The following is a 72,089-nucleotide window of genomic DNA, read 5'->3' as shown; positions in this document are numbered from 1 at the left end:
TATCACTTAGAGAGAGAGATCACATCAGAGAAGGAGAGAGAGATCCTTCAGGGGGAGAGAGAGATCTCCAGGGGGAGAGAATACTAGTAGAAAGTATTTCTCAAGGATCCCAGATGCTTGGTGTTCAAGAGGAGAGATGCCACATGTCTTCTTAAGGGGAAAGACATGTTCATATGTGCTTATTTGCATTAGCTTGCATTAGCTCTGTTCATTTATATCTTTCAGCTCTGATTTTCTGTTCCCTATCTTCTCCCAGTATCCCATGCTAGATTCAGGGGGAGCAAGACAACTATGGGAAAGAAATCATGTAAATTCATTGCATATCTTTACTCTTGGGGACATGTCTAATCAAATGTGGTACTTAGTACTCACTCTCTACATGTCATCCCAGTCTTGGTATTCTTGTGGTGTCTTTTGTTTGCTTTGGCTAGTAGATGTATCTATGTTATCTAACCTTGTTTACACAGGTTCATTCCATCCTAAGCCAACTCAAGACTACAAGGTAAGTATATGCATCACAATCATGTGTATGAGGAATTCTTGCTGATGTACATACTGTTTGCAAGAAGGACTCATGGGCATGAAGGTATTTCCTTTAATACTTTTTGCTCTGATGCATATGGCCAAGATACATGTAACACATTGCCTGCTCTATCATGGTTATGCTCTCACATGCTTCATATTCACATGATTGCATACATGTAGGGGGGGCCTATGTTTGTTACATGTCTTTCCAAAGCTTTACTTGCTATTCTTCATATCCTTATCTAAAGCTTTGGTGTATGTTGCCATCAATTACCAAAAAGGGGGAGATTGAAAGCACAAGTGCTCCCTAGGTGGTTTTGGTAATTAATGTCAACATATCTCTTGTTGGACTAACACTTTTATCTAGTATTTTTCAGACAAGTTCAACATTGGAGTGGCATGGACTAAAGGATGTGCGAACTCCTTCAAGATGCAAAGGACAAAGGATTGGCTCAAGCTTCAAGCTCAAGACTCTTCATTTTACATTTTAGTGATCCAAGATCACATTGAGTCTATAGGAAAAGCCAATACTATCAAGGAGGGATGAGGTGTTGCTTAATGAGCCTCTTGCTTCAAGTGCTTAGTGATATGCTCCAAAACCCTCAACCACTTTCTCACATCCACATATGTCCTAAACCTAAAGTCAAACTCGGCCCCACTGATTCTTTCTATCTGGCGCCACCGAGTTTTGATGTCTTAGCCACTGCCACAAACCCTAAGCAAATCGGTCTCACCGATAGGGATCTCGGTCTCACCGAGATGGGATTGTAATCTCTCTGTGTATGTCCATTATCAAAATCGGTCTCACCGAGTTTGAGCAATCGGTACTAGCGAGATTACAATGCAAACTTTCTGGTTGACTCATTACCAAAATCGGTCCCACCGAGTTTGATAATCGGTCCAACCGAGTTTGCCTGACCAACTCTATGGTTAGCTTGTTACCAAAATCAGTCTCAGCGAGTTTGTGTAATCGGTCTCACCGAGATTACGTTATGTCCTAACCCTAACCGAATCGGTCCTACCGAGTTGCATTTCGGTCCCACCGAAAATCCTAACGGTCACTAAATTTGCTAAATCGGTCCGACCGAGTCTATTGAATCGGTCCCACCGAGTTTGGTAAATTGTGTGTAACGGTTAGATTTTGTGTGGAGGCTACATATACCCCTCCACCTCCTCTTCATTCGTGGAGAGAGCCATCAGACTGAACCTACACTTCCAGCATCCTATTTCTGAGAGAGAACTACCTACTCATGTGTTGAGGCCAAGATATTCCATTCCTACCATATGAATCTTGATCTCTAGCCTTCCCCAAGTTGCTTTCCACTCAAATCCTCTTTCCACCAGATCCAAATCCTATGAGAGAGAGTTGAGTGTTGGGGAGACTGTCATTTGAAGCACAAGCGCAAGGAGTTCATCATCAACGCACCATTTGTTACTTCTTGGAGAGTGGTGTCTCCTAGATTGGCTAGGTGTCACTTGGGAGCCTCTGACAAGATTGTGGAGTTGAACCAAGGAGTTTGTAAGGGCAAGGAGATCGCCTACTTCGTGAAGATCTACCTCTAGTGAGGCAAGTCATTCGTGGGCGACGGCCATGGTGGGATAGACAAGGTTGCTTCTTCGTGGACCCTTCGTGGGTGGAGCCCTCCGTGGACTCGCGCAACCGTTACCCTTCATGGGTTGAAGTCTCCATCAATGTGGATGTACGATAGCACCACCTATCGGAACCACGCCAAAAACATCCATGTCTCCAATTGTGTTTGAATCCTCCAAACCCTTCCCTTTACATTATTCCAACTTGCATGCTTTACTTTCCGCTGCTCATATACTCTTTGCATGCTTGCTTGCTATGTGTTGTGAATGTTAAACTTGTGCCTAAACTCCACTTAAACTTAAAAGGGCTAAAAACTGCTACTTTGGTACTTAGTGTCTAATCACCCCCCCTCTAGACACCTCTTCTCAAGGTCCTACAAGTGGGCCGGATGACTAAGAGTCGTCGCGGCAAGCTCTACATCGACGACGCAAGTTGGGGCCCCGATGCCGGCTCAATCGAGTACGGGTACCGGGTCCCCTTCGGAGGAATTCATGTCTTCATCGACAAGATCGGCGGACCGGGCCATGAGCCGGACATCTGCACCGACCTGCCCGGATTCAGCCCGCCATGAAGCGTGCGTTTGTAGGATGTATCCATGGGATTGAATCTGAACCGGTGTCCGAGGGTGAGACGGTCGTTTATTCCGATGGCGAGTCATCCACCGGCGAGACCGAGTCTTTGTATCAAGTTCAGGATGGCCTGTTCGAAGGGTATTCCGATGGCAGTAGTATTCCGGACTCTTTTGAACCGCCAAATCGGGTCGCAATCTTCATGGCCGGTACACAGCTAGCATTACAAAATTCCACTACAGCGGCAATGAATTCCGGATCGGCAACCGGGGCAGGAGGCCCCGCGCGCCGGCCGGCTCAAGTTCTTTCCGGTTTGTTGGACGCCTGGACGACGTTGTTGACCACGGTAGTTACCCCAGAGACTCAAGATCGGCTAACGCGGAGGTCACAAAGCTGCGGGATCAGATAACTCAGGCCAAGGAGGACTTGGCGGCTGAGGAAACCAGGATGGCTGAGGAATGGGCCGCTTTAGATGCCCAGTCACAAAGGATTCAGGCTGAAAATTATCGGCTCTTGCTGGATCAGAACGCTTCGAATGACGTATTGAGGAGGAGACATCAGTCTCGCCTGCCGATGGATTACAATGCGATGAATCTTTTCAGTACGCCGGGAGAAGGAACCAGCAACCCGGCAGCGGTAAACCAGGCTGTAGTGCCAAGGACCGGGGCGCCGGATCAACCACAAGTGATGGGCCCACCTCGACAAATAGATAACCCGCCACAGTACACAACACCCCCGCTGGGTCACTTCTCCACCCCTTTGGACAACATGATTGCTGCAGCATCTTGATTAGCAGCTACTCCAATGGAGGGTGAGTCGCCAGCAACGGTGGAGACGCGGCGGGCCAGGGATCTTCTTCAGACTACTATGGTGCAGCAGCAGGCTTATTCATACAGTCGAGACAGGATTCACTCGACCCCTCGCCCAAGCAAGAGCTTCGGCAGGCACATGGATGAGCCAGCTGTGTCAAGCAGTGCGCGGAACCGTGACGCCCCTCGAGGGCCTAATCCGGCGCGTGGTGGTGCACATGCTCAGGACGTGGTGGATAATGGCAGAGCATGAAGGGAGGCCGCATTAGCAGCACAGTACGCGGGTCATCATCAACCCGCCCCGGTTCAGCCAACGACGTCGGTAGAACGAGGTACCGGCTTGCTTTCAACTCCTGGGGAGTGCCATGTCTCACCCGGCTCTGCGCAATGTACGGTTACCCAAGGATTTCAAGGGCCCGCGGAAGGTGCCTAATTACACCGCCGATTTACCCCCTGAGTCATGGGTGGAGAGCTACGAGATGGCCATGGAGATGCTAGAAGTGGATGAAGCGGCATGTCCAAAATACTTCACCATGATGTTGGAAGGAACAGCTCGCACTTGGTTGAAGAGCCTGCCTGCTAACTCCATCTGTTCATGGGACCAATTGAAGGCCCGGTTTATAGCGAACTTCAAGGATATGTTCAAACAACCCATGTCCATTGTGGATCTGGCTGCTTGTGTTCAAGGAGAGAATGAATTAACAACACATTGGGTACGCCGGCTTTCAGAAGTCCTGCATTCTTTGGACCGCATCAATGCTGATACGACAATTGTAACATTGGAGGGGAATTGCCGGTTTAAATCGCTGAAGATGAAATTGGGACGGCTCAAGCGCCACTTCAATGACATGGGAACACTCATGGCAGCTCTGGTTAAATATGCTAATTATGATAATACCAAAGATCCCGATTCTGACGAAGAGAAACCGGAGAAGGGAAAGAAGAATGCCGGTACAAAAGGACAGCATAGCCAGACGAACCACGGGAACAATGGTAAGTGTAAAGCGGATAATTTGGATTTTGTGGCTAACACCAATGTGCAGGGCAATGCGCAGCGCCGTAAGGGTAAACCGCCCCAGCGCGGTGGAGGCATGAATCTGGAGCGCCTGTTAAACCAGCCCTGCCCAAAGCACGGGACGAAGGAGGTTCCAGCAACGCACCTCTGGAAGGATTGCTTCATTATGAAGGAGTTCAAAAATTTTGATCTTTTCCGGTATGATCAGGGTTCGTCTGGCGGTTCTGGTTCGGGATTTCACAGGCCGGGTTACAGCAGCAGCGGATCAAACTCTGGATTTCAGAATAATCAGGGCAACCAGAACAACCAAGGTGGTCACAACCAACAGAACAATCAGGGGAATCAACAGCAATCAGGTTTTCAGAGTCACCCAAAGCAGTTGAATGGCGGACAGTATCATGTTTTCACCACTAGCTTGTGTAAGCATGATTAGAAGCTTCACAAGAGGGCAGTTAATGATGTTGAACCGGCAGTACCTCGTTACTTGCGTTGGTCTGAGTAGCCCATTGTGTGGAGCAGAGAGGATCATCCGCCCCGGGTTGATAATCCGGGTCATCTGGCTTTAGTGGTGGCACCTCAGGTGGGAGGTTATAAATTCACCAAGGTGCTCATGGATGGAGGGAGCAGCATCAACATCTTGTATTATGAAACCTTTCGTCGCATGGGATTGACGGATAAGAATCTTAAACTGTCGAACACTGTTTTTCATGGTGTAGTACCAGGTAAATTGGCATATCCGGTTGGCAAGATAGCTTTGGAGGTTGTGTTTGGTGATGAACATGATTCCAGGTCAGAAACTTTGACCTTTGAAGTGGTGAAAATACAGAGCCCATATCACGCCCTGTTTGGACGGCCGGCTTACGCAAAATTCATGGCAAGGCCCTGTTATATTTATTTACAGCTCAAAATGCCCGGTCATAAGGGGACCATCACGGTACACGGGAGTCGTAAGATCTCTTTGGACTGTGAAGAGGGTGATGCGGCCTATGCTGAGTCGGTTTGTGCAACAGAAGAGTAGAAGTTCTACAAGGACAATGTTGATCCGGTAGATATGACCCCTCTGAAGAAGCCCACCACTGAGCATGACCCGACCCTGAAGTTCAAACCGGCTAATGAGACTAAACTTGTTGATTTTGTTCCTGGCAATTCATCCAAACAGTTTAGTATCAGCACTAATCTGGATCCGAAATAGGAAAGCACGCTCATCGAGTTCATCCGTGAGAACCGGGACATCTTTGCATGGAAGCCTTCTGACATGCCAGGTGTGTCGAGGGAACTCGCTGAGCACACTCTCAATATTGATCCCAAGTTTAAACCGGTCAAGCAATTTCTTCGCCGCTTCAACGAAGAAAGACGCAAGGCCATTGGAGAACAGGTAGCCCGGCTGTTGGCTGCTGGGTTTATCGTCGAAGTTTTTCATCCGGAGTGGTTGGCCAATCCGGTGCTAGTGCTTAAGAAGAATGGCACTTGGCGCATGTGTGTGGATTACACAGACTTGAACAAAGCTTGTCCGGCAGATCCTTTTGCTCCCCCGCGTATTGATCAGATTATTGATGCTACGGCGGGTTGTGAGCGTTTGAGTTTCTTGGATGCTTATTTTGGTTATCATCAGATCAAAATGGCAATTAAGGACCAGGAGAAGACAGCCTTCATCACTCCCTTTGGAGCCTTCTACTATGTGTCTATGCCCTTTGGGATCAAGAGTGCCCGAGCAACTTATCAGCAATGTGTACAGAATTGTCTTCATACTCAAATTGGGCGCAATGTTCATGCTTATGTGGACAACATTGTGGTGAAATCCAGGAAGAAGGAGACACTGATAGATGACCTCAAGGAGACCTTTGACAATCTTCAGGTTTATAAGATGATGCTCAATCCAGACAAGTGTGTCTTTGGTGTTCCGGCAGGCAAGCTTTTAGGTTTCCTGGTGTCTAACAGGGGCATTGAGGCTAATCCAGAAAAGATCAAGGCGATTACATCTCTGGATAAACCGGCGTGTATCAATGATGTTCAGCGTCTGGCGGGTCGAATTGCAGCCCTGAGCCGGTTTATCAGCCGCTTGGGAGAGAAGGCGATCCCTCTATATCAGATGTTGAAGAAAACAAACACTTTTGTCTGGAGTGACGAAGCTGATGCGGCGTTTGAGGACTTGAAGAGGCAGTTGGCTGAACCGCCGGTCCTTGCTGCTCCGGTTGATCATGAGCCGTTGTTATTGTACGTGGCTGCTAATGCCCGGGCTGTCAGCGTGGCTCTTATGGTCGAGCACAAGGAAGCTGGGAAGGAATATTCGGTTCAAAGACCGGTTTACTATATCAGCGAAGTGCTCATCGAGTCAAAGCAAAGATATCCACATTGGCAGAAGTTGGTGTATGGGGTTTTCATGGCGAGTCGGAAGCTTAAGCAATACTTTCAGGGCCATCCCATCACAGTGGTCAGTTCTGCTCCTTTGGGTGATATAATTCAGAACAGGGAGGCAATTGGTCGGGTTGCAAAGTGGGCTATTGAGCTGGGACCGCACGGGTTGAAGTATATGCCTCAGACAGCTATCAAGTCTCAAGAACTTGTTGACTTCATCAATGATTGGACAGAATTGCAGGCACCGGAAGACAAACCGGATAACACATACTGGACTATCCACTTCGACGGGTCCAGGCAATTGGAGGGCTCGGGGGCTAGAGTTGTCCTTACTTCCCCTCGAGGTGATAAAATTTGTTATGTTCTCCGCTTAATGTTTCCTTGTACTAACAATGCAGCTGAGTACGAGGCCTTACTCCATGGTCTCCGTGTGGCTAAAGAAATGAACTTAAGCCGGGTACAATGATTTGGAGACTCTGATCTGGTGGCTCGGCAAGTTTCTGGCACTTGGGATTCTAAGGATCCACTCATGGCGGCTTACCGATGAGAGGTGGATATTGTGGCTGGTCACTTCAAGGGTTATCAGGTTGAGCACATTGACCGACGCAAAAATGAAGTGGCAGATGCTTTAAGCCGGCTGGGGTCTCAACGTAAACCGGTACCACCCAATACCTTTTTGGATATCCTGCATAACCCGTCTGTTAAGTTGCCTACAGAGGAGGATTTAGCCATTCCTGACCCGGAGGCACAGTGGTGGCCGCTTTACATGTAATTCCGGATTGGACGGTTCCATATTTGGCGTATATGAACCGGGGCGAGTTACCAGAAGATGAAGTTCTGGCCAGACAGATAGTCCGGTGATCAAAGTATATGGTTATTCACAATGGCGAGTTACATCACTGCAGTGTCTCAGGCATGTTCCAGTGCTGTGTTTTTCCTGAAGAGGGCCAAGAGATTTTGCGTGAAATCCATGAAGGACATTGCGGTCACCACGCCGGTTCAAAATCCTTGATTGCTAAAGCTTTTCGTCATGGTTTCTACTGGTTGACGGCTCATGCTGATGTTGAGGACCTGGTAAAGTGGTGTGACGCTTGTCAGAAGTTTTCACGCTGAGCTCATGTGCCGGCTCAAGAGCTACGGATGATTCCAATCACTTGGCCATTTGCTACTTGGGGGCTTGATATGGTGGGACCTTTTAAGCGATCCAAAGATAAGAAGACCCACCTGTTGGTGGCGGTTGACAAATTTACTAAATGGGTTGAAGCGGAGCCCGTAAGAAAGTGTGACGCAGCCACGGCGGTTCAATTCATCAAGAAGGTGATCTTCCGCTTCGGCTTTCCACACAGCATCACCACATATAATGGCACGAACCTCTCCAAAGGTGAGATGGAGGATTTCTGTCAAAGAGAGCATATCCGGCTTGATGTGTCATCAGTGGCACACCCCCAATCTAACGAACAAGCTGAGAGAGCAAATCAGGAAATCTTAAAGGGTATCAAGCCCCGGCTAATGGTTCCTTTGAAAAGGACGCCGGGTTGTTGGGTGGAAGAATTACCTTCTGTGTTATGGAGCATAACCACCACCCCCAATCGATCAACGGGTTATACACCTTTCTTCATGGTTTACGGGGCAGAGGCGGTACTCCCAAGTGATATTTGTCATGACTCGCCCCGGGTTGCCAATTATGTTGAAGCGGACAATGAGCAAGCACGTCAGGAAGCACTGGAGCTGTTAGATGAAAAACGGGACATGGCTTTGGCTCGTTCGGCGGTTTATCAGCAAGACCTGTGGCGTAATCACAGCCGTCGGGTCAAGACAAGAACCTTTCAAGAAGGCGACTTGGTGCTTCGGCTCATCCAGGATCAGACCGATATGCACAAGTTATCCCCACCTTGGGAAGGACCCTTTGTGGTCAGCAAGAATCTGCACAACGGATCATACTACCTCATTGATGTTCGAGAGCACGCAGACTCACGCAAATCTGAGGAGGAGACCCGGCGGCCGTGGAATATAGATCTCCTTCGGCCTTACTACACCTGAGCCATAGGCTCCTCTTATGTACATATTTTGACAATGTATATATTATGATCAATATAATAAATCGGCATCCTTGCCATAAGCAGGGCCTCTGCCGTTTTTTCCAATATCTTTTGATTACATGGGGGCTTCAGCTGACAAAGCGGAGTTCTGCCTGTTAAACTGGCTATCACACCACAATACATCTTGGGAGCTTCACACCCAAGGGGCCAAAGAGAGTCTGGTTGCTATGCACCACTCAAACACAGGCACCCATTGAGCACAGCTCACAAAGTTACTTGGGGGATCTTTGTGCAAAGCAACAAAGAGTTTGAAAGGACCCTTGTAATATGCTATCAAGCACGGCTTGGAAGCCTGGTGTATTCACCTAAAACCCCGGGTTAACCTGCCTTTATCAAGTAAGCCACTCCTATCCAGGTAATCCTGGCATGATCCAACGTTTGACAAGTCAATCTTATACAGACCCTAAACTTGTCAAAGTTAAAATGACGATTGGCTAGTTGGAGACCCATATTGAAAGGCTTTGCAAAATGGTTTAACTCAGCGGCCTGGCAGCCCATGAAAAGCCTTAAATTTGGGCCTGGCAGCCCTTGAAAAGCCTCGACTACACGGTTTTTATTTGCCTTTGTCAAAGAGTTTTTCTTTTGATAAAATTTTATGTTGAACCGGCGTCTATTGACCCGGCATGGCTATCATTCATCATAGTAACCCGGTGTTTGTTAAGCCGTCTTGGCTTTCAGCTACAAATTGTTAGACCACACTCATTATTAAACCAGTGTTTCTTAACCCGGTCTGGCTTTGACTACATGTCGCCAGGATGATCATCCGGTGTTCATCACAACCTGGTATGACTTATTATACACCAGCACTGCATGGTGGGAGTTATCAACACTCAAGATTTGGGTTCTTACCCTTACTACAATCAAGTTGGTAAGCCAACAATATGATTTAATGTCACAGGACAACTCTTTTGCAGACACAAGGATTGCATGAAAATGATCAAGGTATATATAAGCAAGCATAGCAATAATCATGGCGGATCAAACAGCGTCATGTACCAGTGCACGATGGCAGTAGATCAAAGTATTTTAACTAGCCTATTACAAGCCCAAAATAATGATTGTTTGTTGCATAGAGCGCAGTCTGTGGAAATCAAACCGGTTGCCGGATTAAGACTCGTCACTAGGTTGACGTGAAGTTGATGGATCCTCTTGCGTCGGTTCAACCTCCTCCTCCCCACCCAGTGGCTGGAAGTCAATGGTGGCCCAATCAATCCAGGTTAAAGCTTGGAAGACAGCTTCTTCACTTATAAGATTGGATGGTTCAACATCAGGGGCATAGGTGTGCTTACGGATTGGCGGGATAAGATTCTACACTTCTTTAACAATGGCATCAACCCGTTTGTTGTCTGCATCATAGCTGGACCGATGAACAGACAAGTCAACCTCTTCAGCCAATTGGCTTGCCAGCGGGTGCATCTTCTTTGTCAGGGCTTTGAGGGCTTCATTATCAAATTCTGACCCATCTTCTTGTTGGCCAGGATAGCCCTTTGCGATATCTACCGGATCAAGATCCGCAATCCAAGCTTTGGCCCGAGTCAGTGTTGTTAAAGCGCCAGCCCTTGCAGCGGATTGCTTTAACTCTTCTATCTGGGCAGGGGTCATAGATAATTTGGCCAATGTATCCTCGATCAAGGTGGGTGCCGGTTTATTGTATGAGGCCGCACATATGACTCGTTGAGCACCGATGTACAGTTGTTCTATCAACATATATGTTGCTTTCAATTTCATCCGCATATCCGAGCCTAGATGAGCAACACGACTACATGCAACGGTTTAAGAATTTACGGTTAAACCGGCAATTTCAAAGATGTTTAAGACAGGTTCTTACAAAGAGTACTTACCAAATATTGCAGAAGTCATAGCATTGACTTGATGTTTTAGCCCAGTTAGCTCTTCCGCCACCGGTTTAAGAGCTACTTTGGCATCTTCAGCCCGCTTCAACAAAGCAGCTTTTTCAGTTTCCTAGTTGGCACGCTCGTTCTTGAAGCCATCTTTTAATTGCTCCATGGCTGTCAAAGCGCCTTTCAGTTCATCCTTGGCCTTGGAGGTTTCTGCTTGCTGGGACTTGATATTTTCTTGAAGATCGGCAATTTGGGAATCCTTATTGTTCAAATCAGCTTGCAACAGACAGATGATAAGTTGTTAACATCTTCTCAAAAGTCCCAAGCACAAAACAAGTTATACACTTGGAACTTGGGGGCTAATGCGGATTGCTTCTTAATTAACATTTACAAGTCCCAAGGCTCAATACAAGTATTAATCTTGGCACTTGGGGCCTAATGCCTAATTGATCAGATCAACTGGATGTGATGGAATTCAACAAGGATAAACTTTTCAACAGAAAGACCCGGTCTATCTTCAAGGGATAAACCGTCCCTTGGGGGCTACACAGTTACAGTTTTTAATTATCAAAGTCCCGGTCCATCTTCAAGAGATAAACCGACCCTTGGGGGCTACAATGGGATTGACATAAAGCACAAAGAAAGATTTATATAAGTTACCTCATAGCGCTCCTTCATCAAATTGACTAAACCGGCCTCATAGTCATGGCTTGTGTACAAGCGGTTCATAAATCCAGAGTGAAGTTCCTGAGCATTGAGATTAACACAGCTGGACAAATCTGTTTTCCACTTGCCTTTGCCCATGGCAGCGAATTCTTCTTTGGTGGTATGTTTTGATAAGCCAACTGGGTTACCGGGAGTAGTATGACCAGTACCAGTAATAACCACATCATCGTCACCACCTTTGGCTGGGCTTGATGGAATATCAGTATCCTTGGCTGGGCTTGGTGGATTGTCTTCATCCTTAGCAGCTGGACTTGGTGGATTGGCAGCCGGGCTTGGCGGATCAACATGAGGACTCGCCGGGTTAACTTCTGGCGGATCAACATAAGTGTCCTGACCTTGTGGTACAGGATCATCCATAGCAATATCAGCATCTCCACCAGCACCTTCTGGGGTCCTCTCCGGTTCAAACTCCTCAGTGGGAGCATTCGTTTTTGCCTTCTTGCTGAGTCGGCTTTGGCACTGCAAAATAGCAAATAGAGGTTAATATGGTACACTGGCGCAAGAAGGCAAAGCTAAAAATATCATACTCACCCAGGGACGGTCTTGAGAGGAGGCATTTGTGTGGTCGATGAGTCGCCAGAAGATGAATTGGAAGTTACCTGATAATTCGAATCAGACGGATTAAGTGGGTATCGGAAGTAAACCACCAAGGGATAAGATTTATTAGAAGAACAAGAGACCTCTGGACGACGCTTACGGATTGGGGTGTCTGGTAAACCGGAGGAAGTGACTTGCTGGCCACTGTGCCGGGTTGTGCGGCGAGATTCATGTTGTTGTGTCTTCAAAGAAAAGTGTGGATCCAAATAAGCAAGAGGATGTGAGTGTTTTACTTTCCGGAATGTGCGGTGAAGTTTTTGTATTGGCACATGATCTGAGTCGGAGGAAAGGGAGATTACCTCTACATGGTCAGCATGGCTGGCTTCCGCATCATCCTGATAATGATCATTGTCAATAAGATGCATGAAAAATGAACCAAGGGAGTCAAGTTCTACCTCTGGTTCTGAGTCATCAACATCTTCGGGCGGATCAGAGGACTCGGCGGTTTTCTTCTTTGCCGGCTTCTTTGTGGCCTTGCTCTTGGCACGAGGAGCTCTCACCGGTTTGTCTTGTGGTTTTGCCGGTTTGTCTTGAGTCTTCCTCTTCCAGAATGGATCTTTGGCCTATAAGAAACGGATTAAAAAGCAGAAAGATAAATTCTTACAGCTAGCGGTTTGTTGGAGGCATAAAAGGGGCGCAACCCAGTCTTGATGCACTCAGTATCGGTTCATCTAGCATCTTTTTGATAGACTCAGTGACCTCCTCGTCAGTCATCGGTATTTCAGTGTGCCGTTGAGGATCTTTGACATCCCTGGTATATTCATGCATTAATCTGGTGCGGCAGCTTAAGGGCAGGATACCCCATGAAACCCAGCAACAGACAAGATCAATACCGGTTAAACCGTTTGCTAGAAGAGCCCGGAGCTTAGCAAGCTGTGGTGCGTATGTTTGTCGTTCTTTGGCAGTAAGCCATTGAGGTAGTGGATGTCCATTGCTGAGTCGGTAAGCACGATAACCCGGCAGAGGATTTTCATCGGTAGGAGCGGTGTTCCGGCAGTAGAACCATGTTTGATTCCAATCTTTGGGGTGGCTGTGATGTTTGGCATGAGGAAAATCTACTTCTTTCTTTTTTTGAATCGACACTCCGGAAAGTTCAGTATTGGGGCCATTAGAAAATTCCGTACGACGGTTCAATTGGAAGAAATCACTGAAAAGTTCAACAGTCAGTTCCTTTTGAAAATAAACTTCATAGAACACTTGGAAGTTGCAAATATTGGACACAAAATTCGGTCCAATATCTTGAGGGTGGAGTTGGAAGCTGGCAAGTACATCCCGGAAAAACTTTGATCCGGGAGGGCTAAATCCTCGGTCCAGATGCTGCATAAACACAACCACTTCTCCATCTTGAGGTTCAGGAGAATTCTCAGTACCAGGGACTCGCCAATGAATGATCTCTTTCTTGGCTAAAGCACTAGTCAGAACATACCCAGTAAGCTGCTCTTCTTTGATCCGGGAGGGAACCCAGTTGCAAGAAGAGAACTTTTTGGCCATTTTTTTGACAAGCTGTAAAGAAAGCTCAAGTACCAGTTCACGTTTCAAGATTGATATGCATAAACCAGTGTCAACCCGGGGGATTCAGTCAAAGCATATGTGCATGTTAAACCGGATACTATGTTTAGGTAAATTTGGCGGTTTAAGTGAGGGCTAATGGTACCTGGCGGATTATCATTTTCTAAAGGTTAAACCTCCTACAGTGGAAGAAGCAGATCCGAAATTTATTAAGTGCTGAAGAAACAGGTTCCACAAGATGGTGTTATAATTCTAGATCTACCGCGGTTCAGTAAAGAAAAAAAAATTGAGCCCTAAAATGGCGACGGCAGAACACCAAAAGTCCAGATGGGATCTATCAAGAAAGGAAGAAATACTATGGCGAGGTAAACTAAAGCTACAAACTTCGGCCGCAAAAGGAAGATGACAAGTTCATCTAGATTCAATAAGACAGTAAGGGAGAAGCAACGAACAAGGATGAACACGGATAAACACTGAAATCCTAAGGCAGATCTAGGGTTGAAGGAAGGAGGCTTACCGGATGCACAGGAATAGCGGAGAAGAGCCGCAGGTCTCTGGTACGTTCAGGTCGATGCAGCGGCCTTGTCAATGCAGTGCTTGAAGATCGAGGGCGGCGGTGGAGCTTCAGAGCTTGAGCGTCGTGAGGAGGAAGAAGAGGCACGGAAGGGGAAGAAAGAAAGGACCCCTGGGCCTATTTATAAGCAAATGGATAAGTAAGGCACGCGCGGGAATTGAGGAGCCCGAAACAGAGAATGGGGCACAGTTGTCGCCTCGATTTTCAGAGATCAGTTAATAAAAAAGAAATCTTTATGAGTTTTTTACGCAGATGACATCATGGCGGTTTAAGGTGATCCTAGAAGATGATGTCACGGCGGTTTACAAGAACAACATGAAGATGTTCAAATCGGAATTTTTCTAAGTTGAAGATTGACATGAACAAGTTCAAATCAACCTGGGGCCTAATGTTGGGGATATGACTACTGAGTTAAACCGCCCAGGAGGGGCCGGATTACACTCACAAGGAGTCATGTACAAGAGCCCATGAAGATGAAGGCTATGGCGTTTTAACTATGAAGACTTAGAGACCCAGAGCCCAATGGCGGATTAGGGCCCATAGTAGTAAACCGCCATAGATCTATAACTTGTATTGTAAGTTAGGAAAAGGATAAACCGAGCCGGACACTTGTATGAGCCGGCCTCGGGATTCTGTAGACCGGCCGGGCGTCAACCTATATATATATAGGGATGACCCGGCGGCGGTTCAGGGACAAGAAACAACAACTCGAGAACTAGGCAAAGCATATTTGCTCCCTGGTAATCGAAACCACATCAAGAACACCACAACTGGATCGTAGGCTTTTACCTTCACCGCAAGGGGCCAAACCAGTATAAACTTCCTGTGTCCTTTGTCCGGTTTAACCCCTCTAAGCTAACCTGATCGCGATGGCTCCATGACTAAGTCCTTTCACTAGGACATCTGACGTGGTAATTCCACGACAACGTCCGTGACAAGTAGACCGACTCCCACCTGCATCTACTACTATTACTCCACACATCGACCGCTATCCAGCATGCATCTAGAGTATTAAGTTCACAAGAACAGAGTACCGCATTAAGAAAGATGACATGATGTAGAGGGATAAACTCAAGCAATATGATATAAACCCCATCTTTTTATCCTCGATGGCAACAATACAATACATGCCTTGCAACCCTTTATGTCACTGGGTAAGGACACCGCAAGATTGAACCCAAAGCTAAGCACTTCTCCCATGGCAAGAAAGATCAATCTAGTAGGCCAAAGAAACTGATAATTCGAAGAGACTTGCAAAGATAACTCAATCATACATAAAAGAATTCAGAGAAGATTCAGATATTTCTCATAGATAAACTTGATCATAAACCCACAATTCATCGGATCTCGACAAACACACCGCAAAAAGAGTTTACATCGAATAGATCTCCACAAGAGAGGGGGAGAACATTGTATTGAGATCCAAAAAGAGAGAAGAAGCCATCTAGCTAATAACTATGGACCCGAAGGTCTGTAGTAAACTACTCACAACTCATCGGAAGGGCTATGGTGTTGATGTAGAAGCCCTCCGTGGTGGATTCCCCCTTCGGCAGAACGTCGGCGACGGCTCCAAGATGGGATCTCGCGGATACAGAAGGTTACGGTGGCGGAAATATTTCTTTGGTAGCTCCCTAGATGTTTTCGGTGTATGTAGGCTTATATAGGAGGAAGAAGTACGCCGGTGGCCGCCCGAGGGGCCCACGAGATAGGGGGCGCACCCTGTAGGGGTGGGCGCGCCCTCCAACCTCGTGGCCGCCTCGGCTGCTTCTTGGCTTGCACTCCAAGTCCTATGGATCACGGTTATTCCAAAAATCACGCTCCCGAAGGTTTCATTCCGTTTGGACTCCGTTTGATATTCCTTTTCTTCGAAATACTGAATTAGGCAAAAAAAATAGCAATACGTGTTGGGCCTCCGGTTAGTAGGTTAGTCTCAAAAATGATATAAATGTGTAAAATAAAGCCCATAAATATCCAAAACAGGTAATATAATAGCATGGAACAATCAAAAATTATAGATACATTGGAGACGTATCAAGCATCCCCAAGCTTAATTCCTGCTCGTCCGCGAGTAGGTAAATGATAAAAACAGAATTTTTGATGTGGAATGCTACCTAGCATAATTCTCAATGTAATTTTTCTTTATTGTGACACGAATGTTCAGATCCAAATGATTCAAGATAAAAGCTTATAAAACATAAAAATAATAATACTTCGAAGCATACTAACAAATAATCATGTCCTATCAAAATAGCATAGCCAAAGAAAGCTTATCCCTACAAAATCATATAGTTCTTTTTTTGAAAGCTTGGGACAGTGGGGGCAGCCCCCCACTGACTTTTGTATTACTATTCAAGACACAAGATTACATGGGGTATAAGTTACATGGGGGCAGAAGGGGTTAAGATATCCCTATACTACAAAGGTACAAGGTTACGCTGCTAGAACAGGTCAACGACCTGATCAACAAAAGGCACCAGGGCCTGTTTGATTCTTTGTCTCATCATACCGAAGTCCATTTTGAATCTCTGGGCCCACCCCTCGACGGTCGGCGCCATGTTCCTGAATAGTTTGTTATTGCGTTCCTTCCAAATGCTCCAAGAGGCTATAATGAATACTTCCATGAACATCAGCCTGCACCACGTGTTTTTAGCTGTATGCAAGAGTTGCACCCGGTTGCCATGCAGAGGCCACGTGATCCCCAGCTTCCCCCAGCATGTGCTACTGAAATCGCAGCGGAAGAATAGGTGCTCAACCGTTTCTTCAGGTGGGCGATCACACAGCAGGCAGGCGTAGTTGTCATCTCTCAACTTCATTTTTTTCCTCTTGAGCAAACCACGGGTGTTCAATCTATCCGCAAGGAGGAGCCACACAAAAACCTTCCATTTGTTGGTGCATTTTGATTTCCAGGTCCATTTGAATGCATCATCCGCTTCCATATCCCGAAAGAAATGAAGATAGAACTTGCTGGTAACGAACTCCTCCGATCCCCAAATCGGGTTCCAGGCATCATGCACCTCCACGAGCTCCATATTGGCCAGGGAAGCTTGAAGATCGCCCAACTCTTCTCTAGCTTGGATCGACAGCGGGAGATGGAAATTTTGGCCGAGCGTAGGCGACGTCAAGAGCAGTTTGACAGATATATCCTCATGTCTGGCGAAGGAGAACAGGCGAGGGTGACTGTCAGCCAGAGTGTCACCGTGCCAGGCATCTTTCCAGAACAAAGTTGAGCTCCCGTCCCCCACCTCAACCGAAGTGATCGCTCTGTAGGTTGGTGCCAAATTCATGATGTTCTTCCACCAGAACGACCCACACGATCCAGAAGCATGCAGGACCATGCCTTCATAGTACGTGTTCCACACAAGATCAACCCATGGAATGTTCGCATGGTTATAGAATTTATGCAACTGTTTAAGCAGGAGACCCTGATTTTGGATTTTCAGGTCGAGCACCCCGAGCCCTCCCTTGTTCTTGGGCCTGCAAACTAACTCCCAGGCTGCCAAAGAGACAGATTTCAGACCATCGTCCGTGTTTTTTGCCCAAAGACAGTAACGCCTCAGTTTATCCAAATGCTCAAGTATTTTCGGGGGAATCCTGATGGAGCACATCGCATAGATTGCCAGGGAGGTCACCACCGAGTTCACTAGCGTGAGCTTCGAGCCAAGGTCAAGCAGAGAGGCTGCCGTGGAGAGTTTGCGCTCAACCAACGACACCAGCGGCATGAGGTCAGCGACAGTCAGCCTGGCCGTTCCCATGGGCAACCCGAGGTATGAAAATGGCATGGAACCAACGGCGCAGCCAAAGACCCGCGCTAAACGCTTGGTGGCATCCGCGAAGGTGTTGACTGTAGTGAGAGTGGACTTCTGAAAGTTGATGTGCAGCCCCACCGAAGACGCATAATCCTGCAAGATGGACTTGATGGTTGTAGCTTGGTTTTCCTCAGCGGGCAACACAAGGATTGTGTCGTCGGCGTACTGAATCACAGGAAAGTTCTCATCCCTAGTTGGGATTGGCAGCTGGAGATTGCCCGCTCTGTAGGAGTCGTTAATGGCAGCTTGCAGCAGGTCCGCAGCAAGCACAAAGATAAGTGGGGACAGCGGGTCTCCTTGGCGTACCCCACGTAAGCAAAAGAACTGTCTGCCCGGTGTACCGTTGAGTAGAACAGAGGACTTTGCCGTCGTGAATAAGCATTTGATCCATCCCAGCCACCGATCGTCAAAACCCATGTGCTTCATAATTTCCATCATCAGAGCATGTTCAATCGTGTCGAACGCTTTAGCGAAGTCCAGTTTTAAGATTGCAATCTCACGCCCAGAGGCTTGACACTGATGAATGAACTCATACGCCCACGCAACGCAATCTTGAATTGAGCGTCCTTTTAGAAATCCATACTGATTTCTATGTATAATTTTGAGGACAACTCGTTGCAGACGGTTAGCAAGGAGCTTGGTCAGGATCTTAAGGCAGCAGTTCAGCAGGGTGATCGGTCGATAGTCGTTAGCAGTTTCTGGCGACTGAATTTTAGGGATGAGAGTTATAAAACCTGTATTCAGGCTCTCAAGGTCTAGAGTACCTGCATGAAATTCCGAGCACAGCCGATAGAAATCTCCTTTGATGATGTGCCAGCACGATTTGATGAAACTACCACTGAAACCGTCCGGGCCTGGAGCACGATCGGCCGGCATCTCTTTGATCACCTCATCAATCTCCTTATGGGTGAAGGGGGCAGATAGAGCATGGAGGCCTTCCACCTTCTTGATGATCCGAGCCAGGTCAAATTTCATGTGGGTCTGGCGGGAGCACCCAAGCCGTTCCTTGAACGCCTGGAAAAGCACAGCCTCTTTGCCAACATGATCGTGTATAACCGAGTCATCCGGCAGCTTGAGAGAGGCAATGCAGTTTCTACGGTACCGCTCAGTGGCCGCCCTGTGAAAGAATTTCGTGTTACCATCTCCAAATTTGAAATTTCTGACTGTGCATCGTTTCATCCAGTACGCTCTCTTACAATCCAATAAGTGGAGAAGATGCTGTCGCAGGATAACTCTGAAGTTGGACTCAGGAGTGGACAGACGCCGTTTCTCCTCTAGGCCATCAATCTCCAGGAGGGCTTTGTTACAATTGTCGATGAGTGTCGAGAGCCTGGAGTTTTGCTTGCTCCACTGCTTGAGGTCGTACCGAAGTGTTTTGAGTTTCTTGCACAGCACAGCGGCTGCATTTGGGGCATAGCAACGTTTGCCCCATGAGAGTTTGACAACATCAAAAAAAAACTGGCAATTTGATCCAAAAGTCTTCAAAGCGAAAGAGTTTGGACTTGGGTATTTTGGATTGTATGCTAACATAGCAGGGCACATGATTGGATGTGGGTTTACCCAAGGGCATAACGACAGTGTTAGGATACTTCGCGGCCCAATTTACAGAAGTAAAATGCCAGTCAAGTTGTTCTAGCAACGGATCCGTTTGCATATTACTCCAGGTGAAGCAGCGCCCCTTGATCGGCAACTCAACTAATGACTGCCTTCTGATAAATTCATTAAAGAGTAGCATATCATTGACGTCTCCCCCTCCCCTGTTTCGGTTGTCTGGCGCATGGATAAAATTAAAGTCGCCTAGGATGAGCCAATCTTCACAATTGGGGATATCAATGTCAAACAACCAAGTGGTGAAGATCGTCCGATTAGGATCTACACACGGACCGTAGATGTTAACTAGCGTCCACGAGTCGCTAGATTGCGTCGAGGTGAGCCTAACGCCTAGCGCAAATGTTTCAGAGAAAATAGGAACACCAGTAAAGACCGAACTCATCCAGATAGTAATAAGGCCACCTGAATTCCCAACAGAGGGCACAAATTCAAACATATCAATTTTTTTCGGACAGAACTTCTTAACAAAAGAAGCATCAAAAGAGTCGCACTTAGTTTCTTGCAAGCAGACAACTGAACACCCACTAATATCTATAGCATTATGGATCACCAACTGCTTCTTTTCAGAGTTGATTCCGCGAACGTTCCAGCAAAGGACGTTCCAATCCTTATTCTGCGACATCCTCCTAGTGCAGAGATAGATCAGCCTCCCCTTGATCTCCCTCAAGGAGTTTCTGAGAACTCAGATCATCAGGTGGGATCCCACAGAGTGTAGTGCCAACAAACTGTAGTTGCGGGATAGGAATCGGGGGGGGGGGTACCTGATCACCTGTCGCAGGAGTGGCACTGGTCAGCAGTTTGTCGCAAGGATCCGTTGCCGTGGAAGAACAGGTAACAGAGGGCGCGCCCCGCTGCTTGACCCTGGATTGCCCCTTCTTCATGTCAGTGTGCTGTGGAATTCTGAAGCCGTCATATTTTGTGGAGCGAGAGCTGCGGCGCAGCGTAGTAGTATCAATAGGGGCCTTTTCCGCCGCGATCATCCTCTGAAGATACTGATTAGTCTCAGCAGCACGGACGACAGGCTCTGAAACTGCAGGCGCTTCCACAGAGTTTTCAGACACCACATCCCCCCCAGTAGATGCGAGCTGTGGGGCATATATATCCCAGATCTTCAGCGGGATGCAGACAGGCAGGTCAAAGCTAGCCCCCAGTGGACTGCCAATGCTCACAGCATATCCGCCTCTGGTGATTGCCTGAGCAACAGCCATATAGAAGGTAAGAGGGTTTATAGGCAGGCACCCATGGTTTAGAGAAAAAGCAGAGGAGTCGGGTCCCTCAATGCAGCGAGTGAACCGGCCCAGAGAGATCATCCAGAGGAATTGGAGGAAAGAGAGATCTTCCTCAACTCCCACCCTCATCATGTGAGATGAGCCCACAGCTCGAACAACATGCGCACCAGGTACTTCCCTACCATGGATCAGAGCATCTGCAGCTTCCTCAACTTCATAATAAACAGACCATTCACTTTGCGGATCATCAGATATGTTACTTTCCTGTTCCACTCCATCCATGAGCGAGGGTCCAGTATATTGGAACAAAGTGCGAAAGCTGAATCCTCTATATGGCGGGGGTGCAACCGGCCAAACACCCCACCCGTCATTCTGCTGCTGTTGGAGAGGAGCTTGCTGTTCCCAGGCCGCATCTATTTGCTGTTGCATCAACTGTTGATGATCGAGCAGCCACTGTTGTGCTGCTGTCAGATAGGGCAGCTCATAAGGATGTGGAGAAGCATTCATGGGAGGAGCCTCGTCCTCATTGCCAACCAGTTCAGGGAGAACATTCCTTCCATTGAGAACATACACCGGAATGGACCAAGACCTGCCCATGCCCGGCAAGGAGCCAATGCGTTTGATTACCAGACTGTGCGGAACTTGTGCAATGTTGCTGATAATGACTCTGACAAGGACCCTCTTCTTATTCTGACCCGGCCTATGCCAAAGATCTAACTTGCCAAAACAAGAAACAGCCTTGTTGATATAATGATCCGTCTGATAGTCCATGGAAAAAGCTAGAAACAGAACCCAAGCAACATACTGAAAAGGGCACTAACGCATATTTTCCCCTTCGTCATGGGGCAGAAAGGAGAAGGTCATGTCATCATCGAGAGGATCTAATTGATGCGGGCTTTCCTGAATGAACTGATCCCTGAGCGCTACATCAGCAAAAGCTACCATGCCAACTCCAATGGGATACACAAAAGCATCTGGCACCTCTAGGTGAAAATCCTCGATCATGATGTGCACTACCTCATCCAGAACCAGTTGCTTCCTATGATCAGCGACCGGCGGGGTGGCAGTGACCAGGGCGTACCTTTCATGGCTGAGCGGCGGGTCATCCACCATGATCATATTGTGCGCAAGACGATGGTCCGGCCCCCGCTCGATCTGGGCTCCCATCGGCACGAACTGGAAAGGGCGGGCCGGGAAGTTGGCCATGGCGGTGGAAGGCGCTGCAGTAGTCGCCGGAGAAGATGAGCAGGGAAAAGAGTTTCCTTGCTTCTCGTTGGTCGGCTGGGGTGGCAGAATAGGGAAGTGGCGAGGGGCCGGAAGCGGAGACGTCAAGCCAATAGCGATTTGGGGAAGGGCCCCATTTCCTGGTATCTTTTTTGGACGCCAAATCTGTTTGATTTTTGGGAGGGGTGGATTCCGCTTACGTGTCCTGCGCCGTGGATTCGTGGTGGGGATACGCTGCCTCTCCAGCTTCTTCTTGCGCCAAAATAAATGGTGACACATATGATCCGCGCAGTCAGCTGGGCCATGGCCCAGGAACGAGCAACGTGTATAGTATAGAAGTCCAGGACAAGATTCCCAACGGTGGGCCAGATTATTACATATGGTGCAAGACATCACGGGCTGAGCAAGAGGTGATTTCACGCAAAAGTAGGCCCTCTCAAAATTACGACAAGATTCACATAATTTGGCATTACAATTAGTCACCCGATGATCCTGTGCCCAGCACCGAGAACAGCGCCCCAAGATATTATGGATGACTTCCGAAGATGGCAAGTCAATCAAATCCAAGATTTGTTGGATGATTGCATCCTCATAATGAGCCTGCCGCAAATCCAAGATACGCTCCAAAACAACAAAAGGAATGTTCCTCCATTTACTCTCTATACGATCCTTGCCAACAAAGGTTTTGGAAAGGGAATTATTATCCACCGCAGAAAGAGGAATTTCCAAACTACCAAACTTCACCGTTGCATGAATCGGAAGTTCGTCGGAGCAAGGAGAGTTGCAATCATCCACGGTTTGTCCGACGGCATCCTCAAAGGAACTCAACAAGTTCGAAGGAACGTGTTTAGAGAGACCAAATTTCGCCAATTCTGTGGAAGAAGAAAAATCCTTTGCAGCACTTTTCTCAAGAAAACCAAGATTGGACCGAATGGCTTTAGGAGCCCGAGACCATAACTCATTAATTTCCTGGGACAAACTCCAACGATCAGACCCATCATATGGGGCACTCCAAGGCTGTTTAAACAACCCAAAATGGCAAACAAAGTCTGGCCAAATCCTGTCCCTTAGGGCATAGATAAAATGTCCCACTTTGTTGGAGGCCACCGAGAAGCGAAATTTTTTTGCACCAATGTGAGTAACATTAAAACCAGAAGCAAGGCCACCAATACAACATTGCAACGCCAACCCAACCGAAGCACAAGAGAGGGGGAAAGAGGCTGAGGAAAAGGTGACCACCAAGAAGAATTCCTTGGAGGTAGGGGTGGGGGAGAAGTGCACTGTGGATCTGAAGCGCCTACGAACCTGGTCCTCGACCTTGAGGCCGGGGTTAAAGTCCCAATGTAGAAGACCATCCATGGTTCAATCACAGAGATCATGATCGCCGTAGGAGAGGTAGGACGCTGGCGGTGGTGGAGATGGTGGTGGGAGGGGTGGGGTGGGAGAGAGCCATGGCGAAATCATATAGTTAGGCCATGCTTCATTTTCATTACACAAAATACTCCCATCATGTACAACCCTGATGACGAGTCGAGCAATTGGTTCATACTTTTTAACGTGCTTCAGCTTTTTTCAACTCTTACGCAATACATGAGCGCAAGCCATGGACATGGCACTATGGTGGTATATGGTGGTGGTTATAAGGACAAAAAGGGAGAAGATAGTCTCACATCAACTAGGTGTATCAACGGGCTATGGAGATGCCCATTAATAGATATCAATGTGAGTGAGTAGGGATTGCCATGCAACGGATGCACTAGAGCTATAAATGTATGAAAGCTCAACAAAAGAAACTAAGTGGGTGTGCATCCAACTTGCTTGCTCACGAAGACCTAGGGCATTTTGAGGAAGCCCATCATTGGAATATACAAGCCAAGTTCTATAATGAAAAATTCCCACTAGTATATGAAAGTGACAACATAGGAGACTCTCTATCATGAAGATCATGGTGCTATTTTGAAGCACAAGTGTGGAAAAGAGATAGTAGCAATTGTCCCTTCTCTCTTTTTCTCTCATTTTATTTTTTTTATTTTTCTTCTTTTTTTTCTTTCTTTCTTTTTTTCTTTTTTATTTTTTTTATTTTTGGTGGGCTTCTTTGGCCTCTTTTATTTTTATAAAGTCCGAAGTCTCATCCCGACTTGTGGGGGAATCATAGTCTTCATCATCCTTTCCTCACTGGGACAATGCTCTAATTATGAAGATCATCACACTTTTATTGATTTACAACTCAAAGCTAGAACAAGATATGACTCTATATGAATGCCTCCGGCGATGTACCGGTATATGCAATGAATCAAGAGCGACATGTATGAAAATTATGAAGGTGGATTTGCCACAAATACGATGTCAACTACATGATCATGCAAAGAGCAAGACAATGATGGAGCGTTTCATAATAAATGGAATGGTGGAAAGTTGCATGGCAATATATCTCGGAATGGCAATGGAAATGCCATAATAGGCAGGTATGGTGGCTGTTTTGAGGAAGGTAAATAATGGGTGCATGCTACCGGTGAAAATTGCGCGGTAAAATAGAGGCTAGCAAAGTGGAAGGATGAGTGTGCGTATATCCATGGACTCACATTAGTCATAAAGAACTCATATACTTATTGCAAAAGTCTACTTAGCCCTCGAAGCAAAGTACTACTATGGAGGCCCCTAGAGGGATAGATTGGTAGGAAAAGACCATCGCTCGTCCCCGACTGCCACTCATAAGGAAGACAATCAAAAGAGCATCTCATGCAACAAATTTGTCACACAACTTTTACCATACGTGCATGCTACGGGACTTGCCAACTTCAACACAAGTGTTTTGCAATTTCATAATTATCCACTAGCATGACTCTAACATTACTACCTTTATATCTCAAAACAATTATCAAGCATCAAATTGATCCTAGTGTTTAATGCACTTTCTATGATAGTTTTTATTATACCCAACTTGGATGCTCATCATTCTAGGACCAAAGTCATAACCATAGCAAATACCATGCTGTCCTAAGAGACTCTCAAAATAATATAAGTGAAGCATGATAGACTAGAAATTTCTTCAAAATTAATCCACCGCCGTGCTCTAAAAGATATAAGTGAAGTACTAGAGCAAAAACTATCTAGCTCAAAAGATATAAGTGAAGCACATAGCATATTCTAATAAATTCTAATCAAGTAGGCTTCTCCCAAAAGGTGTATACAGCAATTATGATTGTGGTAAACTAAAAAGCAAAGACTAATATAATACACGACACTCCAAGCAAAACACATATCATGTGGCGAATAAAAATATAGCTCCAGGTAAAGTTACCAATGAACGAAGACGAAAGAGGGGATGCCTTCCGGGGGCATCCCCAAGCTTAGGCTTTTGGCTATTCTTTAATATCTTGGGGTGCCTTGGAGCAACCCCAAGCTTAGGCTTTTGCCACTCTTTATTCCATAGTCCATCAAATCTTTACCCAAAACTTGAAAACTTCACAACACAAAACTCAACAGGAAATCTCATAAGATCCGTTAGTGCAAGAAAGAAAAACAACCACATAAGATACTGTAATGAACTCATTCTTTATTTATATTGGTGTTAAACCTACTGTATTCCAAGTTCTCTATGGTTCATACCACTTAATACTAGCCATAGATGCATCAAAATAAGCAAACAACACACGAAAAACAGAATATGTCAAAAACAGAACAGTCTGTAGCAATCTGTAACTAACGCAAACTTCTGGAACCTTAAAAATCCTACCAAAATAGGAAGTCCTAAACAATTTGTTTATTGAACAGAAGCAAAAAGAATCAATGCAAAATCTCGTTTCTGTGATTTATTGATTTTTTCTCGTGAGCACAAAGTTTCTGTTTTTCAGCAGAATCAAATCAACTCATATCATAGGTTATCCTATAGGTTCTACTTGGCACAAACACTAAATAAAACATGAAAACACATCTAAACAGAAAGTAGATGCAAAATTTTATTGAATAACAGCAAGGAAAAATATTGGGTTGTCTCCCAACAAGCGCTTTTCTTTAAAGCCTTTCTAGCTAGGCATTGAGATTTCAATGATGCTCACATGAAAGACAAGAATTGAAGCATAAAGAGAGCATCATAAAACACGTGATAAACATGTCTAAGTACAACATAATTCCTATGCATAGGCATTTTATAAGCAAACAAATTTGCAAGGCAAGCAAAAACTAGCATATGCAAGGAAGAAGAAAGAGACGATAGCAATCTCAACATGACGAGAGGTAATTTAGTAAGATAAAAATTTCTACGGCAATATTTTCCTCTCTCATAATAATTACATGTAGGATCATAGGAAAATTCAACAAAATAGCTATCACATAACATATTCTCAACACGATCCACATGCATGTAAAGTTGACACTCTTCCAAGATAGTGGGATTAACATTAACTAAAGTCATGACCTCTCCAAACCCACTTTTATCAAAAATATCATAAGATTGAACATACTCCAAATATGTGGGATCTAAAGTTGACACTCTTCCAAACCCACTTTCAGTAATATTGCAAACACTATTATCAATCTCATATTCATTATGGGGCTTAAATAAATTTTCAAGATCATAAGAAGAATCACCACAATCATGATCATTGCAACAAGTAGTAGACATAGCAAAACTAGCATCCCCAAGCTTAGGGTTTTGAATATTATTAGCACAATTGACATCAAGAGAATTTATAGTAAAATCATTGCAATCATGCTTTTTATTAAAAGAGTTATCGTGAATCTCTTCATAAATTTCTTCATAATTTTCAGATTCACGAATTTTGAGCAAAGCCTCATAAAGATAATCTAGTGCACAAAACTCACTAGCAATTGGTTCATCATAATTGGATCCCTTAAAAAGATTAGCAAGCGGATGGGGATCCATAGATCTTAGATTCTCTGTTTAGCAATAAATAAACACCTATTCCAACCAAACGAGCAAACGAGCCAAGTAGGACATCAAAGCAAACGAAAAGACGAACAGAAGAAGGGCGAATAAAACGGCAAGGGTGAAGTGGGGCAGAGAAAACGAGAGGCAAATGGCAAATAATGTAAATGCGAGGGAGATGAGTTTGTGATGGGTACTTGGTATGTATTGACTTGAGCAAAGACCTCCCCGGTGACGGTGCCAGAAATCCTTAGTGCTACGTCTTGAGCTTGCGTTGGTTTTCATTGAAGAGGAAAGGGTGATGCAGCACAGTAGCGTAAGTATTTCCCTCAGTTTTTGAGAACCAAGTTATCAATCCAGTAGGAGGCTCCTCACAAGTCCCACGAACCTACACAAACAAACAAAGAACTCGCAACCAACGCGATAAAGGGGTTGTCAATCCCTTCACGGCCAATTGCGAAAGTGATATCTGATAGAGATAGTATGATAAGATATATATATATTTTTTTGGTATTTTATAATATAGATGCAAAAAGTAAAGATGCAAATAAAAGTAGATTGAAAGATTATATGATAAGAGATAGACCCGGGGGCCATAGTTTTCACTAGAGGCTTCTCTCAAGATAGCATAAGTATTACGGTGGGTGAACAAATTACTGTCATGCAATTGATAGAAAAGCGAATAATTATGAGATTATCTAGGCATGATCATGTATATAGGAATCACGTCCGTGACAAGTAGACCGACTCCTGCCTGCATCTACTACTATTACTCCACACATCGACCGCTATCCAGCATGCATCTAGAGTATTAAGTTCATAAGAACAGAGTAACGCATTAAGAAAGATGACATGATGTAGAGGGATAAACTCAAGCAATATGATATAAACCCCATCTTTTTATCCTCAATGGCAACAATACAATACGTGCCTTGCAACCCTTTCTGTCACTAGGTAAGGACACCGCAAGATTGAACCCAAAGCTAAGCACTTCTCCCATGGCAAGAAAGATCAATCTAGTAGGAAAAACCAAACTGATAATTTGAATAGACTTGCAAAGATAACTCAATCATACATAAAAGAATTCAGAGAAGATTCAGATATTTCTCATAGATAAACTTGATCATAAACCCACAATTCATCGGATCACGACAAACACACCGCAAAAAGAGTTTACATCAAATAGATCTCCACAAGAGAGGAGGAGAACATTGTATTGAGATCCAAAAAGAGAGAAGAAGCCATCTAGCTAATAACTATGGACCCGAAGGTCTGTGGTAAACTACTCACAACTCATCGGAAGGGCTATGGTGTTGATGTAGAAGCCCACCGTGGTGGATTCCCCCTCCGGCAGAACACCGGCGACGACTCCAAGATGGGATCTCGCGGATACAAAAGGTCACGGTGGCGGAAATATTTCTTCGGTGGCTTCCTGGATGTTTTTGGGGTATGTAGGCTTATATAGGAGGAAGAAGTACATCGGTGGCAGCCCGAGGGGCCCACGAGATAGGGGGGCATGCCCTCCACCCTCGTGGCCGCCTCGGATGCTTCTTGGCTTGCACTCCAAGTCCTATGGATCACATTTGTTCCAAAAATCACGCTCCCAAAGGTTTCATTCCGTTTGGACTCCGTTTGATATTCCTTTTCTTCGAAATACTGAATTAGGCAAAAAAAACAGCAATACGGGCTGGGCCTCCGGTTAGTAGGTTAGTCCCAAAAATGATATAAATGTGTAAAATAAAGCCCATAAACATCCAAAACAGGTAATATAATTGCATGGAACAATCAAAAATTATAGATACGTTGGAGACGTATCACTAGGTCATCGAGCTGTATCATGACAGTCAGTTTTCGGCTTTCTCTACTGAGGTGCTCATCCGGAATAACCAGGGCACAATCACAGTAGTTCTCTTTGGCCGCCTTAGCCGATAAAATGGAACGTAAGGTAGCAAAACCCAGGAGCCGGGCAAACCCAACATTTGACCAAAGACATGATTCGGAGCTGATGCATATAAGGCCAAACTCGCGACGCCGAACACTCCCGAAGGTATTCGAACTTTGTAACATATAATGGGCTGAGGAACGCCCTCGATAATGAACCCCGAATTTCCAGGTACGTGCATTAATCTGTCGTGACAAAATGCCAATAACGCCAGTATCCCTCTCGGGTGTGTTGAGTACCCGGGGGATGTCAAGCAACAAGAGACATTAAAGAAGGTTTACACAGGGGCTTAATCTAAAGAGAAACCTTTGTGCGGGGTCCTGCTGCACGTCTGCAGCTTTGTCTCCGTTGTGCCGTATCCTGGAAGGGTGTAGCACGATGGTCATCTGTAAAAGAGGAAAAACCCAGGTAAAAGAATCTGGTGTAATCATGCAAAGAGTCGGTTATTCTCAATGAACCATAAAAATGCAATCCATTACTATATTAATAGGGTCAAGCCGAACTGTGGGCTTTTTTACATGCGGGCAGCCCCTAGCACCGCCTATGGGGGTATGTCCATAGACCTAAGCTCAGATTTATCTGGGCTATTACCACCGGCGGTGCACCGGACTCGTCTAACCGTGTCCGTGGTCTTGACGGCCGATCATGTATTCTTGTTGGAGAGGCCGCTCAGTGTTCAGCTGCTAGAGCTGCCACATATTCCTCCACTTGTAAGGAGTGCTCTGTGTTTCCGCTAACTGTGATGATGCCACGTGGACCGGGCATCTTGAGTTTAAGGTAGGCATAGTGCGGGATTGCGTTAAAGCGAGCGAAGGCCGCTCTGCTGAGTAGTGCGTGATAGCCGCTTCAGAATGGAGCAATGTCGAAGATTAATTCTTAGCTTCTGAAGTTGTTAGGAGAACTGAATATAACCTCTAATACGAGAGAGCCCGTGCAGCGGGCCTCGACGCCTGGTATTACTCCTTTAAAGGTAGTGTTACTTTGGATGATTCTTGACGGGTCTATCCCCATTTTGCGGATAGTGTCCTGGTATATCAGGTTAAGACTACTGCCGCCGTCCATAAGGACTCGGGTGGGATGGTATCCGTTGATTATTGAGTCAAGCACCAAGGCAGCCGATCCTCCGTGCCGGACACTAGTCGGATGATCCCTGCGATCAAAGGTGATCGGGCAGGCCGACTAGGGATTGAATTTGGGGGCGACGGGCTCTACAGCGTATACGTCTTGGAGTGCGTGTTTGCGCCTTCTCTTTGGAATGTGAGTTGCATAAATCATGTTTACTGTTTTGACTTCTGGTGGGAATTTTTTCTGTCCACCAGTGTTCGGCTGGCGAGGCTCATCCTCGTCTTCACTTGGCGTCTCCCTCCCCTTATGTTCGGCATTTAGCTTGCCGGCCTGCTTGAAAACCCAGCACTCTATGTGGGTGTGGTTTGCAGGTTTTTCAGGGGTGCCATGAATTTGACATAGCTTGTCTAGAATCTTATTTAGGCTAGACGGTCCATCTCTACTGCCTTTAAATGGCTTCTTTCGTTGGCCGGGTCGAGAGCCCCTGAATCCAGCATTGACCATCGTATTATCTGGGCTGTCGTCATTGTTCCGACGCTTGTTTTTATTGTGTTGTGGCTTCCCGTTGCCATCCCTGACTTCAGATGTGCCTGGGTCGCTGGTGGCACTACGGGCCAACCAGCTATCCTCTCCCGCGCAAAAGCGCGTCATAAGGCTTGTTAGGGCTGCCATTGTCCTTGGCTTTTCTTGGCCGAGGTGTCTGGAGAGCCATTCGTCTCAGATACTGTGCTTCAAAGCCGCTAAGGCTTCGACATCCGGGCAGTCAATGATTTGATTCTTCTTGGTGAGAAATATGTTCCAAAGCTTACGGGCTGACTCTCCGAGTTGTTGGATTATGTGACTTAAATCGTCTGCATCCGGAGGTCGGACATAGGTCCCTTGAAAATTGGCCCTGAAAGCATCCTCAAGTTCCTCCCAACTTCCAATTGAGTTTTCGGGAAGGCTTTTCAACCAATGCTGAACTGGTCCTTTCAACTTGAGGGGCAGGTATTTAATGGAGTGGAGATCATCTCCGCGAGTCATGTGGATATGAAGGATAAAGTCCTCAATCCAGACCCCAGGGTCTATTGTTCCGTCGTATGCCTCTATATTCACGGGCTTAAATCCCTCCGGAAATTCATGATCCAGCACCTCATCGGTGAAGCACAAGGGGTGCGCAGCACCCCTGTATTTGGATGTGTCATGGCATGTTGTCGACGGTTGTTGTGTTCGGTATTGATTCCGAGCTGGTATTCAATCGGTATGATCGTTTTGGTGGTTGTGATCCTGCGCCAGAGCACATTTTCTAGATCCATAAATGGACCTGGCCACACCGGCTTTTTTGTCCAGAAGCTCACGTAAATCGTGTGCTGACTTGTGTGCGGCACCATTAGCCGCCCTGTCGCGTCCATGGGGTGGTCGGTCCGGCTGATCGGTCGTATTATTTTTCAGCGGAATGGGCTCTATGGCCTCATTATCGAATTCGGGCAGCAACTTGCGCTTTGGGTAGCTCTTTGTGTGGCGATCGTCGCCATATTTTTCTTCAGTGTCGAGCACTTTGTTCCATCTGTGGTTGAGTGTATCCTGCGCGGCCTTAAGCCTTTGCTTCTGCTTCTTCAAGCTCCTCGCGGTGGCAATAAGCCTTCGATGGAGGTTCTCTTGTTCCAAGTGTATTTCTGGGATGTTGAGTGCATCGTCGTCCGGACTATTCTCCTCTTCGGAGATAGGTTGATGAGTTTTACCCTCGGGATCGCCGTCATCGGACATCAGCTCCGGACTGTGTTCATCGTCCTCTGGCTTATCCTGCTCCATCGCTGGGTCCATGGGGTCGTCGTTTCCTTTGGAGTCGACCGGGGTGTTGTTCTTTCTTGCGCTGTCATCGCTGTTTTTGCTGTGGCGGGATTTAGGGCAGCGCCTACATTGTCGCTTTGGTTTCTGCTCGAGGGGATTATCCTCTGTTGCGTCCTTCCGTTCCTCACCGTTGTTTTCTTTGGGTGTATCCACCATATATACATCATATGATGAGGTGGCTATCCAGCGCCCCGTGGGCGGTGGTTCCTGTTCATCTCCAGCATCGTCGTCCATACCATCGATGTCTTCAGAGTCGAAATCAAGCATGTCGGTTAAGTCATCGACAGTGGATATTAAGTGGGTGGTGGGTGGGGAACGAATTTCCTCGTCGTCCGCTTCCCACTCGAGCCGGACATAGTTCGGCCAAGAATCTCCTAACAAGGAGAGAGATCTTAATGAATTTAGCACATCACCGAAGGGTGAGTGCTGAAAGATATCCGCGGAGGTGAACTCCATGATCGGTGCCCAATCAGATTCGATAGGCACGGGCGTACGCGGTTCGGATCCTGTAGCCGAAGATGAGTCCGAGGGTCCGATGATACCGGCCTCATAGGAGGTGGGATCAGTGTTTGGATCCAAGGCCAAGGAGTGTGCGGACTCCATGGCGGGGTCCATCCACCCGTCCTCGAATGGCACAATGTGCTCCGAATTGAGTCCCGGAGCGGCCGCAGGCGCGATCCCCCGAATACTATCCACGACAGATCTAAGTCATGCTCGTCAAGACTATTTGGCACACCTGACACGGGGTCGAATCCGTCGAAGATCAAGTCTCCGCAGATGTTGGCAGTGTAGTTCAAGCTTCCAAACCTGACCTGATGGCCAGGGGCGTAGCTATCGATCTGCTCCAGATGGCCAAGCGAGTTGGCCCGCAGTATGAAGCCGCCGGATACGAAGATCTGTCCGGGGAGGAAAACCTCCCCCTGGACCGCGTCGTTGAAGACGATTGAAGGAGCCATCTAGCCTTATTGCGGTGACACAGTGGAACTCTCAATGAAAGCACCAATGTCGGTGTCAAAACTGGTAGATCTCGGGTAGGGGGTTCCGAACTGTGCGTCTAAGGCTAATGGTAACAGGAGGCGGGGGACACGATGTTTACCCAGGTTCGGGCCCTCTCGATGGAGGTAATACTCAACTTCCTGCTTGATTGATCTTGATGATATGAGTATTACAAGAGTTGATCTACCACGAGATCGTAGATGCTAAACCCTAGAAGCTACCCTATGATATGATTGTTCTTGTCCTACGGACTAAACCCTCCGGTTTATATAGACACCGAAGGGGGATAGGGTTACATAGATTCGGTTACAGAGAAGGAGATCTATACATCCGAATCGCCAAGCTTGCCTTCCACGCAAAGGAGAGTCCCATCTGGATACGGGACGAAGTCTTCAATCTTGTATCTTCATAGTCCAACAGTCCGGCCAAAGTATATAGTCCGGCTGTCCGAGGACCCCTTAATTCCGGACTCCCTCAGTCACTTCTTATTGTCAAGATCTTTGCATTGTGTTGACGTTGAGCTTCATTTGTAAAGTCGATGGTGGTTTGTTGGGTCTCACTCTTCCTCTTGAAGAAATATACCCAAGTGTATCTTGAATAATCATCCACAATCACCAAGCAATACTTCCTACCCCCAAGACTATCAAAGGATGGAGGCCCAAAGAGATCCAAGTGAAGGATCTCCAAGGGTCTCTTCGAGTAGATGATAGTCATGGGAGGGTGAGCCTTCTCATGTAGCTTTCTTTCGATATAAGCATTGCAAGCACGATCTTTGGAAAAACTAACATTTGTTAGTCCACAGACATGGTCCCCCTTGAGAAGACTTTGCAAAGATATCATATTGACGTGGGCTAAACGGCGATGCCAAAGCCATCCCACGTCAACTTTAGCCATTAGGCATGTCGCGATTTTAGTGGGTCGCTCCAAAAAGTTAATCACATAAAGACCGTTCTCGACATGCCCAACAAAGGCTACTTTAAGAGTCTTGCTCCACAAGAGGGCCATGGTATCAATATCAAAGAATGTGGAAAAGCCCATGATTGCAAGTTGACGAACGAAAAGTAAATTGTATGCAAGGGACTCAACAAGCATGACTTTCTCGGTCGTGAGATCATGAGAAATGACAACCTTGCCAAGATCCAATACCTTGGAAGACGAGGCATCAACCCACTCGACATTGGTGGGCATAGATGAGACCTTGTGCATGTCCACCACCAAGTCCTTGCTTCCGGTCATATGATTTGTGGCTCCACGGTCGAGCAACCATGATCCCCCATCGGAAGCAAACACCTACAAGAGATCAATGCTTGGTTTTAGGTACCCATTTAGTAATGGGTCCTTTTATGTTAGTAACAAGGGTCTTAGGAACCCAAATAGACCATTCAATGTACTCATAAGGAGAACCAACAAATTTGGCATACACATGCCCATCACTAGCACGGCATAGCACATAAGAAGGGTTAAAGTCGCCGGCTTTGTTGGAAGGAGTGGCAATGCACTTCTTGACACCACCACCCTTCACATTGTTCTTCTTCTTCTCCTTAGGAGCACCCTCTCCCTCCGTCACAAAATTTTGCTTGAGAGGAAGAGGTTGTTTGGCCTTGTCATTCTTCTTCTTGTTTTTGGACTTGGGTGCAAACCCAATTCCCTCCTTGCCCACAACTTCCTTTTGATTGCTCAAAAGATTGTTGAGGTTCTTCTCACCTTGAATGCAAGACACACGGCCTTTCTCAAGTTGCTCCTTCAACTTGGCAATCTCCTCCACAAGATGCACAGGCTCACAACACGGGTTAGTAGCATTTGCATTATCAATTAAGACCATATGAGGAAAAGTGGCTTTCTCCTTGGTTAGCTTAACTTGGAGTTGATCATGAGACTCCTTGAGGCTAGCATGAGCACCCTTCAAGGCCTTGTGAGCCTTGTCAAGTATATCAAACTCCTCCTTGAGTCTAACATGGTCAACCCCAAGTTTAGCCTTCTCGCAATTGAGCACACGAGATATAACAAGAGCATGATCAATATCTTTCTTTAATTTAGCATGATCATCGTTGTGTGACTCCTCAAGAGCCAAACGATGACCATGCTCTTCCTCAAGCACATTAGAGAGATCTGATATCTCATCGGCATAGTCACGACTATGACCTTCCATCTTAGAGATGGTTTCTTCGTGAGCCTCGATCATGTCATTGGCTTCACCAAGTTGTTCCAAGAGAGAAACAAAGTGCTTCTTGGATTTACCCTTGAGCTTACTCATAAAAGACTCAAATTCATTTACTTCCTCATTAGACCCCTCACTTTCATCAATGCAATCCGTCAAGGAAGGATTAGTAGTGATGGTAGTTTTGATGTTGGGGGTTACCTTGTTGGTGGCTTTGGCCATGAGGCACTTGGCGATTATGTTCTCATTGGGTGAGTCAAAGAGGGATACCCGTGGAGTGGTGGCAATGGCTACGGAGGCCATGCCCGTCGTCTCATCGTCTTCATCATCATCATCATCCTCATTGTACTCCTCTTGTGCCACCAACCCCTTGGGTGGAGTCTTCTTGGTGAAGTTGTTCTTGTTGGAGAAGGACTTAGCTTTGTCTTTTCAGATAAGCTTCCCACCATTGTCTTCCCTCTTCTTGTAAGGGCACTCCGCAACAAAGTGGCTCACATTGCCACAATTATAGCATGTTCTCACACGTTGCTTGCCCTTGATGCCACTTGATTTGTTCTTGTTGAAGTTGGGCATTGAGTTCTTCTTGCTCCAAAATTTCCTTGAAGCGAGAGCCATGTGCTCATGGTAATCATATTTTTTTTATCTTCGGGGTTACTCTCCTCTTCATCCTATTCTTCCATACTAGCCTTGGCCTTTAAAGCAAGGTTGGTTTTCTTCGCCCGTTGAGAGCGCATCACCGCATTGTCGGCGGTCTTGTCCAAGATTCTTATAGCAACAAACTCATCCAACACTTCACTTGAGGATAAGGTATGGAAGTCCGGACTTTGATGGATGACGGATGACATGGCCTTATGGTAGGGCATAATGGCCTTGAGAAACTTGCGATTGATCCAATTGTCATCTGTATCCTTGCTCCCATGATCTCGGAGTGAGACCACAAGAGTGGTTAATCTCTGGTAGAGCTCATGAGGTTCTTCATCTTCATTCATCGCAAACTCATCGGCTTCATCTTGCACTTCATAGTTGGAGCATTGAATGCTTGCGCTACATGTTGCCATGCTTCCTTGGCCACAGTGAAAGGTCGGAGATGCGCAATATCTTCGGGTGGAATTGCATCTTGAATAATGAAGAGAGCAGACTCGTTGAATTGATGATCCGCGGCTTGAGGAGTTAGGTTGCTTGGGTCATGCGGGTAGAAAACTTGCTCAATAATTCTCCAAAGGTTAGTAGAACTATGATTAAGATGATGTTTAAAATGGTAGACCCAAGAAGCAAAATCCTCATTTTTCACAAACTTAGGAGGAGGACCAACATGATTCAAATGAGTGGAGGGAACCGGTCCTCCATAAGTAAGAGGTGATTCAACATGGGCAAAGATGCCATTTCCACTTCTACCACTAGGCAAAGGAATTTTATCACTAGAAGCTTCCCCCTTATCGGAGTTAGCATCCGCCACCTTGGTAGTGGGATCGACCACTTCCAACGGTGCGGTGGATGACTTAATACCATCAAGAAACTCCTTGAACATGCCCAAAGCTGCATTGATTTCCTCAGTGAGACCGAGGATCCCCCATCGGCCATAGACGAGGATGGATTCACACCGGGATGCTCCTCCTCACCGTCTACGGTGTTAACTTTACTCTTCAGACGGTAAAGTCCTTAATAAAGAGACGAGGCTCTGATACTAATTGAAAGGATCGATATAGTTGACTAGAGAGAGGGGTGAATAGGCAACTAACAATTTTTAGCTTTTCTTTATCAAATTAAACTTTGCATCAAAGTAGGTTGTCTAGATATGCAACTAGGTGAGCAACCTATATGATTCAACAACAACAAGCACACAAGCAATAAAAAGATACAACACAATATAAGCTCGCACAAGTAAAGGTGAGAGATAACCCAAAGCGGAGTTGATGGAGACGAGGATGTGTTACCGAAGTTCCTTCCCTTTGAGGGGAAGTACGTCTCCGTTGGAGCGTTGTGGAGGCACAATGCTCCCCAAGAAGTCACTAGGGCCACCGTATTCTCCTCACGCCCTCACACAATGCGAGATGCCGTGATTCCACTATTGGTGCCCTTGGAGGCAGCGACCGAACCTTTACAAACAAGGTGGGGGCAATCTCCACAACTTAATTGGAGGCTCCCAACGACACCACGAAGCTTCACCACAATGGACTATGGCTCCGCGGTGACCTCAACCATCTAGGGTGCTTAAACACCCAAGAGTAACAAGATCCGCAAGGGATTAGTGGGGGGAATCAAATTTCTCTTGGTGGAAGTGTGGATCGAGGCCTTCTCAACCAATCCCTAGAGAATCAACAAGTTTGATTGGCTAGGGAGAGAGATCGGGCGAAAATGGAGCTTTGAGCAACAATGGAGCTTGGGGATGGAAGAGGTAGTCAACTCGGAGAAGAAGACCCCCCCCCCTTATATAGTGAGAGGAAAAATCCAACCATTACCCACTTCTCCAGCCCGCGACATGCGGTACTACCGCACCAACTTGCGGTACTACCGCTAGGCGGTGCGGTACTACCGCTCCGGCGGCAGAGACCAGATGAGGCCCTGTTGCATTGACGCAACGAGCTGTAGAACCGCCGGAGCGGTACTACCGCGTGTCCTTGCGGTACTACCACAAGGCAGGGTTCGACTAGGTTGGGAAGGCACGGACGAATAAAATTACATTTGTGGCTACTTCCCTGAGTTTCGATCTGTGCAAAAATCCGACACGGTACTACCGCATACAGGGAGCGGTACTACCGCGTAGGGCGCGTATGTAAAAAGTTACATCCGCCCCTACTACCGCTCGTGTTGCCATGCTGGCTAGAGGCCATGGTACTACCACGCCCGAGGAGCAGTACTACCGCACTACACGGTACTACCGCGTCCCTGGCATGTACTACCATGGGCCACTGCGGTACTACTACACCCTTGAGCAGTACTACCGCTGCCACAGCACAATACCACTTGGAGTCCTTCATTTTGCAAAGACACGGATAAACGGTCGGTGCTCCAAAGAAGCAAAGGAAAGGTGGTGCAAAGGGATAGACGTGTATGTGTTGATTCCACCCTAACCTTTCTAAAGCGGACCCCCTCTTAATAGTACGGCTTTCCTACGACTCAGATCCACGGAAAAGAAATGTAGAGAAACGTCGTCTTCACTAGGCTCCGAGGGGCAACAAATTGTCTTGTGCCTAGACCTGAGATATCTGAAATGCTCAATGCACACGATTAGTTTGCAAATGCATTGTCATCAATCACCAAAACCACACAGGGTGAAATATGCCCTTACAGAAACTTTGCAACAATTCTTGACCACACTTTGAGGGATTTTCATACGATTCAATTATGTTAGTAATGTTGAGAGATGACACTAGTGAAATTATGAACCCTAGGCCATGTTTTCAAGCATTGCAATACCATCTGAGCTCACTTTTATCACTTGCTACCTTGCTGTTTTTATCATTTCATATTACAAAAACCTATATCTAGTATCCATACTACACTTCTATCAATATCTCTTCACCGAACTGGTTCATCTATGCAATTTACAATTGTATTGGGTGTGTTGGGGACACAAGAGATTTCTTGTATTTGATTGCAGGGTTGCTTAAGAGAGACCGTATTCATCCTACACCTCCCACGGATTGATAAACCTTAGGTCATCCACTTGAGGGAATTTTTTTGTTGTCCTACAAAACTCTGCGCTTGGAGGACCAAAAGAGTCTACAAGAATAAAGTTCCATTGTAGACATCAATGGTTCATCAAACTCACCCCTTGGAGTAGTCATTGTCATTGTTAACTTGGTGTACACTAGGAAGTATTCGTGAGATGTTTTTGATTTATGAGTTGTAGTCTTTATATGAACTTCAACCTATCTAGATTTTGCTAGCCTCATGCATTGCCCACTCTCACCTTGAGACATGGTGCATCCTTCACCGGTATATCCAAACCCCATGGGAGGACTTCCTCTTGTCCTTCTACACATAAACCACCTTTATCCTCAAAATAGTCATCATACCTACCTATTATGGCATTTCCATAGCCATTTCGAGATATATTGCCATGCAGCTTCCATTGTTACTTTTCATTACATGACTTATGATTTCATTGTCATTTTGCTTTGCATGATCGTATATAGAGATGACATGATAGTTGTGGCAAGGCCATTGTTCATCATTGTTTTACATGCTATGCTTGATCATTGCACATCTTGGTACACTTCGAGAGGCATTCATTTGTATTCATTATTTTAATTTCAGAGTTATTAGTAAATAAAAGTGTGGTGTTCATTAGAGTATGATTCTACCTGTGAGATATAAAAAGAGGCCAAAAGAGCCCAACAAAAGAGTCCAAAAAGAGTCTACCCAAAAAATGAGAGAAAAAGAGAGAGGGGCACACTACTATCCTTTATATACACGTTTGCTTCAAAGTAGTACCATGTACTTCATGTAGAAAGTTTTCATATTCCTCATTTCATATGCTAGTGTGATTTTTACATCATGGAACTTGGCTTGTTTATTATGATGAAGAGCTTCGTCAAATGCTGGAGGTCTTAATGAGCAAGCAAGTTGGATGCACACCAACTTAGTTACATCAGGAGAGCTTATCAGCTGCATTGATGTTTGACTTTCATACTTTTGTCTTCTTATAAATCCCCATCATTATTCTATTTTCCATCTAAGACCAAGGCTTGTAAATTGAGCATTAAGCAAAGTACTAAGTAGTTGGAAAGGGTTTGCCATGGATTTGATTGTTTGACTGAAGTTATAGGTTGTGTTATAATAAAATGTTTTAATACGATAAAGCCTTGAGTGATGGGGACATGAATTTGACATATGAGTATTGATTGGTATTACATGAAAACATTAATCCATGAAAAGCAATAGTAATTTTTCTTTACACATTTTGATGTTACTTGCTTGTGAACAACTATAGATTATTGCTTTGAATCACTTTTTTCTTGGGTTCACACCACGTTACATCATTTGATCAATATTATGATGAGTAGAATTCAACACCAAAAAATATGTTTGTAAATCATTTACCTACTCGAGGAAGAGCAAGAATGAAGCTTGGGGATGCTGATACATCTCAGACGTATCTATAATTTTTTATTGTTTCATGCTATTTATTATCATTTTCATATACTTTTTATAGCAATTATATTATTTTTTGGACTAATCTATTAAATTATTGTCCACTGTCAGCTCCTGTTTTCTGATTGTTTTTGGTTTCATAGGGAATCAATATATACGGAGGTCAAAATCACTTTCCAATTTAATACGGTTTTTTGGGTAACAAGGGACCCTATAAGCTTCAGGAGAGAGCGAGAGGAGCTGCAGGGGGCCCAAACGGCCACCCCGCGTCCCCAAGGAGGTAGGGCACGCCCCTAGGTCGCGTGGGACCCCTTTGCACCGCCTTACATTGATTCCACTGCCGTAAATCCCTATAAATACCGAAACCCTCCGCCATATTTTTAGAAGAATTTTATCATCACCACGAGTTCCTGTTTCGCAAAGATCCCATCTAGAGGCTTGTTCCTAAGGGGGGAAACCATTGTCGGAGCCATCTTCATCAGTCTTGCTGCCCCCATGATGATGTGTGGGTAGTTTCATTAGGACCTTAGGGTCCATAGTAGTAGCTAGATGGTTCTCTATCTCCTTTTGGATCTTCAATACCATGTTCTTGTGAGCCTTCTCACATGATCGGGATCAATTTAATGTAATTGGTGGTCTGTTTGTTGGGACATGATGAATTTCCACTTTATGATCAGATTTTTCATTGAAATCAATTGAATTTTTTGAGGTTTTCTTGTTGTATAATTAAATAGCTTTGCATGCTTTCCGATCTATCTATCTTCTTTGGTCAAGTCTGATGGATTTTCCTTCGGAGGGAGTGGTGCTTTGTAGTGGATTCAATCGTGTGGTGATCAAACCCGGTGACAATAAGAGCTAAGGCACGTATCTATTGTTTCCACTAAGGATAAAACGATGGGGTTTTGTCATATTGATTGACTTCTTCTTGTCTATATTATGTCATATTTCTTACTGCTATATTCTATTTGTTACAAACTTAATACCATGAGATGCACGCTGGATAGCGGTTCCAGGGTGGAGTGTTAGTAGTAGGTACAGTTCGATTAACGGTCTACTTATCACGAACGTAGTGCCTATATGAGATTATGCCATGAATGATCATAGTCATGAATATTGCAATTCGGTCAGTTGTCCAACTGTAATTTGTTTACCATGACATTCGCCTACTTTCGAGAGAGATACCACTAGTGAACCTATGGCTCTTGGGTCTATTCTCCATTACTGAATTCTTCTACACAATTTCTCCTTTTATTTGCCGTGCTACCTTGCTACTATCTATCTTTATCATTTGCATTTAACCTGGGGAGAGACGCCACAAAGGCCGGGTTCTACCAGTGCAGCGGAATTAATTGTTTTTGGGCACCAGAATTAATTTCACTTCCACATACTTAGTTTTTAATTAAATGATCAAGAAAGTGCATGTTCAAAAAAGAAAAAGAATCAAAGATTTTCGCACCCGTTGGCAGCTCAATCATTGTTGGTGGATGGGAATCAAACCCCCGGTCCGTCTACAGTGCCGTTTGCTGGCACGTGACCCAAACCCAACCGTGGTTAAGTGGTTAACCACTCCCGCTCTACGGCTGGTCACAATGGGCAAGAACATAAGCTAGTAACTTACACACTTCCCTAGACTATGTTACTATCTCCATAGTGGGTAGGAACATCTATGTAGTGTCATGCAACGATGTATTTATTAGGTTATAGACTCATTGTTTCTTGGAGTGTGTGATGTTCCGGTAACTTAGCTAGTTACCACAAGCACCTCTCTCTTTATTAAATATGTGCCACATAAGCAAAGTTGTATTGGAGTGTGTGATGTTACTCCTAAGTTCCTCCCCATTGTGACCAGCCTACCATGGTTACTTTTTTTACTAAAGCAACCCAGCCGCGCGCAGCTGCGCAGTTTGCAGAAAGGCCCCTCGCGCCGCGGCGCATTTCCGAGGCCGGCCCCCCGCGCGCGCAGCTGCGCAGTTTGCAGAAAGGCCCCTCGCGCCGCGGCGCATTTCCGAGGCCGGCCCCCCGCGCGCGCGTTCTGATCCGCGCACCCGAAGCGAACCCAGATATTTCTCCTCTGGACGACGGCCTTTTACACGCCGGTCCGGACAGAACCGCGAAATTCGGCGCACCTCCCCCTCCCTCTCCCACGTACGGACCACGCCATGCGCTCACCACACCGCTCGCTAGGGTTTCGCCACCCCACTCGCTCACCGCCCCGCCTATAAAAGCCGCCTCGGCCGCGCCGATCCTCCCACCAACTCACCGCCGTCCTCATCCGCTCCCTCCCACGCCTCCACGCTCCTTGCTTCCTCCCCAATCCACCGCCGCCACCACCGTAGCGCAGCCCTCCCACCACCACCACCACAGCTCTCCCGCCATGGCCTACCGCGGAGGCGGAGGCCGGGGAGGCGGCCGGGGAGACCAGCAGTACGGCGGAGGCCGGGGCGCGCCGGCGGGAGGAGGGCGCGGGGGCGGCCGCGGGCCCACGGGCTTCGTCTGGCCGCCTCCGGGCGCTCCGTCGGCGCCGCGTCCCGCCGGGCCGGCGCAGTACGCGCCGGCCGTCGCCGTCTACCACAATCCCAACGCCACGGGGCCGCACCAGGGCGCCTACCAGCACGGCGTCGTCGTCCGCAACCCCGCGCCGGCACCCTACGCCGCCGTCCGCGCGCCCTCCCCGACGCCGGTCACCATCCGCGCGCCCTCGCCCACGCCGGCCACCATCCGCGCCCCTGCTCCGACGCCCTCGCCGGCCGCGCGTCCGTTCCAGCCGGCCCGCGTCTCCGCCCCCGCCCCCGCTCCACCGACCCCCGCGGCCGTCGCCAAGGAGCTGGAGCAGAAGCTCTTCGTCACGGAGACCGCGCTGGCGCCGCCCGCCGCCGCGGCCGCGGCGGCGGTCGCGGCGACGCAGCCCGAGGAGGAGAAGGCCCCCGAGGTGGACCTGGCGCCGGTGTCCAAGAAGGGGCTCGCCCACCCCGCGCGTCCCGGAGCCGGCACAGTCGGCAAGAAGGTGATGATCCGCGCCAACCACTTCCTCGTCAACGTCGCCGACAACAACCTCTTCCACTACGATGTGAGCTGATGCCCATCCCCCTCCCTGCGTACCATCTCCGTTCACGAACTAGCTAGAGTAGTAGTTCTTGTTCAGAACTTCAGATCTGGCGTTCCCTGCATGCTGTCGTGCGTTTTTCTCTTGTCCGCGCTAGTTCTTGTTCAGATCTGCCACGGTGTACGTACGCTTGTAGTGATGGCGTTCTTTTTTCCCGCTCGATCTGCTTTCGTTTTTGTCCATGCGACGACGTGCGTCTCCGTCCCCATCCGTCCATGGATGTTTGGTCGAGCGCTCTCGCTACACGCACACCTCGGCCTTGCTCTTTTTTGGCTTGAAAATCTTGGCGTTTTCGGATGGTTTTCTGCTGTTGTTGGATGAGCAGTGAGTTCTTGGAAAGCGAGAGAGAAAGCTAATTTCCTCCATGCATGCAAAAGCCATCCAGCAAGCACTAGCTACCGCTTCTTGTTTTCGGCTCTGTTGTTCTTGTCTTGGAAGCTAGAAGAAGTACTAGTCATTTTTTGGGCAACTTTGCGGTCTTGGTTGCAGATTCTTGGGATCCGTTTTGGCTTGCTATATAGTACACGGGAGGTTGTGAGATCCGATATCATCCATGTGGGTGGCGATCAAAGAGGGCCTCCCCGTCTCATGCACCTTTTCTTTGGTCTCCTGTGTCTTTCTCTAGCCTTCTTGCATGGTCTTGGTCTGGTCCTTGTCCTCGTTTGGCGACACAATGGCAAAGCAACGTACCTGGCAACACAGAAAGAAAGCCATCCGTCCGTGTACGTGGCTGCCATACATTTTTGGCAAAGCAGGAGGCCTGTTGGTGTTGCTGCCCTTGCCACCTTTGTCGCCTGCTGCGCTTCTGTTTGTGATTCCTTTGGCTCTGCCATGCATGCGGTCCCGCGGCAGGCCATGCAGCTTTTGGGTTTGTCTTTGGTTCACAGCATGCAACGCCGAGGCCACTTCGGGTGCTGCTCCGTGTGGCACCCCGGCACGTGGCCCTCCGTGTTTGCATCTATTAGGTCGTGGTAAACTATTGTTTCTCAACTTTTTACAGCGAGCTCTAAAGTTGTGATGTGGGGTTTAATATTACGAGTAATATTATTGTTGTTTTTCCAACTTTTTACGGTGAGCTCTAATTTGCTTAAAATCTTGTTCTCTGCTCACACATGTATGAATGTACCTCCTTTTTTTTGGCAAACTATTTACATTTATAAATGGTAAATTGAGGATGAATTATTTTGGTACTTCTCGTAACACGTAGTATCTGGTATAGAGTTACAGTCCATAGTTCCTTTTTTTAAGTACGCAGTACGCAGGTCCGCTTATTGTACTCGTATTCTGTACCGCATGATTACGACAAGATTCGTGCCCGCGAACCCACCTCCCCCCCCACCTTGCCGTCACAGCCTCCCACTCAACCCCTCATCGCCCAGCGCCGCCACCCCTTCTCCGCCTCCGCCGCTGCCCGCCGGCCACTCAGCCGCGTCCCTTAGTCAGGAACCCTAGTATGGCCGTGACAAAAAAATTACTTTACTCCTCGCCCAGCGCCGCCACCCCTTGAGTTTTGGGTGTTCGATTTGGGATCCAGACTTGTTCCCCGCTTGATTGACTCTATCTACGGCTTCTTCCGTTTCAAGTGGATTTTCTTCTGGGCTCCATAAGTCGAAATGGAGGCCACCACCACATGGTATGTGTTGCCGTTTGCTTGCCAGATTCCCAGTCCTGCGATGCCACTAGCACCTATATTTCCTTTACTGCCTAATTTTGTTTTAGTGGTTTCTTAAGGTCCGGTAGTTTTCCCTCACGGATTGACTTGATTCTGTGGTTTGTTACTTCAACCTGCACGATTCTACTCTTTTGAATCAAATGTAGCATAGGTTTGATTTGTGCAAGATGACTGCACAAATCATAGGGCTAACTGTCTCTATTCTGTGTACTGAATGTAGAACAGAGCGTCTCCTGTTTTTGGATACATAAATGAATTAATGATGTTGAAATGTGCTGCTGTAGGTTTCCATCAACCCGGAGTCAAAATCAAGGGCTGTGAACAGGGAGGTACTCAGTGAGCTAATCAAGTTGCACGGGAAGACGTCCCTTGGCGGCAAATTGCCTGCCTATGATGGAAGAAAGAGTCTCTACACTGCAGGCTCACTCCCTTTTGAGTCTGAGGAGTTTTCTGTTACACTGGTTGATCCTGAAAAGAAAGACAAAGAAAAGTATGATTCGATTCTTTACCTTCAATCTTGTCCAACTTGCTTATCCATTGTATTTGTATTTGCAGCTACTAACTTGCTCCCTCTTCATTTGCAGGGCTGAAAGGGAGTACAAGATCACCATTCGGATTGCTGGGAGGACAGACCTGTACCACCTCCAGCAGTTCCTCAAAGGAAGACAGAGGGATATGCCCCAAGAAACCATCCAAGTTCTTGATGTTGTCCTCAGGGAGTCACCATCCTGGAAGTATGACATCCACTTTCCAGCAGTTTCTTGCTATCAGTTTTTCTTCATCATGCTAGCTAGTTTCCTAGAGCCCTAACACTATTGCTGGCAATTCCTTTTCATTGCAGCTATGTCACAGTGTCCAGATCCTTCTTCTCCACCACCTTTGGTCACAGAGGAGACATTGGTGAAGGATTAGAGTGCTGGAGAGGTTACTACCAGAGCTTACGCCCAACCCAGATGGGGCTGTCACTCAATATAGGTACTCCTCTCCCCTCCCCTCTCTGTTACTGTTACTGTTATCCGATTGCAGTGTGTCCTAGCCTTGTTTATCTGATGATCTGCACTTCATTTTCCAGATATATCTGCAACATCTTTCTTCAAGCCTGTTACAGTGGTCCAGTTTGTGCTAGAGTTCCTCAACTTACGTGATACTTCGCGGCCTCTGACAGACAGGGACCGTGTGAAGGTACTATTCATCTATGCTAAGCTAGTTTCAGAATCCATGTTATGTAGATTGCGCCATGTTATTGGCTTGAAGTAGTTGACTAATCTCATCCTATGCACCATATGCAGATAAAGAAAGCTCTCCGTGGGGTGCGTGTCGAAACAAACCACCAGGAAGACCAAATCAGAAGATACAAGATAACAGGGATTACCCCTGTTCCCATGAGCCAGCTCATGTAAATAACTTTCCTCAACTGCTACAATATTTCCATTATGTCTTTTATCTCTATGTTCTGGTGCAACTAATCAGGGTTGCTGGAATATTAGAAAGATGTTTAGTTGTGTAGATCTTTGGCTTATTGCTTCTTCATTGATGTTGGTGTGTCAGGAATTGGTTAGGGGAATAATTTTGTTTACAATGTTCTTCCTGTGGCATATGCATTTGATTTCTGCAGCATAGCAAAGATCTGTATGTGCCAAATTATTTCCTGTTCACAATTTCCTTATGAATGTTGTTTTGTTTATTGTTAGATTTCCTGTTGATGAGAGAGGAACAAGAATGTCAGTTGTTCACTACTTCATGCAAAGATATAACTACAATCTGCAGTATACTTCTTGGCCCTGCTTGCAGTCTGGAAGTGATGCTCGGCCTGTGTATCTGCCTATGGAGGTACTGTATCCATGCCTGCTTTGTCATATTTGAAGTATACATTGTTTGCTCATGGTTCTCTACAAATTGATTGTAGGTGTGCAAGATTGTTGAAGGGCAAAGGTACTCTAAGAAACTGAATGACAAGCAGGTCACCAACATACTTAGAGCTACCTGTCAACGTCCCCAGCAGAGGGAGCAAAGCATTCGTGAGGTATGTACCTACTGTAAACTGGATTCTGTAAATACCTGCCCATATCTTCTCACATGTTGTAGATCATTCCATATCTTTTCAAGGCATATATGTATGTTTGCCTGTAATGTGCAGTCTTTCTCGTAACACTCTTTTTCACACTGTAGATGGTTCTGCATAACAAGTATGCTGAGGACAAGTTTGCTCAGGAGTTTGGAATCAATGTCTGCAGTGACCTGGTCTCTGTTCCAGCCCGTGTGCTGCCTCCCCCCATGGTAAGGATGCTGCATTTTTTTTCCTTTCTCTAAGCTGCTTAAACTGGAAGGATTTGTAGTAATCACATCCTCCGTATGTGTTTCAGTTGAGATATCATGATTCTGGAAAGGAGAAAACTTGTGCGCCAAGTGTTGGACAGTGGAACATGATTAACAAGGTATTTCCCTGTTCAGTGTTTTCAATCCCAATTTTACCAAGCATTACTTTTTCTTGGAACTAAATACATGGAGGACTTGTTGAGTTTCTTCTTTGTTTGTTCTAAATGTATTGGACAGGTCATTATTTTGCATGTAGCAACTCAAATTATTTTGCTTGATTGCACTTCATTGATCATATACTAGTTACTTAAATTTAGAAACAGTTGAGCTTGTTTGTGTGACTTGGCTCATTATTTTGTATGTAGTATATTGATGATGGTACAAATGATAGGTCTCATTTGAGTTTTCTTATTGCAGAAAATGATCAATGGAGGAATCATAGACAACTGGGCCTGTGTGAGTTTTTCACGCATGCGTCCTGAGGAGGTACACAGGTTCTGTTGTGATCTGATTCAGATGTGCAATATGACTGGAATGGTAAAGGCTTTTGCATCGCTTTCCTGTTTCTCAGGCATTTATGGTTTATGTGTGTATGTTACAGCTCACTGACTTGTGTTTTCCAACCCTGTAGTCTGTCAATCCAAGGCCACTTGTAGACAACCGATCAGCTAGCCCCAACCACATTGAGAATGCTTTGAGGGATGTCTACAGGAGGACAACGGAAATGCTTTCCAAGCAGGGACACGAAAAACAGCTACAACTGTTAATCGTAATCCTACCTGAAGTCAGTGGTTCTTATGGTATGCATATGGCTCCTCTGGTCAATCCCCTTCCACCTTCTCTTGGATTTCTGTAGATTTATGTGTGCCACGTTTAATTTTGCAGGGAAAATCAAGAAGGTTTGTGAGACTGACCTTGGGATCGTGTCTCAGTGTTGCCTGCCAAGGCATGCTGCCAGACCGAACAAGCAATATATGGAGAATGTTGCACTCAAAATCAATGTGAAGGTAACATAACCACCTGGTCTATGTTTTACATTCAGTTTTTATGGGATGTTGATTCATTGCCTGCTTCGGTTTCTGTTGAATGTGATAATTCTGTGTCTTATCTAGGTCGGAGGACGCAACACAGTTCTGGAGAGGGCTTTTGTGCGAAATGGCATTCCGTTTGTGTCCGAAGTCCCAACAATCATCTTTGGTGCTGATGTTACACACCCCCCACCTGGAGAGGACTCTGCATCATCTATTGCTGCGGTTAGTTCTTCCCCATAGCTAAGATTTTGTAAATTGGTTATTTGTTTCTGTCTGATTTTATCTTTCAAATGGAATTATCATCTCGATGCACATACCTGTTGAGTACAAATAGACTTATCCGTTTCTTTTATTGGATTGATGTAGGTGGTGGCATCAATGGACTGGCCAGAGATCACCAAGTACAGAGGTCTTGTCTCTGCTCAACCACACAGGCAGGAGATAATCGAAGACCTCTTCAGTGTCAGCAAAGATCCGCAGAGGGGCAATGTCAATGGTGGCATGATCAGGTGAGTTTTGTGATTAGTCAGTGACGATTGCTAGAAATTGCCCTGTGGATCAACTGCTAACCTGACATAATTGTCTCTACAGGGAGTTACTGATTGCCTTCCGCAGGAAGACAGGCCGGAGGCCTGAGAGGATACTCTTCTACAGGTGTGTGCACAAATTCATGACACTCTTTTCATCCTGTCCATTCAATGGAACTGCCTGACCGATCATTCTCATGTACAGGGATGGTGTAAGTGAAGGCCAATTCAGCCATGTTCTGCTTCATGAAATGGACGCAATCAGGAAGGTAAGCCTGCAGCATATGATTACGTGCAAATTTCCGTTTTGTCTACCTCTTCTGATGTGTTATCCTTGGCTTCTCTCATTCTGATGGTTCTTAATTTTGCTGTTGCAAGGCCTGCGCCTCATTGGAGGAGGGGTATATGCCCCCAGTCACCTTTGTGGTTGTCCAGAAAAGGCATCACACCAGGCTGTTCCCTGAGGTGCATGGGAGGCGTGATATGACTGACAAGAGTGGGAACATACTTCCAGGTTAGCAAATACAGTTCACTGGTATTTCAATGTCACTGATTACAACTATCTGCTACTCGTTGAAGCATTGCTGACTGTGATTGGGTGCACATTTGTGTTTCTGTTGTGCTGCAGGAACTGTGGTTGACCTCATGATTTGCCACCCTACAGAGTTTGATTTCTACTTGTGCAGCCATGCTGGCATTCAGGTAGGCACTTTGTCCACATGTCCATTTGTTCCTATGCATCTTATCTTCAGTGCTTGCATTCTGACTGTGTTTGCAAAATGCTCCTCATCAGGGAACTAGCAGGCCAACACACTACCATGTTCTTTATGACGAGAATCACTTCACAGCCGATGCGCTTCAGTCACTGACCAACAATCTCTGCTACACGTAAGCCTCTCTCTCTCTCTCTCTCTCTCTCTCTCTCTCTCTCTGTTGTGTTGTGACTGATGATGGTTAATTTCTGATCCATATGCAGCTATGCTCGTTGCACTCGTGCGGTCTCTGTTGGTGAGTTCCCCTTTTCAGTTTTCTGCCTTAATTTGCTTCAACTTTCATCTGTGCTTTTTCTCTCCAAGTAGAGCATTGTTCTGTTGACATTAATACTAGTAGCTTAGGGGTATCTGCCTTATGCCTCTGCTATTGGATTATTATGTTTTGCTTATCCTGATAGTCCTAGCAGCTGTAGTCTTGTACTGTAGTAATTTGGCATTAGTATTACCTTGTAGCCGCCTGTGTGTGCCTTCTCTGATGCAAGTTAGCAATCCAGCCACACTGGTGGTTCCTTTAACTCCTTAATGGATCTGTGCTTGAGGGCCTTAGGTCTGCAACTCTAAATAAGCATGCACTCCTGACAAAATGAACCTTAGTTTATAGATGAATACACTGAGTAGTTTTCATTCCTTTGCTAGTTTATTGATGAATACACAGAGTAGTTTGCATTCCTCTGCTAGTTTATTGATGAACAAGAACATGCTTGAGTAGTTTCCATTCCTTTGTTCTGTGTCATCTATGTTTACATTGAAATGAACAACACATCATCTTTCCCCCTTTGCTGTTTTAAGACTTGTATAACCTAGCTGCTGTTCTATTTTTACAACCTGCTGTGGCATTCACTTCCAGAAGAAGCTAACTTGGCTGAACTTGCTATGCAGTCCCACCGGCATACTACGCCCATCTCGCCGCATTCCGCGCGCGCTACTACGTGGAAGGGGACAGCTCGGATGGCGGGTCGACCCCCGGGAGCAGCGGGCAGGCGGCGATCGCGCGCGAGGGCCCTGTGGAGGTGCGCCAGCTCCCAAAGATCAAGGACAACGTCAAGGACGTCATGTTCTACTGCTGAGCTCCTGTGGAGCTGTTCGTTGTGCGACCTACTCTACCCTACCCTAGCCTGAGTTGTGTGTGAGAGAGCCTGAGATGGCCATGACTCTGTTTTTGCCGTGGAGCCTGTTGCTCGTGGTTATCTTGTTCAGTTCGTAGTAGCCAGGATGTCTATGACTCTGTCTTTGTTACCTTCAACTCTATCTGAGACCTATCCAATGCAAGTGGTTCAAGTTACCAAGTGGTTTTGCTAGTTGCCATATTGTTGTTCTGTGCTATTCTGATCTTTGGCTTCTTTAAGTTTGATTCTTTTTTGGCTGGGATATTGTCTTGTGAACTATTTTGGTTCTGGATTTTGGGTTTATAACAGGTCCAAGTCAGAGGAGCAACTTGTTTGAGTATCTCTTGACTTGAACCTGGGCTTGTCCAGAATCCAAAACCAAGATGGTTTCCACAGCCGAATTGGCCTTTGTAGATAGAGTTCCATGTGGAGTTTTTAACGCAAAATTTCTCAAAGAGAGTTTGCTTCCAAGGACAGGTTTTCACAAGCGCATCTTCTCTTTTCCCAATGAAAGAATGCAGGGTTTTTAGTTTCTACTATGAATTTCATGTAGTTTGTGGTACACATGTTTGTACACATAATGTGGTCACAAGCTTCACATTTTTTGGTAAGCTTTAGGCTGTTTGAGTTGCTCGGCTTGGACTTAGGCTTCAGATCCAAATTGGTAAGCCACGATACATCTTTGTTCTTTTTGCTCAGAAGAGTTTTCAGAGTTCTAATTCTTGTAGACAGAATTCCATGTCATAGACACAAATTCCGATAGTGGTGTTGCTTCAAAGGAGTAAAACTTATCAAAAGCTTCAAAGGAGTAAAACTTATCAAAGGCATCAGACTGCGCCTTGTCTATATACATTCAATTCTGAAAATAGTTAGAACATCTTACATTTGTGAACGGAGGGAGTAGTTAGTAGGCATAAAACCGATCAATAAAACCTGACCATGTCAGTACACAATCATGTGTCACAAGATTCACTGCACACTTTACTGTGTGCCCTTCTAAACTTATTCCTTTTTGAAAGCTTCAGGCTCTACCTCTGCATCGATGGGTAAATAAAATCTCTGTTTGTGCAAAAAAAACAAAAAGGTTCACAACACAGATAAGATACAAGGATGACAAGCTTCACAACACAGATAATAAGATACAAAGATCGCGAGCCTGGCAGATGTATTTTCGCACTTCATTTCTTTCATCTACTTTGAAGATGTATACCTGGATAACAGCCTGAAATTTGTGCGAGCCTATGTATGCATAGGCTATGTTTCTTCTAACAATAACTAGGTCAAACTACACGTAATATATCTATCTCTTTCGTTGGTTTCAAAAATATCCATCCCGCATGAAGGGCATAAGAACGCATAGCATACATGTACAGATACTTTGAATTTGTACTACACCGTTATCTCCTTTCAAATCAAGGTAGCAAGTGCCACAAAAATTTGATACAAACTATCCAACTGTTTGGTATGTTCATATTTTGGTACAGGAACCAATTCAAGCATGCCTACTCGGATGACTTGTGTGATGTGGGAGCTAGCCTGTAAGAACACACTCTCAAGCGAGAAACAGAGAACCAACTTCTAATAGCGCAATCAATGATCCTGTTCTTTCTGCTGTGTGGGTATCTATCGCCTGTAGCGGTATCGCTTGAAGTTGAAATACAGATGAAGAATCCCACGCTCAAACGTGCACTTGAAGCCCTTCTTGTGTGAGTACTCCCACTCCTTGTTCACGATGCGGAAAGACTGCCAAGGAAAACCAGAGTAGGTAAGAGGATCTTCCATGGAAACTATGACAGCAAAACTGAAAAGGTGAGGTAAAAGGCTTACAATATCCTCGTATGGAGGGCCAGCATGAAACCTTATATGGCATGTCTCCCCAGCGCTTCCATCTTTCTCTATAGTGTATATTGGTGCTTTTGATTTATCCACAAGATCAGGGTAAAATATGTTGAACTTGTAGCCCTGGACAATTTTAGGAGGCGGGTTGTCGTGATCATAATGAGTTTGATTGTATTTGTTCCACTCATATCCAGTATGCACACGATTGAAGTACTTCGGTTTCCTTGGTCGGTACTTGTCATGCCACCAGTACACCTGTGAGCACATTAAGCAAGTATGTGAGAATCGAGCAGAGAGCTTGAGAGTGAATGGAGGTTCACTAGCAATAGTTTGATGCGTCAAACTTGCTAGAATTTTTCTAGCATGTAAAAGCATATTATCATCCAAATTGCTAAGTAGATGATATCAAATATAGCTTTAGAATAATATTAATATATCCACAACTTCAAATTCTGCAACCCTTGGTTCCTGACTACAATTGAATCCAGCATATCAACATAACGCTGGAAATTGCGGGTATGCATATACTGATATATGTTTAGGAAGAATGATATGGTAGCACTCCTACATTCCTCGGATAATAAAGAAGATTGTAGTATTGTTTGTGTCCAAAAGGCAAATGAGACTAACCTGTGAATCCAGGTTCACTTCAGCACCTGAACCAAATACAGCGTCCCCTTCCTCCATTGCTCCCATCGCTTTCATTGCCTTCAGCTCCAACTCATCTGGTTTTTTTGCCTTAGCTGTCATGACCTCCTTAACTTTCCTCTGATGCTCGGTAACTACAGCTTCACGTTGCCGATCCTGGAGAGTATTTCGAAGGACAGAGCACATGTGTGAGACTGGCCAGCCAACTTCATGCCAAATTTGTAATGAACACATGAAATATACCTACTCACGCAACAAACTGAGAGAGAAAAAAGTTTCCTCCAGGAAAAAAAATCGTTTCAAGTGTTCCAAAATAACCTTAGAACTAGGTTTTAGCTGGTTTCCCTTATTAACCACTCAAAAAAATTCTAATTGATGAAAAGGCAGAGCTCCAGCTGGTTGCTAAAAGAAGTCTTTGGTCCTAGGATGCATTAGCATTACCACCAGAGGTTGCCCATAAATGAAACTAAGCTTTTTTCAGGGTAAACATGCATGAAGGCCTAGAACTGCTCGAAACATTATCCTAAGATCTTGGTGGACTGTTGCCCTATCACAACTTTACAATTATTTCTATCATAGGCTGTTGATTTAACTTTCTAGTGGCATAACATGGTGTACTCAATTGCTATCGAGTAGTATATGATAATCTAATTAATAACAAGATAATTTTGACTGCATAAATAACCATTATCATACGGGCCAGCATTCTATTACTGCAAAAAGCACAATGTTGCTGAGAGTAACTCTGTACCAGTTCTGCCTTGTCCTCGTCAGGATCAATTGCATCTTCATCTTCATTGCCATGCATTAGCTCAGGCGAGAAGGAGCCATCTTCCTCATCCAAATGGCTCTCTGTTGCTTCAGCTATATGTTCTATAGGTTCTGGTGAATATCGTTTATCATCTGCACATGGAAAAGGTATCAGAAAGACAGACCAACCATAGTTATCTAGAAGAAAGGGGTTGTTAACTGATCATAAGTAAATTTAAACCTTCTTCCTCGTCATGCATCACATCCTCCTCTTTAGTGTCTAATTCTTCATCAGCTTCTACAGCCTGTTCAGGAGCGCCAGCATTCTCTAGACGATGCAGATGCTTCCGTAAGAGAGAAGCATGGATTTCCCTCAGGCAAGCCTGTGATACAAATAAGAAATAAGCCACTCTTTTATAAGAGATAACGTTGATCAACTGTATGTTCAGATAGTTATAGAAAGCAGCTCCACATGACTATTTGCCATTTGAACCAGACTGCAAATCATGTGGCTTTGAAGATAATGTTACAGAAACAAGGTCAGATTAAGGTAGTTGTGCACCATTATGCTTGTGTTGTACAAATAAAACAAAGAATATATAATGGTATAACCAGAAACCACATTTGCTTTGGTCAAATTAAGAGTCATTATCACAAACACTACAAACTACAAGCATGACATACCTTTGCTTTGTATATATGAAGGCGTTTCAAAATGGCCTCCCAGTACTCAACAACTTTTGCAGTTCCAGAGCGCATCTGGGACTCAATTTGATTTTGCATCTCTTCTAGCTCTGTGGAAGTCTTGCCCTCCAAGAGATCTTTTACATCCCCCTCAATACTTGCATGCAAGCCTCTCTCTTCAACCTCACGGGGTGGTTCCTCACCGCGCACCCTAGCCCGGTCCACGGCATCTCTTTTCCGAGCCTCACCTAGCTCCCAATCACACACTATCATGAGTGCCTGATGAGTTCCAAAAATATTTGTGTCAACACGTATAAACATTATCGATGAACATACAACCATGAAACAAAATAAACTTAATATTAGCGACATTTCCTGCCATATTACAAACTCACTCTCAAGTTTGGTTTCGTTTCAGTGAGGAACTAAGGTTTAGATTGTATATACCAAGCTAAAGAACATGTCCTGACATACCATACGACACAAACTTTTTGCCAAATAGACAATGACAGAACAAAATATCAAAATACTGTCAACTGAGGCTGCCAACTACTATTTAGCTCAATCAGCAGTAATATGGTGTGTATCATTGGAATAGACATCACTCACGATTGCTATGGGACGAATAATATACAGGAGGGTTGTAAAGATATTAGACATGTACCTCCCAGTACTTGACATTTACTTGGCTTTCCCTGTCCAGATCGAGATGCATCTTAATGTCATCACGTAACTCTTCCATCTCCTTCACTGTTAATCCCTGCAATTTAGCAAATTACACATGCTTCAGTAATTGTGGAAGAAAAATGGATCCCACTAAAATATGTGATTGCTGTATGAAGGTAGCGAGGCCACATGGCGCAGCTATGTTTTAAATACATTGAAAGAACTAAACAGGGAGATCCTATTTCTCTCGTTTTGCACACTCATTGCTGATGGATTGTCACTTGCCAATACAATGGCTTAATGCAGATGCAAGCTTGAACTTGTGCAACAATTTGTTCAATACTTGGTGAACAATGAGATCTCAAATCTGTCAAGTATGGAATTGTACTGCACTTGTATGTCAACACGTCCAGCCTTAAATTTAACATAATATTCATGGCTGGCTGATGATTTTCTGAGTGAAAATAAAGAGAAACAAGATATGTACGAATGGATTTTAGTTTTAGAGCTTGATAAGATACCTATGAATCCCGTAGATGGTAATAAACCAATACTTCTATGATAGGGAAATTCAAGAGAAGAAGGTTACTTAATTAAGTTTAGTAGTGCATATTCTCCTAGGGGGCATACAACGGGGAAACATGAACGCTCATAAAGAGAAAATAACGAACTCATTTGTCCAAAACATAACAAAAACTTACAAAAGCCTAAGCCCTAATGAGCAGAAAAACAACAAAAAGTGTCGGTGTAGTTTCAGTGAAACAAGGACTTGCTCCCACATTGCCGAATAAATTTCAGAAAAAAAATACTGCAAACTAACGGCACACAAAATGAATGGAGTTGATATAACTTAAATGTTAATCATTATAAGATAATCAGTTTACTGGTAAATACACGGAGTAGTGAGAATTTGGCAGACTAGAGGACTGAACCATCACCGTAAGTGTACATTATTCTATAGTCAAGGCTGAATAGGTCAGGAAAATGGTGTGCTTGAGTGCAGCACTTAAAATGTAGAAGGAATAATGAAACTTATGTTGAGGTTTCTTTTAAGTGCAAGCATACAGCAACCCTTTGGTGAATGGTACCAAACAAATATAAAGAATCGGTATATACCTTGAACACCAAGTAGGGCTCATTTAACTCAACATCAAATTCGTCTGCAAAATTAAGATTCTTCAGGAGAACATCAATAGGCTTTGTACGTCCCTCCCGTAACCTGATCTCAGACCTAAATTTGCTTTGATCAAAATGAAACTGCATTCCAACATACAAAACTGTTTAATAATGAACACATATTAGTTCAACAAAAAGTTGCATCCTATTTTCAGGATGTGAAGTACGAACCTCTTCCTCTTTCTTCTCCCAATCTTGAAACTCAGCACGTGCTCTTTCTCTGGCTAACAATGCCTACAAAATATTCAAAGTAGGTATTTAGTTGCACAAGCAATATTACTTGAAACTAGATATGACTTATAAAAATCAGAGAGATATACTGACCATTTCCTCCTCATGCTGTGCTTTTTCAATTGCTCTTTCCTCCCTTCTTTTCTTAACCTTCTCTATTTCAGCCTATAAATTTAAAGTGCAGGAAAAGGTATTAGGCACCAGAACGAAAACAGAGAGTCGTAGACTTTAACCTTTCTTAAACAAAATAAGTAGATGGGAGGATATATATTTATTGTGGTAGCCATCAAACAAAAAAACTTGTACAATGCATAAGACCAATGGCCCCTTTTTGCAGGGAACAGATCAACACATATGATGTTTACGAATGTGTGAAGGCACATGTTTACACTTAATATGCTTTATTTTTTGAGAGGTTGTTTGCAGTTATACTAGTGTTTAGAACATGATCTGGTGTATACTGTAGCAGGTAATGCTTTATTTAATATAATAACAGGCACTTCCACCACCACCAAGTCAGAATGAACAGTGGGTACTCCTCTTTCTTCAGAAGATGATAGGAACGAAATGCTAATCTGGTGAGCAATCACAATACAAAGATTGTTCATCTGGAAATAAAATAATCACAAATCTAAAATCTAGACTTTGTTAATTGCATGAAGATTCAATCTCATGTTCAGGAAGTATAGCAGTGATACTTATATAAGCTTCAAAGTTCAAATTCGTACTACAAGAAATAGTGCTAGTGAATTTACAGTTTATAAGAGTACCATTCTTTCCCTCTGCTTTTTCTTTTCAGCTTTGACAGAAATGTCCACCTTCTGCCCTTCAGTTACAGCACGATCAATCTTCTTTCGCCAAACAAAGCTGCAAAGGAATAAGTTTCAGACTTGAGAGTCCTTCTTTAGGTATATCATACTAAAACAACTATCCAGAGAAACCTTAAGTAGCAAGTAACAGATTGGGAACAACCTATGATCTGCAATGCAGTCAATATTTTCTTGCACTCGCATTTAAAACTGAACATAAAAAATAAAAATATCACCCAAATTATGTTTTCAGTGGTCTAAAAACTGTGTGTAAAAAAAACTACACCAGAACATAACACCGAACATAATAATAGCTGAAAACCAAAAAAAATCTTATACAGCAGTTAGACTATACAGCCTACAACAAAATTTACAGGCAAATTAACATGAACAATATTAATCACAGGGTGCATCCTAAATTGTACGAGTAAGTTTAGACAAATAACATTAACTATGTAAGTCGTCAATTTGTTATTGTAAATTCCAAAAAGGGTCTTCTAAGAACACAAATGTATAAAATACTGTTCTAATGAAGTTCAGTTTGCTGTGATTGCAATCATAGACAATCCTGAAGAGTGGACCCTATTGAATCAATATACAGTCATGACCCATCAGAAGATACATATCGCTAACTGCGGAAATAAACTTGATCTACTTAGTTAGTACTTCAAGAGAATTGTTCATGGCAGCATCGCTGATAACACAGACAAGTTGCTAAACTAAGTAGCCAATTCGTCATGAATTTGTAGAATATGAAATCTAATTAATCACGGCATCTATTCTAACCCTGAGCTATGAGCTGCATCCAGTAAACTTATGAATTTCACAACTGACGAATAACACCTATGCCAAGTACAAGTGGTTGTGCAGAAGCAATTAAAAAGATAAAACCACCTTGGCACCTTCCATAAATACAATTAATCCAGCTTAGCTAGATGCTACTCGAATTTGGAAAATCTGATTGGAGTGCACTAGCCAAGAACATTTTGTTATTTCCTGCAGCATATGCATGTCTTCAGGTCAGATGTGTTAATCGAGCTTGTTTATTACTACTTGTTTACTTATCAAGAACAAGCCATCACAAATTTCACACTGTCAATGTGCAGAAGCCAGAAGCTCAAACTTTAAACGGTTATAATAGATTCAGAGCAATAGGCACAGCTATCCGGTAGAGGTATCTCTGTTCTAGGGCATCAAAGGAATAGTATCCTAGCAGCAGCAAACAGTTGCCAACCCAAGTTTCTACTGGTAAAGCAAGCATCACCGATGCAATGTGTGATGTTATCGGAAGAGGGGGGCGAATGAGCATACTTCTCTGTGAGGTTGGGATCGCCAAAAGGGTTGGAATCGTTGGAGTAGCCCGACACCGCGTTGGCCTTCATCTTCTTGGCCACCTTCTCGGCCTGCAGAACCAACACCATTGACAAACAAGTTAGCATCGGAAACCCTAGGCGCGGGGCAGGAAGCCAGCCGAGCGGAAACCCCCACCTTCTTCTGCGCCTTCTTGGACATGTACTCCAGGATCTGCTCCTCGGTGACGCCCCCGCGCTTGGCGCTCCCGCTGCGCCTCCTCCGGCGGTCCCCGGAGTCGGAGCCGGAGCCGGACGCCTGCGAATCGCTCGCGCCGCTGGAGGAGGAGGAGGACGGGGCGGCCTTGCGGCGGCTCCTGCGGCGGTGGCGGCTCCGGCCCCGGCGGGGCGAGCCGCCGGAGTCGGAGGTGTCGTCCGAGTCGGACGGCGACCGCCGCCGCCGCCGCCGCGACGAGCTCCGGCTGCCCTCGGCGTCGCGCTCCTTCCTAGGCATGTCGGCTGCGGGGGGAAAGGCGGCTGGTCGTGGAGATTTGGCGTGCCGATGGAGCCGAGCCGATTAACTGAACGAACAAATTGGGGCTGGCGATATCTGGGCCGCACATCGTACGGTGGCGCGAATCGTGATGCAACACATCATCGACGACAGAACATACTCTTGTGAAACGGAGAGGAAAATTGGCAAATCAAGAAGAAAACATTGCCAAAGAGGCTAAGATTTTTTTCGAACACAGTACAAACACAAAGCGCACACACGCACATCCTATCATGAGCACCTTCGAAAGACTGAGCCGGTGTATCATCTTGAAATTTACGAAGTCACCATAGGCACCTCGTCGTCGACGGGAACGTCTCCTCCTGAAATAAATTCAGAAATAAATATGAGCATCAGGACTTGAACGCTGGTGGGCTGAGAATACCACAGTCCCTCTAACCAACCCAACCACAGATTGATTCGCTCAAAGAGGCTAAGATGGAAAGGAAGAGAAGCAAAGAAAGCTCACCAGCCATACCCGCGCAGCTACATATTTATATGCTACTAGCAACTAGAAGAACGCCCGTGCGTTGCAACGGGGCCACATTAACTTTAAGAGTTCAATATTACAACATTGGCGACCTTTTTTACCATCAAATCCTCACACACACACTCTCCCTCTCTCTAATACACGCACACATATCCATCTTATTGGGTACGGGACCATAATCCATCTATTTCACACACACACGCTAGTGCATAACAATATGGATTATGTGTATTATATTTGCCATCAGAACTGGGGGAATTAATTTCATGTAAATCGGCCAGCCACAGCTCCAAGAATACGCGGAGGAGGTGGCCCGGGTGAGCGTCGGCGCTGTCCGGCGCGGGCCACGGGTCCGCTTCCAAGTGCACGTGCAATGCACTTCTTCACAAATATTATAACTAGATGTGAGAAATCACATACTAACACGATGTTGCAATCAATTTGTAATTAAAGAAGCCAAAAGTCTTTTTTCTTAAACCAGAATTCCTTATGCTGGAGTTTAAACAAACCCCACAATAACATGATCGATTTTTTTTGCTCTACTTATCACCTAATTAAGCAAATGCATGACTTATGAAGCGGATAAGAAATCATGTTAACTTGGAACTAAAATTCCAACAAAAGAGTGAGGAACAAACCTTGTTATCATTGCTCTGAAGTCTGAACCTCCCCCTATTTGTTAGTGAAATATGAGTATGCTTCGGGGATAATAATTTATTATGCAACATATGCTTTTACATCTGAAAGAGCTACAAAATATGCTGACCTACCTATGTGCACTTCCTAAATCAAGCGGATAATATTATTTCTATCGGTAATATAAAATACTAAACATTAGTTTGAATTGAATAATACAGCAGAATTGTCATTTCTGACTTTTCATCCATCACTGAATACGAAAGAAAGGGACAATGTCCACTAACCATGCAAATATTCTGACCATGGGATATTTAGACTGGCGTATATGGGAAATCAAAGCTAAAAATGACTCGATGAGTTAGGGATACATCAATAAATATTGTAAAAAGTGATAAAAACAAATCTGCAGTAACTCGCGACCCCACGAACTCGTATTCGCAATGAGCAAATTAGTGAGGCCGCCACGATAGGCTAGCACCAAGGGACAAGGGCAACAACCGCCTTCCCATCCAACCTACTGATTCTGCTGGCGCTACTTTCATCCTAAGCCCATGAGTACCGCTAGTGTGTTGCCACGTACAGAAAAACTACGAACTGAAATTTTCATCCAAATCATGAAAAATGTTAATGTTCCTCTCCTCTCCCATCTCTCGTGTGAACATACCCAATTCGTGGTTGGCTCGCTACATTCAGCGTAGCTCTGATGTGCACTGCCCTCGCTCTTGATTAGTTGTCGTAGTGCCAGGCATCTACGCCAACAAGCTGGGAAACAAATGCAAATGTTACACCGAGTCAAAATCAACCATCCCACAATCGTAACAATAGAAAAGATAATAACCAAAATTTAACAGAAGAACTACTGCTTGGCTCCCAGATCCATCTCAATAGCCCTTGATCTGGCTGCTGAGCTTCTCCTAGCCGCCTCAACATCACGTCATTACCAAACATGTAGTGGATGCCTAATGGGACAAGGATTAAGAAATAACATGAGGTGAAAAATACGATGGCTGTCAATTCCATAAAAGGATCCAAGTAATTTGACAAAATAGATTGGGAGCATCTTGTATAATCTCAAAAAAGCAACTAAAAATATGAGAAATGAATTGATGAAAATCAGCCCCTACTCTCATTCATGCTCACTTTTGTAATGGGAGGCAAGGAATGGGGATACCGGGAGAAGAAAGGATCACATGGATGGCAAGCCTCCACCATCGGCAAGTGGGGTTGCTTCACATCCAATCTCCACGGCCGCCGCCTCCATGGGGATGAACTCCCATGTTCACAACCGGGCTCCCAATCGGCCGCTGCCTCGCCGACCTTGACGACGAAGTAGTCCCTCCCTTCGATCCCATTCGCAACGGAGGCAACACCCATCCCAGCGGACGGGTCCGCGGTGAGATCCCTACTAGATTGTGGTCGCGCCTCCCCAAACCTCACCGCGGGACACATGAGAGGGCGCCGTTGCCATGGTCAGGCTTGGATGGGGAAAGGAGGCGACATAGCAGCAACGACGCATTCGCCGGGATTGGTGGCGACGGAGGCGGCGAGCGAGCGGAGGATGACGGCGGCGAGAGAGTAGGAGGGTGGTGGCGGCAGTCCATCGGCCGCTGTGACGTGAGAGAAGGATGGGGATGGGGTCGCGATCTGGACGTATGGAGCGGTCGAGAGGAGGGGAAGCAGGCGGCTGGGTTTTTCCATCATGCGGGGTTTGGGGGAGGTCAAACGAGAGGGTTTTTTCGTGCGGGAGGCAGAGCAACAAGGGCGGACGTAGGGATACGGGACGCGGTCGGTTGGCAGGAAAAGGAAAGCTACGTACTTTTTTAGGCAGTAGAGATGATTGATGATAAAAAGGGAAAATCACATCAATATAAGGAAATATCCCATCAATACTTGATTGATTGCGATTTATTTTTTATATGATAACTAATCTGATGGGTTTATGTGGGTGGTGAAGCGAAAAGGCGGGTGGGAGGGAGACGAAATAAAACCAGCGAAATAAAACCAATGAAAGTGGTGAGGCGAAATAAAACCAGCGAAAAATAACCGGTGGACTATTCACCAACTGCTCCATTAGAAGTAGAGAAACATGCCCGTGCGTTGCAACGGGAAAAAATCATCGCTCATACTCACACCTGACAACATCAGTGAATCCCTTGAAATCTTTCACGATATCACACGACAAACAACATGATAAGTGGTGTTGCGCAAAACGCATAAGGTTGGATGATTTTTGAAGTGTACTCAAGATGTTTCCTATTTATTAAAAACAGAAATATCAACATTAAGCCAGCATTTCCAAAATACCCCATATAAAAAGATATTAATTAAGGTTGCATCATAAATGGATTTTTAGAAATGATTAATATAATAGCATATTTCAGATCTACACATCTTTTTAAGGGATTTTCATATATATAACAATGTTAGATTTGGAGTTAGGGTTTGAAAGTTACGAGTTTTTTTTTCAAACATTTGAATATGTCTGAGTATAGAAAGAATAAAAATAGAGTAGCTGGGCTGAAACTGGAACATTATGGAGCGGTGAGGCTCATACCACTGAACCTCTCACGGACTTGTGATGTATGGCAGAGGCTTACTATTACTAGTAGAATGCCCGTGCGTTGCCACGGGCCAACAAATGAAATTGTGTAAACAATGCTCATTTTCCTCCCCAGAAACGAGCATATTGCACGCAATGTTCAACCACAACACAAATGCAAGCATATTCTTATCTCTATTCTTACAAACATGACACACCCCTCTAGCCGCCCTTTCCCATTAAACTTGCCGTTCATCACCTTCTCTGTCCATACATCATTCACCCTCTCAATCTATTGCCCCTTAATTTTGCATGTAGCTTCCATGTCATTGTTTCGTTGTCTCGGACGGTACAAAAAAACCCTACCACGTCACCTTCTTCTAGATCTATTCCTAATCCAAGGAAGCTAAATCTAGTTGAATGATCGTGCGTTGCCCTGAAAAATAAAATTATCTATGAAAACACATATCATAATATCATTATATGGAGTTTGTACATCACATGCTTATGACTATGTTTCTCCAAGCATGCATTTCAATTTCCACCCTCACCAAAATATGTACTTACATGTGCTCCTTCAACCACACAAATACGTCTTATCCCCCCCCCCTCCATGAAATTCGCTTTGCATTATTGTGTTGCACATGTGATATTTAAAAACAAGGAAGCGAGTGGTGTCATCAGCATTAGTCATCTACATTTGGCACTCGGGAAGAAGGCACAATTGGCTTCTCTGACCAGATTTGATTCTATCTAGGTGTTACTCTTCTATATTGACGAGTTCCGTCTGTGAAGCGAATTCTAGGCTTCCTCCTGTTCAACACAGGTACCAAATTTGAGATGCAAAACTTTAAGATGTACATGATTTCTTGCACAAATCCTCTTGCCGAATCATGGAGCTTCAAATTTTCTGTGGACAAAATCATCCGAGTGCAGTGTATTGCAATGCTCGAGTAATAAACATATACAACAAACTTTTGAGTCTATGAATTTATGATAGTGAGGAGTATAAACTATGAAACATAGATTGGAATCTCATGAGGTCAGTACAACTTAAATGAAGTTCCTAAAGAATATAAGTTGAAGATTTCGTAACATATCAGTTGGTATTTCAATGATAGTTGGACCATAAAGTTTGCAAGCTAGTTTCCCTTCTAAGAAGGGCCAAATACATTCCTTATAAACAGCTGGAACTCTATGTCCTTAGTAAGTTTCCCGAAAAAAGCGACACTTGCACCATCATGGATGTCCGAGTACTTCGCATGCTATTTCTCAAATAAGAATGCACTGGTAACTCTGATGTGCGATTCTTGATAGAGCTACCCACATTATATGATATACATTAAACATTTAGCAATTACGTACATATCTTCCATGCAACTGGCTATTATATACCGTTCAACCACATACACGTTTCTGACTTTATCAAACTGTTAGGCAAAAAAACACCGGATTTAAGATTTATTTGATGGACAAATTTGATATTACTACTACCAAGCATTATATGCAATTGATATTAATCCCAAACACTGAATATATATCTTTTGATAAAAAGATTGAATTCATAGTTACACACAGGATTCAAGTAGTTGATGATATATAGAGATCAGCAGCGTGCCAAATTTAACTTGGGACTCATGAATTGAAATTCAACAACAAAATATTATATGTAGGAAAATAATTGAACCAAACCTTCATATATACGATGGTTTTGTGAAATGCAACAACAATACACTCGTGACTCATAGCTAAATGCCCGTGCATTGCCACGGAGTTCTAAAAATATATGGAGGTTGCCATGGAGTTATAAATATATGTAGGATTCATAGGTCGGTGTTGATTTGGGCGATAGGATGAGTTAATCGAAAGGAGGTCGGTTATAGGATGGGGTCAAAGAAAACCTAGGTAAAGATGATGCCAAATGCAGTCTGCAACCCATGTCAACCCATGCGCTAGAACTGGATAGCTATCTTCATGGACACAAATATACCATTGTTTGGTTCTATTCTCTTTTAGTTTGTAGAGTAAGAATTTGAATAATTTGAGTACCATTCTATCTCTCAATTGTTGAGAAATTGTGATCAAACCATGCAATGAAGGAACCAAATCAAAAGAAGCTTTCACTTGTGCATTCTAGCCATTTAAAATAAGCATGTGGCATCAAATTATTTAATGGTGTGTCAGCCAATTCCATGATTTTCTAGAAGAGAGAGGCTCGCACTTCACAATATTCATAATTTCAAGGTATGAAAACCTTGCACACACACCTAAATTCAATAAAATATACGACAAATATATAAACAATTATACAATACACACTTGTGACACTATAAACAAATAACTTCAGTTCATGACAGCCTGATCATCCCAGGCCCAGCTTCCAGGGTTTCCACCCCTACCACCATGTACGGCTCCCCCTCCCACCTCCGTTTTTTGTCTCCCCTCCCCTTTCGCAAAAGAAAACGGTTTTACCCATGCATGTTCACCGCTGGAAATAAGCCCCAACTCATGCATGCACATGCTTTAAAAAAAAGCCGGCCGACCCGAAAAGGAAATCTTGCCCACACACTCCGGAGGTGAGCTCGTCCAATCTTGCCACCACTCCATCTCCCCCGATTGTCGTTCTCCACCTTCCCAGCCCTCGCCACTTCACCTCCCCCATCCATGCACCGCTTTTGTAGGCAGCCCCTGTCATCGCCGCCTTCATCGATGGCCCCCTCGCCACCACCACAGCGTGATGCCTTGCCATCATCTCCATGCCCCCATCAGTTGCGTCCACTAATCAAATAGTGGGACCTACAAACAGATTATACACTAAAAACTTAGTACGCAAGATTAGTGCAAACCCAAACCAGATTCAGCGAACTAAACCAAATATAACTCCCAGGCAAAGAAGGGTACCTCCCCATCAGTTCCATAGAGTCACACGATCGACAACATATACAGATTTCCGATCAGATGAGTAGACAATGTTGCGAACCTCCCCAGACCATTCTGCAAAGGGTTACAAAATGATAGATAGAAAATAGGGATGCATTTTATGTCCTCGTAGAAAGGACATATAGATATAATATATATGTCTAGAAATTTACCTGGAGCATGTACATTTAGAATTTTGTTAGCAACTCACCTGTAGAAGGCATAAAAATTGAGGTCACCAGACACAAAATTAAAAAATACATACACATCATGTATGTTCACGATCATGTGAAGTGAAACAATTTTGAACAATAAACCGAAAAATGACGTGCTAATTAGTCTACCTTCCCAGGAGGCCAAACAGAAATCAAAAGATGTGATGTTCAGTTTATTTATCTGATAGGAAATGCTCTCTAGTTATATTATTACAGTTATTAGTCTACAAACTGAAAGGCATTGTGCTATTCATGACAGTTCTCTTGAACTTCTGATGCAAGAATGCAAATTCGAATGACAAGAATAGACGGTGCCCCTTAATATAGACCCAAAATTAATTTAGTAAACCCATTGATCACAAGATTTTCCGACAGAAACACGATAGACTTCCCGACCTAGCCCTAGAACGGAACCTGTAACGTCCCCCGCCGCTCGGTCCCCAGCCCGCACTGTCGTGGGCGCCTCCCACACCGGCGGCATCCCTTCGGGGTCCCCAAGATGACGAGCGATCCGGCGCGGCGGAAAGGGCTGGCACTGAGGAGCAGCGACTCGGTCGGGAGCCTGGCCAGCGCCAGCGGCTCCCTCCATCATCGCCGCCCTCGGCCACATCCAACGCGGTCGTCGGCCACGAAGAGGCGGACGAGCCCGGCAGCAGGGTGTTGTCCCTCCCATCGCTTTCATGTTCGACTACTCTTCCTTGGATCGCCTACCACCACAGATGCAGGGATCCTCTTGACTCTCACGCCGACCATGCCTCAACCAGCGAGCATCGGCGCATCGCCGGCGCGCTCCTCTGTGCTCTCCCTCCTCTCTTCCATGGTTGGCACAAGGGAGGGATGAGACGGGCAGGAGAGAGCCTCTTTATCTAGATCAGGCAGGGGTTAGGTTTGGAAAGAGTAAATCAGCTGGAGCGATTGAGGGAAGGAGATCGGAATGGAGCAGGGCGCGATTGAAGTGTATGACAAGAAGAACTTTTTTGGAAAGCTTTGATTCTGGTGATAATTACCATATTCGAAATTTCCTTAGTTATAGCCTTACCATACATGGATTGATTTATTACTATAATTATCTCAAATATGATAATTGTGATTAATTGTGATTGATTGTGATTACTATAATTACCAAAGTTTATAGCCTTACCATACGTGGATTAATTGTGATTGATTACCATAAATACGTTGGGTATTGTCGGCCAGACGAGAAAGAGAAAAACCGGTGGGAGGGGGGTGGTGGGAGGTGGGACGAAGAAAAACCGGTTGAAAATAAACCGGTTGAAAATAAACCGGTTGAAAGTGGGGGGGGACTATTCAACCAATTCGTCCATTAGGAGTAGAGATTATACCGACATCGTCTGTCATTTTGGAAGGAAAAAAGAGAGCAATTTGTTTCCACTTACCGGTGGCATAGTAGGTAATTATTTACAAGTCCGGGGTAATTTTAGTGACAGAAAGGTAGAAGCAGTCCTCACTTTATTATTAGGTAGAGATATAGATTTTTGGCTCGTGTGATGAAAAACAAGGTCTTCATGTCTGTAAGTTTGTTGTTGTAACTCAGTAGTCACGAGAAAATAAGCTATACACATGAACATTTTTTTTGAGAGTATGCTAATAGCATACCGTATTTCTTACTTATAGAAAGGAGAAAGTTAATTGCAGGAACCTAATGTGGATGCAAACATCTACGTAGGCACACCCACATCGAACAAAAAACAAAGGCTCACTCTCTCACAAAGGGATCTAATCCACCAACACTGAAACCTGCCTCTCTCCACTCTTTGATATCATCTAAGACTAGGCATACTAGTTCTTGCGACGTTTTTTCTTTGTTGAGTTCTGTTGAAGACCCTCGCATTCCTTTGCTTCCACAACAACCATGCATACCGATCACAAAGGAGTCAAAGCCCCGTCGAAACCTCCCGTAGAAATTTGTCCTTTGTGTGAGCCACCACTCTGTGAAGGTGTATGAGTCTGAGGGAAGCGTGATGTTGAGCTGCAACTTGTTACAACACCCATGCTACATCTCTCAAGCGTAGACACAATGAGCCAAAATGTGATCCACATTTGTCTTCCTCCTGGCGACATGAAAAACACAACAACGATTCGTCCTGTAATCCATGCCGCGCACGCCATCTGACGTCCAGAGATGGTATTTCACAGTCAACCAAGCAAAAAAGTCACACTTGAGAGGTGCCGAACCCCTCCAAATGCTCTCATCCATAGGAGATCTCTCAAGTCCTTGTCAGCAACCATGATCATCAGGAGGGAGCAATGAAGGAATAGTGAGCAGGCTAGTTGTAGAATTCTAGTTTTGGGCCTTGGGCCGTGTGGGGTGTAATGGTCAGCGGGTCGTGGCCGCGCGAGCGGTGGGTACTTATAGACCAGGGTTAAGTCGAGCGAGGCAGCGAATCTGTAATAGGATAGTCGCTCAGTCTAATTCCCCATTCCCCATTTCTTTCTTCTACCTCACGTAAACTCCATCTCTGTAATTGAATTCGAATTGAGAGTGGTTTACCTAGTGATTTGTGATCCTTACCTAGTAAGGTCATCACACTTGGTATCAGATTCGGGCGATCGGCGGCGGGGAGGCGAATCGGGCTCATCGGCGTTTCGGTTGGGCTCTCCCGTAAAATCCCCGCTCGTCGACGGAGTTCGTGGAGGCGGTGGATCGGGTGCTTCGTTCCAGCACCGGCAGTGGAGAGCAATCTGGGCGGCGGAGATCATTCGGCGGCGAATCCAGGTACGCACCCGGTTTCCCGGTGATTTTTAGTTGGGTGTAAAATTCTGAGGCAGCGACCAGATTGGCGCTGCAATGGAGGCGTGGGAGGTCAGTTGCAGAGGACAGGGCCCGTGTGGAGACGGTGAGTGGCGCCCCAGTACTCGCTGACCTGGGCGGCGGTAGATCCAGGGGGCACCACGGCTCCTCCCAAGGCCAGTGTGCAGACAGAGTTGGTCCTAGGCTCCATGGAGGCATTTGAGACAAGGGTGATGCAGAGGCTGGAGGTGCTATCAGGTTTGGGAGACAAAATCGGCCGCATCGATGAATTGTTCACCAGGATAGAAGAATTGGATCAGAAGTTCAACACGCAAGTGGAACGCATCGATGTGATTTAGAGCAATGTCAAATTGACTATGAAATCCATTGGAGAGGTACGGCAGGACTAGATGGCAGCAGCCCGTGATCAGTTACACAAACAGACGTCACCCACAGCTTCACTACCGGGGAATGAAGGCATATTGGGGTTACCCCCGCCAATATCATCGCAACTTAGGAACCAAGTGTTGGGGAACGTAGTAATTTCAAAATTTTCCTACGCACACGCAAGATCGTGGTGATGCAAAGCAACGAGAGGGGGAGTGTATCTTCATACCCTTGAAGATCGCTAAGCGGAAGCGTTTATCAACGCGGTTGATGTAGTCGTACGTCTTCACGATCTGACCGATCCAAGTACCGAACACACGACACCTCTGAGTTCTGCACACGTTCAACTCGATGACATCCTCGCCTTCTTGATCCAGCAAGACGGGCGAAGTAGTAGATGAGTTCCGGCAGCACGACGGCGTGGTGACGGTGTTGGTGAAGAATAATCTCCGCAGGGCTTCACCTAAGCACTACAGAAACTACGACGGAGGATAAACTAGAGGGGACGGGTGAGGGAGTCTTGGATAAGGGGGTATCCGGACAGCCGGACTATATACTTTGGCCGAACTGTTGGACTATGAAGATACAATATTGAAGACTTCGTCCCGTGTCTGGATGGGACTCTCCTTGGCGTGGAAGGCAAGCTTGGCGATTTATGTAGATCTCCTTTCCTGTAACCGACTCTTTGTAACCCTAGCCTCCTCCTTGTCTATATAAACCGGAGGGTTTAGTCCGTAGGACACATCAACAATCATACCATAGGCTAGCTTCTAGGGTTTAGCCTCTCTGATCTCGTGGTAGATCAACTCTTGTAAAACTCATATCATCAAGATCAATCAAGCAGGTAGTAGGGTATTACCTCCATCGAGATGGCCCGAACCTGGGTAAACATCGTGTCCCCAGTCTCCTGTTACCATTAGCCTTAGACGCACAGTTCGGGACCCCCTACCCGAGATCCGCCAGTTTTGACACCGACATTGGTGCTTTCATTGAGAGTTCCTCTGTGTCGTTGCTGTAAAGCTCGATGGCTTGTCCAACCTTCAACAACGCCGTCCAGCGTGAGACTTTTCTCCCCGGACAGATCTTCGTGTTCGGCGGCTTCACACTGCGGGCCAACTCGCTTGGCCATCTAGAGCAGATCGACAGCTACGCCCCTGGCCATCAGGTCAGGTTTGGGAACCTCAACTACGTTGCTGACATCTGCGGAGACTTGATCTTCGACGGATTCGAGCCCACGGCAAGAGCGCCGAACGGTCGCCACGTGCATGACTTAGATCTGCCGTCGGACAGTATTCGGGATATCGCACCTACTGTCGGTGTCAAAACCGGTGGATCTCGGGTAGGGGGTCCCGATCTGTGCGTCTTAAGATGATGGTAACAGGAAGCAAGGGACACAATGTTTACCCAGGTTCGGGCCCTCTCGATGGAGGTAAAACCCTACTTCCTGCTTGATTAATATTGAAGATATGAGTAGTACAAGAGTAGATCTACCACGAGATCATAGAGGCTAAACCCTAAGAGCTAGCCTATGATGGTATGATTGTAATTGTGATCGGTCTTCTAAGGACCATCCTCTCCGGTTTATATAGACACCGGAGAGAGCTAGGGTTTACATGGAGTCGGTTACAAGGAAGGAAATATAACATCCGGATCACCAAGCTTGTCTTCCACGCAAAGGAGAGTCCCATCCGGACACAGGCCGAAGTCTTGAGTCTTGTATCTTCACGCTTCAATAGTCCAGACGATGCATATAGTCCGGCTGTCCGGATACCCCCTAATCCAGGACTCCCTCGGTAGCCCTTGAACCAAGCTTCAATGACGATGAGTCCGGCGCGCAGTCTTGTCTTCGGCATTGCAAGGCGGGTTCCTTCTCCGAATACTCCAAGGTAATTATCGAACACGTAGACCGTGTCCGGATCTGCCAAATGCTCTTCACATACCACCATAGAGAGAATGATACATCAGCTGACAACTTTTTAGATGACGTGATATGTCATTACGGTCAGGTCATTATTCAAACCGTACAACTAGCCATAGCGCGTATTGCGAGGTGGTTTCCTTGACACGTCTTGTCAAAGCAGAGATCGTGTCCCCTTATCACGAGATTCTCATCAATACGGGTATGGGTAATCCCCCCGTGCCATCAATCGTGGCGCTTGGGAAGTAAGTGATTCTTCAACAGGCTAGTGGGGAGGCACACCGCTTCCGTTGCCTCTATAAAGGGATAAGAGTTCCCCATTTTTACCCACGCCTTCTTCCTCCTTTGCATACTCTTGCCCCCTCGAGCTCCAGCGCCCTAGTCCAGGTCTTCTCCGCACAGTTAAACATGTCCGGAGCAGGAGGCAAGTGGGTGGCTTCCACCGTGAAGGAGAAGAATATCGCGAATCTTCGGGCGGCCGGATACTTGGCCGCAGACATAGCGCACCGGCTACCGGACGACGGGCAGGTCATTCCAACTCCAGGACCCCACGAGAGGGTCATGTTTCTCGCCCACTTCGTCCCTGGACTGGGGTTTCCACTTCACCCCTTCGTCCGTGGGCTCATGTTCTACTACGGGCTAGATTTCCATGATCTAGCTCCGAACTTCATCCTCAACATCTCGGCGTTCATCATCGTATGCGAGGCCTTCCTCCGCATCAAGCCTCATTTCGGCTTGTTGCTGCAAATCTTCTGCGTGAAGCCGAAGATCGTGAGCGGCCAGCAAGCGGAGTACGGAGGAGCCATGGTGGGCAAGATGCCTAATGTCACCTGGCTTGACGGCTCCTTTGCGGAAACCGTGAAGGGGTGGCAGTCGGGGTGGTTCTACATCATCGAGCCGCGCGACGCCAACTGGGCGGCGGCCCCCGAGTTCCGATCCGGATCCCCCATGCGGCTCACCTCCTGGGAACAGAAGGGCATGTCCTGGGGCGAATCTACAAA

General features: G+C 45.5%; 2 protein-coding genes across 2 annotated transcripts; one reads left to right on the top strand and one right to left on the bottom strand.

The window, feature by feature from the left end:
• The first annotated feature begins 42,329 nt into the window (after nucleotides 1-42,329).
• LOC119312267 (protein argonaute MEL1-like) lies at nucleotides 42,330-50,769 on the top strand. The gene is made up of 22 exons (XM_037587992.1): nucleotides 42,330-43,123; nucleotides 45,116-45,321; nucleotides 45,416-45,565; nucleotides 45,673-45,806; nucleotides 45,904-46,013; nucleotides 46,121-46,227; nucleotides 46,523-46,661; nucleotides 46,738-46,854; nucleotides 47,001-47,108; nucleotides 47,195-47,266; nucleotides 47,565-47,684; nucleotides 47,779-47,947; nucleotides 48,033-48,154; nucleotides 48,260-48,400; nucleotides 48,545-48,687; nucleotides 48,770-48,832; nucleotides 48,911-48,974; nucleotides 49,084-49,219; nucleotides 49,334-49,407; nucleotides 49,499-49,593; nucleotides 49,682-49,713; nucleotides 50,358-50,769. The coding sequence occupies exons 1-22, from the start codon at nucleotides 42,431-42,433 to the stop codon at nucleotides 50,543-50,545; spliced, it is 3,183 nt and encodes a 1,060-aa protein (XP_037443889.1). The 5' UTR covers nucleotides 42,330-42,430; the 3' UTR covers nucleotides 50,546-50,769.
• Nucleotides 50,770-51,909: 1,140 nt separating this feature from the next.
• On the bottom strand, nucleotides 51,910-59,200 carry LOC119312266 (cactin-like). The gene is made up of 13 exons (XM_037587991.1): nucleotides 58,876-59,200; nucleotides 58,699-58,790; nucleotides 57,349-57,445; nucleotides 56,672-56,743; nucleotides 56,519-56,581; nucleotides 56,288-56,428; nucleotides 55,170-55,265; nucleotides 54,506-54,784; nucleotides 54,063-54,204; nucleotides 53,823-53,974; nucleotides 53,054-53,227; nucleotides 52,412-52,678; nucleotides 51,910-52,327 (listed from the first exon to the last, which is right to left on the bottom strand). Exons 1-13 carry the CDS (start codon nucleotides 59,188-59,190, stop codon nucleotides 52,208-52,210), a joined length of 2,010 nt encoding a protein of 669 aa, XP_037443888.1. The 5' UTR covers nucleotides 59,191-59,200; the 3' UTR covers nucleotides 51,910-52,207.
• Between the last annotated feature and the right edge of the window lie 12,889 nt (nucleotides 59,201-72,089).

The sequence above is a fragment of the Triticum dicoccoides genome, chromosome 5B (assembly GCF_002162155.2).
Source record: "Triticum dicoccoides isolate Atlit2015 ecotype Zavitan chromosome 5B, WEW_v2.0, whole genome shotgun sequence".
Taxonomy (NCBI): Eukaryota; Viridiplantae; Streptophyta; class Magnoliopsida; order Poales; family Poaceae; genus Triticum; species Triticum dicoccoides.
This window is presented reverse-complemented; position numbering and strand designations above follow the sequence as displayed.

What these genes read in the sequence shown, in the direction of transcription:
- LOC119312267 (XM_037587992.1), top strand. Translation starts at nt 42,431, where the DNA reads ATGGCCTACCGCGGAGGCGGAGGCCGGGGAGGCGGCCGGGGAGACCAG. An exon ending in CTGTGTATCTGCCTATGGAG is followed by an intron (nt 46,662 to 46,737) that starts GTACTGTATCCA and finishes AATTGATTGTAG; the next exon opens with GTGTGCAAGATTGTTGAAGG. An exon ending in GTGTGCTGCCTCCCCCCATG is followed by an intron (nt 47,109 to 47,194) that starts GTAAGGATGCTG and finishes TATGTGTTTCAG; the next exon opens with TTGAGATATCATGATTCTGG.
- LOC119312266 (XM_037587991.1), bottom strand. Translation starts at nt 59,190, where the DNA reads ATGCCTAGGAAGGAGCGCGACGCCGAGGGCAGCCGGAGCTCGTCGCGG. An exon ending in TAAATGTCAAGTACTGGGAG is followed by an intron (nt 54,785 to 55,169) that starts GTACATGTCTAA and finishes GGAACTCATCAG; the next exon opens with GCACTCATGATAGTGTGTGA. An exon ending in GATGCATGACGAGGAAGAAG is followed by an intron (nt 53,975 to 54,062) that starts GTTTAAATTTAC and finishes TTCCATGTGCAG; the next exon opens with ATGATAAACGATATTCACCA.